Source organism: Lissotriton vulgaris, chromosome 6 (assembly GCF_964263255.1).
Source record: "Lissotriton vulgaris chromosome 6, aLisVul1.2, whole genome shotgun sequence".
NCBI lineage: Eukaryota > Metazoa > Chordata > Amphibia > Caudata > Salamandridae > Lissotriton > Lissotriton vulgaris.
In genome coordinates this window covers 9,984,787-10,056,875 of record NC_141694.1, presented here as the reverse complement: position 1 = coordinate 10,056,875, position 72,089 = coordinate 9,984,787, and positions in this window count along the sequence as shown.

Below are 72,089 nucleotides of genomic sequence, written 5' to 3'. Positions count from 1 at the left end.
AGCGAGGCTGAGGTTGGAGCTCGGCCTTTGGGAGGGTGATTTGGAGAGCCAAGGGGATCTAATAACGTTTTTCATTAGGGTCTTGCGAGCCCCAGAAGACTCACTCAAATATCAACTGAGGATTATTTTTGGGGAAGAGGGCTCCGCCTGGCAAACTAGGCAATTGGCGAGCTGAAGATGAAAGCAGAAAGCCAGCACTCCCCCGACATTCCTCTATCTGCCTGCAAACACGCGGTGAACCGGCAGGGGCTGGTAACTTAGGGGCACATTCACAATGAATTGGCAGAGTGTGTCGTTAGCCTCCTCGGCTTAACGGCACGCTCCGCCACTTCTGAAACGCGGGGCTGCACCATATTTACAAGCAGATGGTGCAGCCCTGCGTTTCCCCCTGCGCTGGTGATACCCTTAGCAGCCTAGCACCAACGCAGGCAGCCTTGCACCATAACCCAAGGGTCTTTGTGTGCAGGGAAGATTGTTTATGTACATGAAGGTCCCCCTTCCTGCACATAAACAATCTTTAATTGCTGTTTTGTAACTTCACTGTGTGCTGCTTAATGCAGGACGCACTGAAGTTGCAAAACTGAATTTTTATTTAAATGACTGTTTATGTGCAGGAAGTGAGAGCCAGGCAGGTCTTTATGATACGGCTCATGTAATACATTCGCAACGAGTGCCAGTGGCGGGTGCGTCAGCGGGCTGCGCTCTTGGCAGGCCCAAAGCTCCTGGCACGCTGTACCGCAGCCTCCTAATCACTCGCCGGCCAGGACAAGAACAACGCGGCTCAGAGGGGTTTAGATTCTGAATAAACAAAATGGCCGCCACAGACCAGCCGCGGACAGGAAATGGGTTTGATATGGGATTAGCCCTGGTGTAAAGCTGTGATACTCGGGGATGATACGAGAAAAGCAATTAGAGAGGCGGCTAATCCCAAATGTAGGCCTGCGGTGCACATGGTGTCATCCAGACAATATCTGGCAGTGGCGGCAACAGCGGGAGTGTTCCAGCGATCTGCAGAAGCTGCTCTGTAAAACCATCTCTTACTTCACTCGTGGTTCGAGGAGGTTATTGCTCGTTGCGACTGTCTTTTTATTTGCAGGCCGTTTATACAGAGCATGACGCAAAGTAAACAGAGTCTACTATAATTATCTTATAATACATGAGAATCTGTTATGCCTGTATAAACGCCTGTCTCTAATTTCTTTGTAATCGTCTACTTGTGGCGCACCCAATCGCCGATTATAAAGAAAAGACGTCACTGCTAGACTATTATAAGGTATTACAGTTGAGTTTTGACGTCACAATGCCTCCCACCAGAGCCCGTAGCCGAAGCATAATTGAAGCACCTGTTTAAAGCAACGAAAACAGAACGCTGCCTTTCTTTTTTCTGATCTATTTTTCTAGCTAACAATGACAAACAGAGAGAACATGTTTGTTTTTGGCTCTATGTGGATAGTAGGTGAAAATCTTGAATCGTTCTGCATGTTTCTACACATTCCGAACTACTGCAGCTTTTTTTTTTAAACTGACTTGTATTGAACTGTTTCTAATATCTGTTTTGCTACAAATAACTAATAGGTTTATAATATTTTAATTTTGCACTAAAAGTTCTACTTGTATTCTTCTTGATTGCAAACATGCTCACTCTTTCATATGAAAGAGCTAGGTACCAAAGTTGTAAGTGGTTTGTGGGAAAGGTAATGGTGAGACCATGTATTATATGGGATAAAGTACACCCTGGCATACATGATAAGGATATTCGGCCTCGTTCCTCTATATTTTCCCACCCCCCCAGAGTTTTATATAGCGCAAACTTGACCATAGGATATTGGGTATCAGAGCGCTTTACATGAGCACGAGTTACGTTACACAAGGACACATTCATTTTTGTTAGGCACGGGGAGATTAGGTGGTTTGCCCAGATTCACAGGATGTTGAGCCTCATTGCTGAGCGACCGCAGTGCCTGTGCTCAGGCCTGGTCGCCCCCACGCTCCTGTGCTGCTCCTGCCTTGCCAGCCTTGCCAGCCGCTTCCTGTGTTGCCTACTGCTGCCGCTTCCGGTTTCTTCGTGGTCTGGCGACCCAGCCGCCGCTGAGCCGCCCGCCCGCACCAGCTTCTTCCCGCCGCTGCCTCCCTGCGGCCCGCCCCCTGCCAGCCCATTCGCCGCCCGCTCCCGCCAACCAGCTGCTCCGCCCACCCGGCTCCCTACTTAGGCTGCCCTCACGCACGCGCAGCATTGACGCGCAGCGGGCGCGCCGATTGTGCGCCGAATGCGCGCCAAAGGCAAGCCCATCTGCGCCCGTCCGCGCCTGGACCGGGCCCAGTGCCAGGACCCCTGGCCCCCAACGCCGATGCAAGACCACACGACGGACCTACGACACCGCCACTCTCAACGCACTCAATGCCGGCCGGAACCCTGCCTGCTACCGAGCCACCCCGAGACGCACCCACAGACCCTTCGCCTGCAGAGCCTGCCGATTCACCTGCCACCGGACCTGCACCTCCCCCACCGAGTCCAACACCAACAGCAACCACCTGAAATGCATCCTGCTCAACACCCGCTCCGTCCACAGGCACGCCGTGGAACTCTCGGACCTGCTCGACGCCACAGCACCGGACGTCGCCTTCCTCACCGAAACCTGGATGAATGCCTCCTCAGCGCCCGACATCGCCATGGCCATCCCGGACGGCTACAAGATCACCCGGAGGGACCGCGTCAACCAGACGGGAGGAGGCATCGCCATCGTACACAAGAACACCATCCGCATCTCGACTAACTCCGACGAAACCTTCACCGCCGCCGAACACCTGCACTTCCAGATACACACTGACCCCAAGATCACCCTCAGAGGCACCCTCATCTACAGACCACCGGGACCACGCACACAATTCAGCGAAGACATCGCAGACTTCATCAGCCTGCACGCCCTTCCCTCCGCCGACTACATCCTCCTAGGGGACCTCAACTTTCACCTGGAGAACAACAACGACCGCAACACCACCGCCCTGCTGGACAACCTCGCCAACCTCTGACTCAAGCAACTGGTGAACACCCCCACCCACTACGCCGGCCACGCGCTTCACCCCGTCTTCTCATCAAGCAAGCACATCTCCTTCAGCCACGCAACCCGACTCCACTGGACCGACCACAGCTGCGTCCACTTCAGCTTCAGAAGAACTACGACCCACCACCACCCGCAACAGGTTCCCCGCCGAAGCTGGAGCAAGATCACCTCCGAGCAGCTCACCGCCTCCCTCAGCCAGAACACTCCGACCAGCACAACGGACCCCAACGAAGCAGCCAGCAACCTCACTAAGTGGCTGACCGCCTGCGCCGATGACCTCGCACCACTAAAGAACCCTCCTAGCAGACCCGGCAGCAAGAAAACCCCCTGGTTCACCGATGAACTCAAGGAATCCAAGAAGAACTGCTGCACCCTCGAGAAAGCCTGGCGGCTCGACCACACCACAGACAACAGGACCGCTCTCAAGCATGCCATCCGCAAACACCATCAGCTGATCCGCGCCACCAAGAAGACGGCACTCAAATAACGACTGGACAACAACACCCACGACAGCAAGGAACTCTTCAGCATCGTCAAAGAGTTCTCCAACCCCAGCGCCGGAAACAACAACATCACTCCCTCGCAAGACCTCTGCAACTCACTCGCCTCGTTCTTCCAACGCAAGATCGCCGACATACACAACAGGTTCGACACACAGATCACGCACCCTATCACCGAACCAGCGCCCGCCACCACCACCCTCTGCAATTGGACCCCGATCAGCACCGAAGACACCACCCGCACGATGAACTCCATCCACTCCGGATCACCAACCGACCCATAACCACACCACGTCTTCAACAAAGCCGACGCCACCATCGCACCCATCTCAGAGACACCATCAATTCCTCCTTCCACACGGCCACCTTCCCGGAGAGCTGGAAGCACGCCGAGCTGACCGCCCTCCTGAAGAAACCAACGGCGGGCCCCTCCGACCTCAAGAACTACCGTCCCATCTCACTCCTTCCGTTTCCTGCCAAAGTCATCGAGAAGACCGTCAACAAACAGCTTACTGCCTTCCTCGAGACGAACGCAGCGAGTAACCTGGCTGCGCTGCATGACAGTGAAAGGGCAGGAATGCGCTGTATTTATCATTATGTGATGCAGTGTAGCGAGTCACCTGGCTGCGCTACGCTGCATGACAGGGGAAGGGCAAGAATGCGCTGTATTTATCATTATGTGATGCAGTGTAGCGAGTCACGTGGCTGCGCTACGCTGCATGACAGGGGAAGGGCAGGAATGCGCTGTATTTATCATTATGTGATGCAGCGCAGCAAACCACCCGGCTGAGCTGCGCTGCATGACAGGGGAAGGGCAAGAATGCGCTGTAGTTATCATTATGTGATGCAACGCAGCGAGTAACCTGGCTGTGCTGCATGACAGGGGAAGGGCAGGAATGCGCGGTATTTATCATTATGTGCTGCAACGCAGCGGGTCACCTGGCTGTGCTGCATGACAGGGGAAGGGCAGGAATGCGCTGTATTTATCATTATGTGATGCAACGCAGCGAGTCACCTGGCTGTGCTACGCTGCATGACAGGGAAAGGGCAGGAATGCGCTGTATTTATCATTATGTGATGCAACGCAGCGAGTCACCTGGCTGTGCTGCATGACAGGGGAAGGGCAGGAATGCGCTGTATTTATCATTATGTGATGCAACGCAGCGAGTCACCTGGCTGCGCTACGCTGCATGACAGGGGAAGGGCAGGAATGCGCTGTATTTATCATTATGTAATGCAGCGCAGTGAGTCACCTGGCTGTGCTAGGCTGCATGACAGGGGAAGGGCAGGAATGCGCAGTATTTATCATTATGTGATGCAACGCAGCGAGTCACCTGGCTGCGCTACGCTGCATGACAGGGGAAGGGCAGGAATGCGCTGTATTTATCATTATGTAATGCAGCGCAGTGAGTCACCTGGCTGCGCTACGCTGCATGACAGAGGAAGGGCAGGAATGCGCTGCATTTATCATTATGTGATGCAGCGCAGTGAGTCACCTGGCTGCGCTACGCTGCATGACAGTAGAAGGGCAGGAATGCGCTGTATTTATCATTATGTGATGCAGCGCAGCGAGTCACCTGGCTGCGCTACGCTGCATGACAGGGAAAGGGCAGGAATGCGCTGTATTTATCATTATGTGATGCATCGCAGCAAACCACCCGGCTGAGCTGCGCTGCATGACAGGGGAAGGGCAGGAATACGCTGTATTTATCATTATGTGATGCAGCGCAGCAAACCACCTGGCTGAGCTGCGCTGCATGACAGGGGAAGGGCAGGAATGTGCTGTATTTATCATTATGTGATGCAGCGCAGCGAGTCACCTGGCTGTAATAGGCTGCATGACAGGGGAAAGGCAGGATTGCGCTGTATTTATCATTATGTGATGCATCGCAGCAAACCACCCGGCTGAGCTGCGCTGCATGACAGGGGAAGGGCAGGAATGCGCTGTATTTATCATTATGTGATGCAGCGCAGCGAGTCACCTGGCTGTGCTAGGCTGCATGACAGGGGAAGGGCGGGAATGCGCAGTATTTATCATTATGTGATGCAACGCAGCGAGTCACCTGGCTGTGCTACGCTGCATGACAGGGAAAGGGCAGGAATGCGCTGTATTCATCATTATCTGATGCAACGCAGCAAGTCACCTGGCTGCGCTACGCTGCATGACAGGGGAAGGGCAGGAATGCGCTGTATTTATCATTATGTGATGCAGCGCAGCAAACCACCCGGCTGAGCTGCGCTGCATGACAGGGGAAGGGCAGGAATGCGCTGTATTTATCATTATGTGATGCAACGCAGCGAGTCACCTGGCTGCGGTACGCTGCATGACAGGGAAAGGGCAGGAATGCGCTGTATTTATCATTATGTGATGCAACGCAGCGAGTCACCTGGCTGTGCTGCATGACAGGGAAAGGGCAGGAATGCGCTGTATTTATCATTATCTGATGCAACGCAGCGAGTCACCTGGCTGCGCTACGCTGCATGACAGGGGAAGGGCAGGAATGCGCTGTATTTATCATTATCTGATGCAACGCAGCGAGTCACCTGGCTGCGCTACGCTGCATGACAGGGGAAGGGCAGGAATGCGCTGTATTTATCATTATGTAATGCAGCGCAGTGAGTCACCTGGCTGTGCTACGCTGCATGACAGGAGAAGGGCAGGAATGCGCTGTATTTATCATTATGTGATGCAGCGCAGCGAGTCACCTGGCTGTGCTACGCTGCATGACAGGGAAAGGGCAGGAATGCGCTGTATTTATCATTATGTGATGCAGCGCAGTGAGTCACCTGGCTGCGCTACGCTGCATGACAGGGGAAGGGCAGGAATGCGCTGCATTTATCATTATGTGATGCAGCGCAGTGAGTCACCTGGCTGCACTACGCTGCATGACAGGAGAAGGGCAGGAATGCGCTGTATTTATCATTATGTGATGCAGCGCAGCGAGTCACCTGGCTGTAATAGGCTGCATGACAGGGGAAAGGCAGGATTGCGCTGTATTTATCATTATGTGATGCATCTCAGCAAACCACTTGGCTGAGCTGCGCTGCATGACAGGGGAAGGGCAGGAATGCGCTGTATTTATCCTTATGTGATGCAGCGCAGCAAACCACTTGGCTGAGCTGCGCTGCATGACAGGGGAAGGGCAGGAATGCACTGTATTTATCATTATGTGATGCAGCGCAGCGAGTCACCTGGCTGTGCTAGGCTGCATGACAGGGGAAGGGCAGGAATGCGCTGTATTTATCATTATCTGATGCAACGCAGCGAGTCACCTGGCTGCGCTACGCTGCATGACAGGGGAAGGGCAGGAATGCGCTGTATTTATCATTATGTGATGCAGCGCAGCAAACCACCCGGCTGAGCTGCGCTGCATGACAGGGGAAGGGCAGGAATGCGCTGTATTTATCATTATGTAATGCAGCGCAGCGAGTCACCTGGCTGTGCTAGGCTGCATGACAGGGGAAGGGCAGGAATGCGCTGTATTTATCATTATCTGATGCAACGCAGCGAGTCACCTGGCTGCGCTACGCTGCATGACAGGGGAAGGGCAGGAATGCGCTGTATTTATCATTATGTGATGCAGCGCAGCAAACCACCCGGCTGAGCTGCGCTGCATGACAGGGGAAGGGCAGGAATGCGCTGTATTTATCATTATGTGATGCAACGCAGCGAGTCACCTGGCTGCGGTACGCTGCATGACAGGGAAAGGGCAGGAATGCGCTGTATTTATCATTATGTGATGCAACGCAGCGAGTCACCTGGCTGTGCTGCATGACAGGGAAAGGGCAGGAATGCGCTGTATTTATCATTATGTGATGCAGCGCAGCGAGTCACCTGGCTGTGCTGCGCTGCATGACAGGGGAAGGGCAGGAATGCGCTGTATTTATCATTATCTGATGCAACGCAGCGAGTCACCTGGCTGCGCTACGCTGCATGACAGGGGAAGGGCAGGAATGCGCTGTATTTATCATTATGTGATGCAGCGCAGCAAACCACCCGGCTGAGCTGCGCTGCATGACAGGGGAAGGGCAGGAATGCGCTGTATTTATCATTATGTGATGCAACGCAGCGAGTCACCTGGCTGCGGTACGCTGCATGACAGGGAAAGGGCAGGAATGCGCTGTATTTATCATTATGTGATGCAACGCAGCGAGTCACCTGGCTGTGCTGCATGACAGGGAAAGGGCAGGAATGCGCTGTATTTATCATTATGTGATGCAACGCAGCGAGTCACCTGGCTGTGCTGCATGACAGGGAAAGGGCAGGAATGCGCTGTATTTATCATTATCTGATGCAACGCAGCGAGTCACCTGGCTGCGCTACGCTGCATGACAGGGGAAGGGCAGGAATGCGCTGTATTTATCATTATCTGATGCAACGCAGCGAGTCACCTGGCTGCGCTACGCTGCATGACAGGGGAAGGGCAGGAATGCGCTGTATTTATCATTATGTAATGCAGCGCAGTGAGTCACCTGGCTGTGCTACGCTGCATGACAGGAGAAGGGCAGGAATGCGCTGTATTTATCATTATGTGATGCAGCGCAGCGAGTCACCTGGCTGTGCTACGCTGCATGACAGGGAAAGGGCAGGAATGCGCTGTATTTATCATTATGTGATGCAGCGCAGTGAGTCACCTGGCTGCGCTACGCTGCATGACAGGGGAAGGGCAGGAATGCGCTGCATTTATCATTATGTGATGCAGCGCAGTGAGTCACCTGGCTGCACTACGCTGCATGACAGGAGAAGGGCAGGAATGCGCTGTATTTATCATTATGTGATGCAGCGCAGCGAGTCACCTGGCTGTAATAGGCTGCATGACAGGGGAAAGGCAGGATTGCGCTGTATTTATCATTATGTGATGCATCTCAGCAAACCACTTGGCTGAGCTGCGCTGCATGACAGGGGAAGGGCAGGAATGCGCTGTATTTATCCTTATGTGATGCAGCGCAGCAAACCACTTGGCTGAGCTGCGCTGCATGACAGGGGAAGGGCAGGAATGCACTGTATTTATCATTATGTGATGCAGCGCAGCGAGTCACCTGGCTGTGCTAGGCTGCATGACAGGGGAAGGGCAGGAATGCGCTGTATTTATCATTATCTGATGCAACGCAGCGAGTCACCTGGCTGCGCTACGCTGCATGACAGGGGAAGGGCAGGAATGAACTGTATTTATCATTATGTGATGCAGCGCAGCAAACCACCCGGCTGAGCTGCGCTGCATGACAGGGGAAGGGCAGGAATGCGCTGTATTTATCATTATGTAATGCAGCGCAGCGAGTCACCTGGCTGTGCTAGGCTGCATGACAGGGGAAGGGCAGGAATGCGCTGTATTTATCATTATCTGATGCAACGCAGCGAGTCACCTGGCTGCGCTACGCTGCATGACAGGGGAAGGGCAGGAATGCGCTGTATTTATCATTATGTGATGCAGCGCAGCAAACCACCCGGCTGAGCTGCGCTGCATGACAGGGGAAGGGCAGGAATGCGCTGTATTTATCATTATGTGATGCAACGCAGCGAGTCACCTGGCTGCGGTACGCTGCATGACAGGGAAAGGGCAGGAATGCGCTGTATTTATCATTATGTGATGCAACGCAGCGAGTCACCTGGCTGTGCTGCATGACAGGGAAAGGGCAGGAATGCGCTGTATTTATCATTATGTGATGCAGCGCAGCGAGTCACCTGGCTGTGCTAGGCTGCATGACAGGGGAAGGGCAGGAATGCGCTGTATTTATCATTATGTGATGCAACGCAGCGAGTCACCTGGCTGTGCTGCATGACAGGGAAAGGGCAGGAATGCGCTGTATTTATCATTATGTGATGCAACGCAGCAAGTCACCTGGCTGCGCTGCGCTGAATGACAGGGGAAGGGCAGGAATGCGCTGTATTTAACATTATGTGAGTCATTCTTGCATTTTCGCAGGAGCTCTTGCACCATGGTGCAAGGATGCCCGTGTTGTAAGCAGGATTATCTCTGTGCAGGAAGGGCCAACAAACAATCCATGGAGGCTTTGTCCTCATTCTATGCCTGCTACACAATGCAGCCGACATAGAAATTGGAAAAAAACAAGGAAAAATAAACATATTTCTCTGTGTTGCGCCTCCCCTGGGGATGCGTAGCAGTTGTGATGTATTCCCAGGTCTATTACTTATGGTAAGTCTGGGCGTGCGCCAACATCCATGGGAGGTATGTGGGAACGACAACGCTCCACTCACGGACCTCCTCCCTGAGGCAGAGTAACGCAACGCAGCGATTTGTCCTCTAGATTTATCAAACCACACTCAGGGCCGCGTGGCTTGATAGATCTCACTTAGTAGTTGTGTTGCGCATGCACCCATTGCGCAATGCATATGACCCCCAGAGGCGGCAGATGTGTAACACCTTCGATCTATGCTCTGTCACGGGTGGGGTGTTTGAATCTAGAAACCTTCCTAGTTGAAAGAAGAAAACATTGGCTATAAAGAATGTGGAGTGAAGTGGGGTGGAATGGAGTGGAGTCAGGCAGATTGGAGTGGAGTGGGGTAGATTGGGGAAGAGTGCAGTAGGGTGGAATGGAGTGGAGTCAAGTGGGGTGGAATGGAGTGGAGTGAAGTGGGGTGGAATGGAGTGGAGTCAAGTGGGGTGGAATGGAGTGGAGTCAAGTCGGGTGGAATGGAGTGGAGTGAAGTTTATGTTTATGTTTATGTTTATCATTTATAAAGCGCGGCTTATACCCGAGGGCGTCTTGGCGCTGAGATTTGCAGAATTATTGATCAGTGCGGCCTGTAGTGTCCAAATTGATTCAGAGATAACCATTATTGATTAAACAACCATGTCTTTAGTTTCTTGCGAAACTGCAGGAGTGATGGGCTTAATCTAATATCTTGGGGCAAGGTGTTCCATAGTTTAGGTGCCGCTGTGAAGAAACGACGATCACCCCATGAAACTGTTTTGGACCGAGGGACCATGAGTTGATTGAGATTGGAGGACCGGAGCTGTCTAGGGGGCAGGTATCGAACCAACTGGTCCTTTAGAAATTGGGGACCTCTGTTGTTTAAGGACTTGTAGACTAAACATAAGGATTTAAATTTAATCCTATTGTGAATGGTCAACCAATGTAAATCTTTTATTGTTCCTGATATTGCCGCAAATTTTGGAAGTCCGGAGAGTAGACGGGCAGCAGCATTTTGTATAGACTGCAACTTTTTAAGGACCCTGGCCTGAGTGTTTAAAAATAAATGGAGTGGAGTCAGGCAGATTGGAGTGGAGTGGGGTAGATTGGGGAAGAGTGCAGTTGGGTGGAATGGAGTGGAGTGGAGTGAAGTGGGGTGGAACGGAGTGGAGTCAGACAGATTGAACTGGAGTGGTGCTGATTTGATTGGAGTGGAACAGATTGAAAGTGAGTATATTGGGGTAGATTGGAATCCAGTAGATTGGAGTGGGCAGTTTGGATGGGGTAGATTGGAGTAGGGTAGTTTGGGGTTGAGTGGGGTGGGGATAGGTTGGACTGGGATAGGGTGGGTGGATTGGGATGCAGTGGGTTAGATTGGATGGGGTGGGGTAGATTTGGGTGGCATGTAGCAGACTGGAGTGAAGTGGAGCATGGTAGATTGGGTTGGGATAGAGTGGAGTGGGGTAGATTGGGTGGATTATGGTGAGTAGATTGGAACAGGGTAGATTGGGGCAGAGTGGATTGGGGTAGATTGGAGTGGAGTTGAGATTGGAGTGAAATGAAATAGATTGGGGAAGAATGGAGTCAATTGGGGTAGAATGGTGTGGAGTGGTGCGGGTTAGGTTGGAGTGTGGTAGATTGGGGGATTACAGTAGGGTAGTTTGGGATAGAGTGGGTTAGATTGGAGTAGTGTAGATTGAAGAAGAATGATTGGAGTTGGGTAGATTGGAGTGGATTGGGGTAGACAGGAGTGGTGTTGAGTAGGGTAGGGTAGAGTGTGGTGGCATGGGTAGATTGGAATGGAGAGCAGTAGATTTGAGTGGAGTAGATAGGGATAGATAGGTAGGAGTGAGGTAATTCAGGGTGGGGTAGATTGAGTTTGGTTAGATTGCAGTGGAATGGGGTGGGGTAGATTGGAGTGGGGTGAAGTGGAATGGATTGGATGGAGTGGGTTAGATTGAACTGGAGTGGGGTTGATTTGATTGGAGTGGGGTAGATTGGAGTGAAGTGGCGTGGGATAGATTTGACTAGAGTGGAGTGAAGTAGTTTGTAGTGGGGTTTTTTAGTGTGAAGTGGGATAAATTGTGGTCAATTAGTGGGGTAGATTGTGGTAGATTGAAGTGTGGTAGATTGTAGTGGGATGGGGTAGATTGGAGTGGAGTGAGGTAGATTAGAGTGGAGAGGAGAAGGATAGATTGCAGTGGAGTTTGGAATGGGGTAAACGGACTGTTTTTTTTTGGAGTCGAGTGGAGAAGTTTGGAATGGAGTCAGGTAGACTGGAGTGGAGGGTTTTGATTGGGGTACATTGGAGTGGGATAGACTGGGGTAGATTGGAGCAGAGTGGGGTAGATTTGAATGAAGTGTGGTAAATTGGGGTGAAGTTGGGTAAATTAGAGTTTGGGGTTGATTGGGCTAGATTGAGTGGAGTGGCATAGAGTGGAGTGGAGTTGAGTGGAGTGGGGTAGATTGGATCGTAGTGGAGTGGATTAGGGTAGATTGGAGTGGAGTGGGGTAGATTGGGTTACAGTGAGTTAGACTGAAGTGGGGTAGATAGAAGAGGGGTAGATTCGAGTGGATTGGGGTAGATTGGAGTGGAGGAGATAGAATGGAATGAGGTAGAGTGGAGTGTGGTAGATTAGGGTGGAGTGGGCTAGAGTGGAGTAGGGTGAAGTGGTGTGGAGTGGAGAGGCATAGAGTGGCGTGTTTTGTCATGGAGTGGGTGGCACAGATTGGAGTGGCATGTACGCGAGTGGCATGGCGTGCCGTAGAGTGTCTTAGAGTGGATAAGCACAGAGTTGATGTCATAGAGTGGAGTGGCATAGAATGGAGTGGTGTGGATTAGTGTGGAAGGACATAGAATGGAGTGGAGTGGAATAGTGTGGAGTATGCAAGTTGTGGTAGCGCACTGCCACTACAGACAACACATTTTTAACTGAAATTACCATTATGTTTGCACCGAAATATGGTTTTACTGCACACAAATAATAATGTGTCTAAATGTCATCACCTGGCCAATTGATGTTTTTGATCACATTCAAACATGTGTTTCTATCAAACTTCAGAATTACAAAAAGAGTGCTTCATTTGCACCATGTCTGATAGATTCTGTAACATCAGCACAGTTCTGTTTTTTGTGTGCTAGAAATAAACTTACACCTTCCCTTCTTACATGGGTACTCAGCAGGATTGTCACATAAATCCTCTCACTTAAAACTCAGGGAAAGAAAAAAGTAAACACTAAGCTCCCTGGAAGACAGAGCCTGACATTTGACCTCTGTCTTTGAATGCACATCAATGTGAGAAGATAAGAACAAGATTTAAAGGCCTGTTTACAGAAAGGGAGTGCATGGAAGAAATCAGTAAACAAGGTTTGGGCAATGAGGGATAAACTCGAGCAGGACCGCCTAAAGAAAATAAAGCCAACCAATAGAAAGCCAGAAAATGTGAATGACAAGGCACAAAGCCAATGGTAAGCAGTGGGCGGAGTGCATTCCCAGGGGAGCTGTCAGAATGGTCTCAAGACATCTTTAGCAGATCAGACCCTGGCCAGTCTGGTCGGCTGCCACCAAAAACTGGCCCTTTCCCTGAGAGGAGCTGGTGTAATGCCTGAAGATGGGAGGTGTGTGTGAGGTGGAAGGGTGAGGAAAGCTTTCCAGGCAGACTTTTGTCCCGATGGTAAGACCAGGTAAAGTACATTGCTGTGATCTAATCTATACTACTATTATAAAGAGAGAAAACAACCCTTTTGGCAAGGTAAACTCGGGAACCACAGCGCCAATCTACACACCCGATACATCCTTGAAATTGTCAGGGTGTGTAGATGGACATAGGCTACATAAAATTAAAATAAAACGTAAATTAACCCTTTGCATGCTGATGACGGAACCGCTCCGTCATCAGCTGCGGGTGCGCTGTGCTGATGACGGAGCGGTTCCGTCATGGCCCAGCCGCCGCGCCTGCGCGGCGCTGATTTCGCGCCTGCGCGGGCGTTCTAAAGAGCGGGGCGGGTCATGACGGAACCGCTCCGTCACCAGCATAGCTCAACCGCGGCTGGTGATGGAGCGGTTCTGTCACCAGCATGCGGCCGCCGCGCGGCCGCCCCGCCCCTTTAGCGCTGCGGCGGAATAGCCGCCGCAGCGAAGGGGTTAAAAAAATTAACTTTAAAAACAAAGTAGTCCCCTGAAAGAAGCGCCGGCCGCGACGTCTGCGTCATGACATCGAGAGTGCGGGGAGGAGCGGCGTTCAGGAGCAGCAGGAAGAGCGGAGGACATGATCGCGGGGAGGAGCTGCGGAAAGGCGGGGAGGAGCGGTGGACAAGCGGTAATGACCAGCGGTAAAATCAGCAGCGCGAGGAGGAGGGGCGAGTAAGGTATGTGAACCTGGAGGGACGGGCCGAGGGACGTGACCAGCGAGAAGCGGAGGAGCAGTGGAGCGGTAAAATCAGCAGCGCGAGGAGGAGCGGCGAGTAAGGTAAGTGAACCTGGAGGGACGGGCCGAGGGACGGGCGGAGGGACGGCCAAGCCTGAAATGCTGCCCCCAGCCCCCTTCTGCCCCAGGCAACGCTGGGGCGGGCTGCTAGTACAGATATATTTAATGTTGTGACTATGGATTGGAAGGGTTTCCAGGAATATATTAGAAGGATTTCCTCAACATTTTCAGGACATTGAAGCAGCTAGAGGAGATGTGGTTCACTTGAGGGCCATGGACCGGTCCCTCTCAAGGACCATGCACAGGGGGGGGGGGTCCATGAGCTTCTTTAAAGCACCTCTATCCAGTCATGTACCAAACCCCGCTACGTATCTGTATTGAAACGCTCGTCCAGCACCTCTATCCAGTCCTGCACCACGCCCACTACGTATCTGTACTGGAGCTTATGTACAGCACCTCTATCCTGCCTGGAGGAGGGCAGATGGAATGAACAGGGATCAGGGCAAAAGAGCTGGACACGGAGGAGGGCAGACGGGCTGGGCATGAAGCAGAGTAGATGAACTGTCCATGGAGCAGATCGGGTGGGCTGGGCAGAGAGCAGAGCGGATGGGCTGGGCAGAAGAGAGTAACTTTCAAGCTACTCACCCACACCTACAAATCCCTGCACAACATCGGACCCAAATACCTCAACGGAAGAGTCTCCTTCCGCGCACCCAAGAGAAACCTCTGCTTCGCTGACCTCGCCCTGGCAGAGACCCCGCGCTTCGGCAGAACCAGAGCAGGCGGAAGAGCCTTCCCCATCGCGGACAAGACCTGGAACGAGCTCCCAGTCAACATCAGACGCTCCCCTACTCAAGACCTGGCTCTTCGACTCACCGGCGCCGCACCCCCAGCTCCTTGAGACCCTCACGGGTGAGTAGCGCGCTTCACAATTCCTTGATTCCTTGATTGATTGATGTCTTACAGATATTCATTGGCCTTGGGCTGAATTGGGGCACCTATAAGTGTTGTGGGCCCTGACCCCCCCATGCCACAGGGGGAGGGGGAAGGGGTAAGTTTAATGGCCACTGACTCCGCTTTTCATTTTGTATGTTTGGATCACTTTAGTATCTATAATCAAGTTTAAGCTGGTGTTGTACCATAACACATTGCAGTATTGTATTGGGTGCGCTGCACCTTTAAGAGCTTCTCATGAGCGAGCTCCTGCTTTGCGGCGCGAGCTCACTTGTCAAAAGTAAATACATTCTGGTCGCTGTGCTTCCTTTTAAGTTACTGCTTTACGGTCCGCGCTGCCGTCCCGCGTCGGATGCTGAGGCTCGCTGGGCATCTGATGCACGAGGACACGCTGCGTGTCGGCTTCCTATTATCACCTTAAACTTCACAAAATAAGCGCTGTACTTTTCTCCGCTTGACTCCCGAAGCCTCCATGTAACACCCGGTCAGACACATATTATAGGATTACACGGACAATGCTTATTATAGAGGGGTCCAATCGGGAGGGTGTTAAAAGTGAAAGTGTACGCTGAAAGCTGCTCACAGTTTAGAAACAGACAAGAGGACATGGAACCCCAGGTTTGGGGATCAGATGAAGAGGTATTGATCTGGACCGAGGACCTCCCTCGGCACCCCAGGGGGTCATAAGAAAAAGTCCACCTGTGGACCACCTGTACCCACCTGTAGAAAATAGAAACCTTCTCAGGGGTCCCACTGATACTTGGTCCTTTTAAACCAACAAAGAAGAAATTGGCACAGAAGCTGAAATATAAAAAGAATGCATTTATTCACCTCAGATGAGGGAGACTACGCCACACAGAAGCCGTAGCAACTGAATGAGGCTGTTTCAGGAGTACAGAAAACAGAGGCCTTATATATGCTGAGGGTTACATAGTCAGCATAAGACCAAGGGGAGGTCCTGGCACATGTAAGCATGCAGAATGACTAAGATAGGCATACAAGATCTGCTTGCTCAACAAAGAGGGAGGAGAGTTACTTCTCCATACAGCAGCAAGAATAGCCTGACAGTTATACTAGAGAAACAGGTGCATTCTACTAGCTAGGCCCATCTGAGCATGTGCAAGGCTCTGAAGAGGGAAACAGCACATAGCGAGCACATGGCTAACTAAAATGGCTGCCAAAATACAAAATGGCTTTCATAATCCCTGCAATCTTTAACACACCGTTCTGCATCAGCATTTCCAAGGGTGCAAGCAATAATTCTAAAACGGATGGTGGACATCTCATATATATTGTTGGAACCGGCCTCATGGACACTGACAAAACACTATCTCAGTTCTGTTTATCTTGATCCTGACAGTTTCTACATCGATGTCCAGTAAACATCAATTGATGCTTTTCATCAAAACATAAATACATGCCCAGAAGTGCAATTTAGTGCTACAGTGAGAAAATTAATAAATAACAATGAGACTTCCATCATACCCTGCGTTCAACTGTATTAGTCATAAAAGAAATCAATTAATGTATTTCTTTTATTTATTTATTTGTTTGTATAGCACTAGAATCGACCCCTGAAGGGGTATCTCTGTGCTTCAACGGAACATGAGGGTAACAGAATGACTCCAGTAAGTTAGCAGGTGATTAATTTGTGTGACTTCATCAGTGAGGAATTGCCGAATCGCGCTATCCTATCATATGGTGTGAACAATTGCCGAGTTTGTTTACACAGAAATACAAGACACTCAGAACAACCTCCTCACTACTCAGACCCTGGAAGTTGATGTGTTTAGTCGCACTCGATGTGCCAATACTGTGCCTTGTGGATTATCTGAGTTCAGTGCTATCTCTCCAGAAGTTTCCAGATCTTAAAACTCAAGTTGGGGTCTCCTTCTGATCCCTGTCCCCTTCACTGTTGGCTTTGAGAGTTGATGTCAACATTCCAGTCAATCTGGCTTTAGGCCAAGATACAGAACACAGAGTGTCAACATTGGCAACACACCCCACCCACACAAACACATAGCATGCATGCTAATTAAATAAATACACAACACAAATTTTGTTTGGGTAAATATTGCTGCAGGTTTATTCCATACAAAAGTATGCAATATGGTGGGTTATCTTACGGGCGATCCAAGGGCAGGTAGCTGCAACCAACTGTGCTGCCCTGCCCGCCTGATGAGTCAAGCAGCACCGGGGAGAACCCAATCAGTGCAATACCTTATGGGGTGATCCTCTTTCCAGATCACGTGACACATTGGTCCCTTATTCCTCACGCCCCTTTCAGGGCAGAGCGTTGCAAGGCAAGCCCCCGCTTGTTCAGGCCCACACCCGCCCGAAGGACTAACAGGACGCTGATGTGGTTTTCAAGGGACCTCTCATGAGGCTCCTGGAATTTGGCTATGGCACCCCTATTGTGACCTGCAGAGGTACCCTCTTGATTGGCCCCCTGCGTGGGCCACGGGCAGCCGCAGACTGCCCTCTTGGAGTATCTGAGCAGATTAAAAGCACCATTGATGCAGGCGGCTGAGATGTACTGGTATTGTTAGAGCTGCTCGCCCGTTTTCAAGAGATCGTTACTGGGTCTAGAAGCCTGGAAGTGAATACAATCCTTCCTGCAAGACAGGAGGCAAGCAGTGTGGTCACCCCCTTACTCTTCGGGGAGTCAGAGTGTCTTCTTTGGAGTTCCCCAGGGCTCTGCTCTTTGGCCCACAATGTTTAATGTTTAATATGTTTTTATGTTAAATATCCATACGTCAACGACGATGACACCATCAAAATCATGAACACCATCCACTCCGGATCTCTGTCAGATCCATACCCACACCATATCTTCAACAAAGCCAGCACATCCATCACACCCCATCTCCGGAAAGTCATCAACACCTCCTTTGAGACAGCAACCTACCCGGAGAGCTGGAAGCATGCCAAGATCAACGCCTTACTCAAGAAACCCAAGGCGAACCCCAAGGACCTCAAGAACTTCCGGCCCATCTCCCTGCTCCCGTTCCCGGCAAAGGTCACCGAAAAGATCGTCAACGAACAACCGACCCGCTACCTCGAGGAGAACAACATTCTGGACCCATCCCAGTCCGGGTTCCGCAGCAACCACAGCACTGAGACTGACCTCATCGCTGCCACCGATGACATCAAGTCCCTGTTGGACAACAGAGAAACGGCGGCCCTCATCCTCCTGGACCTGTCAGACGCCTTCGACACGGTCTGTCACCACACACTACGAACATGCCTCCACAACGCTGGGATCCAAGAGAAGGCCCTGGACTGGACCACCTCCTTCCTCTCCGGCAGAACACAGAGCGTCCGACTTCCCCCCTTCCGCTCCGATGCCACCGAGATCATCTGCGGTTACCACAGGGCTCATCACTCAGCCCAACTCTGTTTAACATCTACATAGCACCGCTCGCCCAAGTCGTCCGTCGGCACCACAACCTCAACATACTCTCCTATGCCGATGACACCCAGCTGATACTCTCCCTCACCAAGGACCCGCACACCGCCAAAACCAACCTTCACGAAGGCATGAAGGCCATTGCTGAATCGATGAGGAACAGCCGACTGAAGCTGAACTCTGACAAGACGGAGGTCCTCATCCTTGGATCCAACCCTTCGGCCTGAGATGACTCCTGGTGGCCGACCGCACTGGGAACCGCTCCAACACCCACTGACCACGTACGCAACCTAGGGGTCATCCTCAACTCCACCCTCTCCATGACTAAACAGATCAACGCCGTCTCCTCCTCCTGCTTCAACACCCTCCGCATGCTCCGTAGGATCTACAAGTGGATCCCCACTGAAACGAGAAGAACAGTCACCCAGGCTCTTGTCAGCAGCAGGTTGGACTATGGAAACGCCCTCTACGCAGGAGCCTCGGCCAAACTGCTGAGACGGCTCCAACGCATCCAGAATGCCTCTGTGCGCATGATCCTCTACATCCCTCGCCACAGCCACATCGCACCCCACCAGAGACCTGCACTGGCTCCCGGTCAACAAGAGGATATTCTTCAAGCTCCTCACCCACGCACACAAGGCACTCCACAACACCGGACCAACATACCTCAACAGACGACTCAGCTTCTACACCCCCACCCGCCAGCTCCGCTACGCCGACCTCGCCCTCGCGACAGTCCCCCGCTTCTGAAGAGCGACCTTAGGTGGCAGATCTTTCTCCCACCTCGCCACCAAGACCTGGAACACCCTCCCCATCCACCTACGGCAGACCCAAGACTTGCTGACCTTCAGAAAACTCCTCAAGACCTGGATTTTCGAGCAGTAGCAGCATTCCCCACCCCAGCGCCTTGAGACCCTCACCGGTGAGTAGTGCGCTTTACAAATGATATGATTGATTGATTGATTACGTCTCCACTTGCGGATGTGGTGGAGTCTTTTAGGGCTGAAATAATCTCTTATGCTGATGATGCTCAGATTATCTTTTCTTTTAGTGAAGGGGTGCTGGTTGAGCAAGATGCTGTTCAGCCCGATCTTTCTGCTTTTTGTTGTTAGATGAGACACAATCAATTGAATGGCAACACTGAAAAAACAGAGGTGCCGAGTAAGGGTCACAAATTTGAAGTTCACTGGTCTGTGGGGTCCGCCCACCCTATATGCAGGTGGACACTGTGAAAAACTTGGGGTTTACATTTGATAAAGATCTGTCTTTCAAAAAGCAAATTAGCTTTGTGGCCGGGGTGTGCTTCGTTTTCTATGAATGTTGAAAATGTTGTGCGTTTCCTTTAATGTCGACTCGGATTACAGTGATTCTGGCTTTGGTCTTGTCCAGTTTGGACTCTGCCAATGCTCAATGCGCCTGTAGGAGGCTGGCTTAGTGTAGCACCCTGCACTAATCTAGACAACCCTAGTGGTGCTTTTAGTTGTCTTAGACAACCTTAGAAAGCTCTCTAAGTGGTAGCGGTGGAGAGCAGCCTTCTGGCTTACTCCAGAAGGGGTGTAAAGCAGCTTGTTTTACCAGATCTAATCATGTAGTGAAGGGTAAACGAAAAAGAACCACACAGTGTATTTATGAAAATATGTCTTCATATTACAAAACTCTCACTAACATTGTTATATCTCCTTCCTGGAGATATCAACACAAATACACAACAATACTTCAATTGTAAACAGGTAAGTAAGCACAAAATACAGTGGTCTCCAGGGGGACCTTATACTAAAAAAATGGAATGTGAACAGCCATCGAAGTCGAGACTTGGACCAGGAGACTCAGAGGAGCTGGGGAAACAAGGAACCACCCAAGGTAAGTACCCAGGAACCCCACGGAGGCCGTGTGCAGAGTGGGAACACAGCCACGTACTCGATAGAAGCCAATTGGAAAGTCGCAGTTGCAGTTTTTAAGAAGGCCCTTCCCAGTAGACCAGGAAGAAACCCCATGGAAGAAGAAAGGTTGGAGAGTCACCCCACCCGTGGATACCCAGAAACCAGGATAGCTACACCAGGGAAGCCGGGTGCATAGGTGCAAAGGGACGTCAGAAACCGCCATAGACCATAATGGAGGACTTCAGTGATGATGCCGCTGGCAAACAAGGTGAAAGAGTCGGGTGGAATCCAAGGATGGATTTTTGGAGAGAAACAGAGTCTCTGCCACTCGGAGGTGACCAGGAGATACAGAAGACGAATGCCTACCGATGTAGGATGGTTTGGCAGTGTTGACAGTGACCTTGTTGCTTCAGCTGTGAGGACCAGGCAATGCTGAGCAAGAGCAGGAACCGAGCACAAGCTGTTCCACTTCGGAAATCGAGACCCAGGGGGGCGGTGTCCGGTGGAAGCACCAACAAGCCTTGCCAGCTGCAACTGGCATAGAGAGTGAAGAACAAGCCACGTTGGGACCAGCCAAGGTCCAAGGGACTCACCAAGTGCAGGAGAGTCAGAGCAGGCCCGAGCAAGCAGGGGAGCCCTATGGAGCAGAAGAAGGCTCTCAAGAGGACCCACAGGTCGAGGGCACAGGAGTCGCAAGAGGACCTCGAGCAGAGCACCAAGAAGGAAGGTCCACGGTGCAGAGGATGCATTGAGGACTCTGTTCCTGCCAGGAAAAGATTCTGGAGGCTGGAGCTTCTTGTAGCTTGAAAATCTCTGGAGTGCGGAGGCAACAAGCCTTGGCAAAGGCAAGTCAATGCAGTAAAATAGGAGTTCGGTCCCAGCGGTTCCAACGAGGAATACTGGCCTCCAAATTGCAGAAAGGACAGGTCAAGCCATGAGGGAATTGCAAAAACTACTACCTGTGTTGCTGAGCCTCGGGAAGTCCGTAGGTCGATGGGAGCAGCACAGCAGTCAGCTTTGTTGCGGGGCCTGCAGATGCAAGGGAGTGACTCCTTGACTCCAAGGGAAATTTCTTCGGGTGTTCTTGAGGCCCAATGGTCTGTTGAAGAACCTGGAAGAAGTACAGACACAGAGAGGAGGATTCTCCCAAGTCCTTTGTCCAGTTTCACACCAGATCGGGAGCCAAGGGTTCCTCGGAACTGATACAAACTTGAGCATGCAAGGAGGGCACCAAATGTGCCCTTCAAAGCAGTCTGGTGGCGCTGGCAAGCACGCCCCCCTCAGCCAAATACATTAGGTCCTGTCTGGGAGGTGGTCACTACCTTTCTGTGACAGGAAATCTATTGTTCTACCTTGTTGGACTTGGCCCTTTTCCCGAACATTTTTCGCTTTTCGCTTCCCCTAATTCCAGATGTCCCACCTTGTAATGTAAGTGTATAGGCCCTGCGAGGTTGTAATGCCCTGTGTATTATTAAAACCCATGCTAGATGTAGGTGCTTGACTACCCTCAAGATGGCTGCCACTGACCCCTGCTACTGCAGCGTGGTCTGTATAGGCGCACTCTAGTAGCCAGGAGCTGGCTGGAACCCTTAAACAATGTTGCCATACCAGCCTGGCAGCCTGCCCATAGCTAGAATGAGGGAAGCTCCTGGAACCTTCCAGAATAGGGGAGGCACCAACTGCCACTGCCAACTGCCAACTGACACTATATAAGGAAAAGGAGGGAAACTTTCTAGTTAGTTGGGGCATCACTGACCTGGGGAACCTACACAGGAGTTTTAGGCGGGAGGGCCTAGTGAGGAACCTATGCTACTGGGAGTGACAGGATTTAGGTGCTGCCTCTTAAGCTGGGTGAGGTGTCCTAAGCTAGCCCCCTGATCTGGCCCAGTGGTAGGGAACCCCAGGGTCCATCAGCAGTGACTGAGGAAACTCTTCAAGCCTTCAACTCATCACCCTCCCCCCCCCCCCAGTAACTTCAAGAAACAAGCAACCAAGGGTGCAGAGCCATCCAAGCGCCAAGAAGACTGCTTTATGGGATCAGGTACTGGACTGTGCTGCCCTGCGCATCCCCTGCCTACAATTGGTCTGACCTGTATGCCCCTTGTCAAGCGCTGTGAAGTAATTGACTCTGCCAAGCGCTGTGAAGTAACTAGCTCTGTGAAGCGCTGTGAAGTGATTGCCCTTGTCAAGCGCTGTGAAGTAATTGACTCTGCCAAGCGCTGTGAAGTAACTGGCTCTGTGAAGCGCTGTGAAGTAATCGCCCTTGTCAAGCGCTGTGAAGTAATTGACTCTGCCAAGCGCTGTGAAGTAACTGGCTCTGTGAAGCGCTGTGAAGTAATTGCCCTTGTCAAGCGCTGTGAAGTAATTGACTCTGTCAAGCGCTGTGAAGTAATTGACTCTGCCAAGCGCTGTGAAGTAATTGACTCTGTGAAGCGCTGGGAAGTAATTGACCCTGCCAAGCGCTGTGAAGTAATTGCCCCTGCGAAGCGCTGTGAAGTAATTGCCCCTGCGAAGCGCTGTGAAGTAATTGCCTCCGTGAAGCGCTGTGAAGTAATTGACTATGTGAATTGCTGCGAAGTAATTGACCCTGTGAAGCGCTGCCCGCCGTCATCGTGCTGTGGCCGGAAGCGCTAAATCCCAGGCCAACTCACCGCTGCACCGAGTTCACCAGGCCGCGCTAGGCCCGAAGCCAGCCTTCCCTCATCACGTGGTGGGGGACGCGAGCCGCGTCATCGGCCGCGCCCCCGCCTGAGCCGCGCAGCAATTGGCTGACGACCCGTGCCTCTGTTTCAATCGGGGAAGCCCGGGATCGTCGCGGAGGGGGGGCCGTGGAGCCTGAGAGCCCCCTCCCGTTTGCCCCGCATCACAGATCCGCCTTGCCCCAGCGCCGGTGCCTGCATCCCCTGAGCACCGCGCCAGGCGGCGAGAGGTCCCCCCAGCCGGCGGAAGCTTCTCCCGCCGACTTCAGCCAACGCGAAGGCCCCGGAGGGCTGAAGGTACCATGCAACCCCCGGGGAGGAGGGCGGTAGGCCGAGTGTGGCGCGAGGTCGCCCCTACCCCGGGGTGGATTGAGACTGGGCCCGTTGGCCCCTTTCTGAATGTGCCTCCCGAGTTTGGAGGTTGGAGGGTTAAACACGTTCTCCTCTACCCTATTTACAAGCCTGAAATGTTTATAGTGCACTGTATTTACAAGCCGGAAATGTTCCTAGTGTACCGTATTTACAAGCCTGAATTGTTCATAGTGCACCATATTTACAAGCCTGAAATGAGAGGGATTTTCACTACACTGTACTGAATTTTCTTGCAGAGGTGGACTTCCATAGTATTCTGATGATCTGATCTAGGTTGCAAGCCAACCGGAATTCATAAGAAGAAAAGCTTGTCACAAATAACTAAAGGTTGTGTTCTTTGGAGTTCCTTGTTGTGAGGTAATAGAAATTTTCAGGTAGCTAATGTGTCCCCCACTCGCACCCCATCCATGCACCCATGTTCCTTGTATGTCATGTAACTTTCTTCCTGTACATGCTAGAAAGACGCATATGCATTTGCGTTAACATGTTAGTTATCCAGTTCCCCAAGAAAATCCTGTTAATTAGGCTTCTAGGCCTATGGTGCCAACGTCTTTACATGGTACACTTTTGAATCTCGCACACGTTTTTCTCCATGTTTCCTGGCTCCGTCGAGCTAGGCCCTTAATCGAGGCTCCAAGTCTCTCCTGTCTCTGAAAACTGTAGTTTAGGTATGCATCCCTGACCTCTGCCTTACTTCCTGCCCAGCGAAGCGGTGCCCGGCTCAGCCTGGCCTGCCTGCCAAAACAGTATTTTGCCTACAGTTATCTGCTCAGCCTCCTCGAAAACACATTCCAGTCTAGTGAAATAGGTAAACATATTCCCGGCTGCAGAGCAAAGGGCCCGGCCTTCCTGTCCTCCTTGCAAGTGATTTACAGAACCCGTTACCATGGTAGGCCATGGCCCCGCGCATTACACCAAGACACGTATGCACACACTAGCATTCAGTATTGAACGGCCTCTGTCCGAGAGACCTTTTACTTCAGACACTACATCCTCCAAACATGAGATACCAGATATGCTATAGGTACAGGTCGTTCTGACATCCCAGACACCAGTCTCCTCTACTAGTGCTAAAGTCAAAGCCCCCAGTTCTCTCCAGTTACACGTCATACTCAGTTGCGTGCGCATCTAGGCCAAAAGTTTCTGCTGATCCTGCAAACTTTCTCTATGCATCCACCCACTTGTGACGTTTCTTGTGACGTTTCTCTGACATGTCAAGTGCACGCCCATGTGTACGCCTTTTTACACGCCTCCTGTTACGCACATGTGTTCTTATCTCTCTCTTTTCACCTGTTACGCCTACTGCATTCATTTCAATTATACTGTTTTACTATATATAATGTGTGATGTTAATAAAACGTTGAATATCCCTTCCTGAACCTTAGTGGTGATGGAACATGATGTCCTGTTCCTCGAGGATCATAAATAAAGCCTGTATGACTCAGATACCACAGACTCTGCCTCTCATTTGATTGAGCTATCCTTATTGATAATTAATGCATGGAAAAATAGTACGGTAATTTTATGTACCACATAATTTGGCGCCCGAATTGGGACCCCCCCTTCCCCACTCGCCGGCGATGTTACGCAGGCCTTGACCCCTTCTACAGCCGTGAAGGAACGAGTGCACACCTGCGGGTTTTCCTGCTATCTCCCTCAGGCCCACGGAGGAGACGGAGACTGCGGTCCGGCATCCAGACGAGGCGGTGAGGAATGCGGAGGATCCCGACCAGAGCCCCGAGTCGAGAGAGCAAGGTCCGAGGTATCCGGAGGCCCACCTGTTCCGAAGCGCATGCGTAGGAGAAATCATAGCCCGAAGCAGTCCAGTCCAGTCCGGTTTCCGAGGCCTTCAGTTTTTGCTTCCCGGTGAGTACCGTTGTTGGGAACGCATCTAGACGGGTTCATTAATTTGTGCCCGGTCAAGACAGGTCTGGGTACACAGACCTGGTCCAGACGTGTTCACTTAGGTGAACGCGGTATGACGTGTCTCTTTATGGGACCGGTATTGTCTGTACTGTTTAGCAGTGCATCTAGTAATCCAGTATTCTAGTATTGTTTCTCGAGATTTTCAGTATTCGTGTTTTCTATGTACCAGGTAATATCAGTCTGAAATGTTTCAATGTGTTTTAATGTCGTGGTATGAATGATTGTTTGCTATTCATTACTGTGTTTACTGTGTTCACGTTCTCAGTTCAAAAAATGCCACTGTTCTCGAAATTACGTCAGATAGGAACTAGGAAAGGGATACTCGAAGAAGCAGTTCCCGTCCCGCCTAGGGACACTCCTGGACATTTTATGTACCACAAGCACGGCTTAGATGCCATACTGTACCTAGATTTGTGGGTGGACTATACTAAAGATCTGGAAGAGAAATATAGATGGCCTGTCTCAGGGACATGGGATGCTGATTGCATCATGAGAGTAGAAGAAGCATTATGGAAGAAGAAAGCCAGACAATCCCAGAAAGATGCCATAGAATTGTGGCGTAAAGAAGCGCATAGAAGAACAGAGAAATAAATCAGGAAAGCAGAGAAAAGTAGAGAAGAATCTGAAAAAGCCAGAGAAAGAGAGTTACTAGAAGAAGGAGAACGAGTCAGAATAGAACAATTAGACCGACAAAGAAATGCCCTTATTACAGGCATGTATCCTGTTCTTGCCGAGGGCCTGCCCAAGGCGACCCCGGAAGTACCCCGTAACTTGCCACCACCATTGGTCCCGACTAAACCCCGTCACAAACAGACCGCAGCGGACATTTTCCTTTCTTCCTATTTAGATGATGTTGCTCCAGCATATACCAATGTACACGTACCACCTGCTAATAATGTACAGCAGCCTATTCAGCCTGTTCAAGACGCGTTACCTTCACTCCCTCAAGACTCGACTCCCCCACCCGTTGTCACAACTGTCCCCGTCACAACTATTCCTGTCACTACTACTACTACTGTCCCTCCTACTGTCGGTCCTTACAATCCTTTCGCTACACCGACAACCCAAAGTCAGCCTACATTACCTGCACCTACTTTTCAAATTATGACACCAGCAGCAACATCACAGCTAGTTGATGGTTACGCTTCCGCTTCAGGAGGCGCCGTAGGAGGTCAACCTGTCACCCCGCCTCAAGTAAAACGAATAACGCTTAGAGAAGCAGCATTACAACGTACACCCAGAGCTGCGACATTCGCATCCCTTAGACAGTACATTACAGATTGTAGATATGACCCAGTACCAGGCGAAGAAGATATGATGTTATTTTCATTACGTTTACGGCGTATTACAAACTATTTGGTTCTTTTACCAGAAATGATTGACCATTTAGACAACATATATAATTTTATTAGAACAGGGGAAAAACCAGAATGTATTCACGAGGCAATGGCACATCACAAGGTTGAGACACAAAAAATGATCTTACAGTTTTTGATAAATTGTTTGATAAGGGAACGAGATCGGCCAGGTACAAGCAAAGAAGAGATGAACGCCCTGATAAATTGGAGTAACAATATAGCTGATGGTAGACATGATAAACAAAGTTGTATAGAAGCCATGTACAGAAAGATTCGTAAAGAATTCTAGACATACACGAAAGGGACAAAGCAGCGAGAGAAGATGAGAAAGCAGATAGTGACGTCTCAGAGAATGATGATATAGACACAGGAACACAAGACGGAACCCGAGATAGAATAGCGTACGTAGGAAGAGCGAGACTTCCTAAACAAAATCCTTTTGACAGACCCATTCGCCTAGAAAACAAGAAACGTTTCCTTTCTCCCATCCCAGAACAATGTTCTCTTGAACATTTATTCCAAGCCACTGATAAAATACTGAAAGATAGAGTAGGTTACAGTGAACTTAGTACCATGCGTGATCAGGAACTAGCACGGTCAGCAGTACAATGGGCTGGAAATACTAGTATATATAAAGATGATTCAGTAGCGCAAACATTCTTGAGTCTTACTCCAGACGAACAGCGATTAGCTGGTATGTACATGATCCAACATCTCATTACACTATATGAAAGCCAGCATTCTGATCCAGGTCCCCTATATAATGTACTGGAAGAATTACTCCCAAAAAGATGGAGAGGCCTAGGTACCGATTTAATTAATATCATTCTAGAACAACGCCACAAATACAGAACTTTTCTGACTCCACATTTCGTTCCTGTTCCGCCCCCAGTAAGACAATCATTTTACATAGACAGACAGAATCCCTTACGAGAAGTTCATCCTGTCCAGACCACAGGGGGTGTGCTCCAACGAGTATTCGTATACACTCCCCTGACCAAAATGGAATTATTGGAAATGAAGAAATTAGTGCCCTGTCATGATAAAGATCCAGCAGGATTTCACTGTGGAATTAAAAGACATGTTACTCATGGGGGATTATACGTATCCCGACATTCTTAAAATGTTAAAGGTATTGTTGCCGGCTGACATTTACGAAAAACTGAAAGAAAAAGAATGGGAGGTGGGAGATAAAAAGATTATTTGGACTGAATTAGAAGACGAAGAAAATGGGCGAGTCCCAGGTAGAGGTCTTGGGGACAAAGCCAAAGCATTGCCAGGATTATTAGTACAGGTCTTGCCGAGGTTATTGACAATTAAAAAGGAAGACTGGGATGCAATCTCAGCCTGCAAACAGAAACAAGACGAAGACACTAGTGATTTTTATTCCAGATTCGAGAAATGTTTTATTATTAATAGCGGTCTGAAAACAAGTAGTGAATCATATCCACATCTTTTTGTGACCAAATTAGTCGAGAATTCTTTACCACAGGTTAAAAATAGAGTACTGAAGGTTGAGAGTACATGGCAAGCAAATACCCCTTCCCAAATGTTACAAATGCTACAGTATCACCAGAACAGAATTAGAGAGGAACACGAACATGAACAGAGACGTATGAAAGATACGAAAATGAAAGTACTAGTTGCTCAGTCCGTCCCAGCAGATGGTCAGAAGAGGGGTATGACACAGACTAGTCATCCTGCAGCTCCTGTTAAAGGGAATTGCAACTACTGTAAACAGCCAGGTCACTACATAAACAAATGTCTGGTTCTGAAACACAACATAGCCACAGGCAAAACGAAAGAAAGACCGCGTCCACCTAGATCAGAACACGTTCCACAGAATATTCCACAGAACACGCAACCTCCCAGAATGCACAACAACAGACAGTAGCTGTACCCCAGCCCCAACCCATTGCTGCCACGCAACATGTCACACAGCAAATGTACCAGTATGCACAGTCAGATTACCCCGATTATCAGCAGTATACATGAAACAGCCTAGAGAGGGAGGTTGGCTTGCCCCTTATCGAGGTTCCTGTAGATCAAGAGGGTCCCTATGTACATAGTCAGGTATTAGGGAAAGACAGAAATTTTTTGATTGACACAGGGGCGAGCAGAACTACCATCAGTCACGACGAGGTTCCAGGGGCACCCATCTCAGGCTCACAGAATGTTTCCCTTGGATTTTCAGGAAAGCCTATTGTTAACGAAGTGTCAAAACCAGTTCCCCTTGCAGTTGGTCCATTGTCCCGTACTACAGACTTGTTACTTACGAAATCATGTCCTGAAAACTTGCTTGGTATCAAGACGTTGAAGGCACTAGGAGCAGTGATATGTTGTTCTCCGGAAGGAGTGAGATTGTTTTTACGTGACTTTAAAGGTCATTATGTGTTGAGAGATTTTGATCCAAGATTGCAAAATGTACCACAGCATTTATGGGCGCAAGGTCCAACTGATGTAGGTTGTATGCACATTACACCCTATCGTGTCACTCTCAAACAAGGAGTTGTACTGACCCGAATCCGACAATACAAATTGCCCCCTGAGGCTGTAGCAGCCTTACTGTAAATTATTGAGGAGCTCATATCACAAGGAGTAGTTGTAGAAACTGACTCCAATGTATGTAATTCTCCAATCATTCCGATTCTTAAACAAACTGACCCAAATGCACCTCCAGTCTATAGACTGGTGATCGACCTTCGAGAACTTAATAAATGTATAATACCACAGTACCCAGTAGTCCCAGATATTTCTTCACTATTGACTGCCATTGATTCCGAAGCAGCGTTTTTTACCGTAATAGATCTCAAAAACGCCTTCTTTAGTGTCCCCATTCATCCCGAAAGCCAGTACCTTTTCGGATTCTCTTTAAATGGCCGAAGCTTCAAATTTGCACGTGCACCTCAAGGGTTCACGGAAAGTCCTAGTATTTACAGCCAAGCCCTGAAACGACAACTAGACAGTATTCACATGCCTACTGACACTGCACTGCTGCAATACTTTGATGACTTGTTAATCACAGCACGGACCGAACGTGACTGCGAACGCGCATCACTGACAGTCTTGTATTTTCTGGCCGAAAAGGGGCATAAAGTGTCCCCTTCGAAGCTACAATTCTGTGCCCAGCAAGTGGTATACCTAGGACACTTGCTGTCCAAGAGGGGTAGACAGTTGACACCAGATCGTATCCAGTTAATTGCACATCTGCCACAACCCAAGACACAAAAGGAAGTCCGGGCCTTTATTGGCCTCACTTCTTACTGCAGACAATGGATTCCTCAGTACGCATATCTAGCCAAACCACTCATACAGTTGACAACACAGGAGGCAGCGACTTCGACTGTCCTCCCTTGGACTCAGGAACATACACAAGCTTTTAATGACTTGAAGAAAGCTTTATGTCAAGCACCTGTTTTAGCGACACCATGTTACAGCAAACCTTTTACACTTTTTGTCACAGAACGCGACGGCACAGCATTGTCTGTTCTCACACAAGATCAAGCAGGACACTATAAGCCTTGTGCTTACTTTTCTAGTACATTGGATCCAGTAGCCCAGGCCTTGCCTGCGTGCCTGAAATCAGTTGCAGCAACAGCTCTAGCTATCAGACAAAGCGATTCAATAGTGTTAGGACATTCCTTGACAGTACAAGTTCCACACTCCGTGGAAGTTCTCCTGAACCGAACCCAGACTCAACACTTGACCATAGCACGACTGACAGGTTATGAACTGACACTGTTCCAGCCACACATAGAAATCAGACGTTGCAACATACTTAACCCTGCCACATTGTTACCCTCCATTACAACTGATCCAGCACCACATGACTGTGTGGAAGTTATTAATACCGTGACAAAGCCCAGACAAGACTTGTCAGACATTGCATTGCCCGACCCAGACCTGACACTTTACGTGGATGGTTCATGCATGAGAACAAGCACAGGAGAGTTAGTAGCCGCATATGCAGTGACCACTGAAACTGAAGTCATAGAAACACATCGTATTGACACATTATCTGCCCAAGCAGCAGAGCTCATCGCTCTGACCCAAGCCTGTCTACTAGCCAAGAACAAGAAAGTAAACATATACACAGATTCACAGTATGCATTCGGAGTCGTTCACGACTTCGGTGTCCTTTGGGAAGAAAGAGGTTTTTTAACTTCTCACGGTACCAGGATACAACACGGTCCTCTCATTCAAGCCCTGTTGGAAGCAATACATTTGCCTACAGCCATAGCCATCATGAAGTGCAAAGCACATACTAAAGTCACCGACACTATTTCCCAGGGTAACGACCTGGCAGATCTAACAGCCAAACTCACAGCTCAGACTCAGACAGACATACCAACTGATACGACAAAGACTGAAGTCACTTCACTGACACATTGTATGACAGTTAAGGATCCCATACTAGATGTACTCGACATACAGACACATGCGACTCCAGATGAAATCAAGAAATGGACTGAACAAGGAGGGATCCAGACAGATCAGGGATGGATGACGAAGGGAAGAGCCACATGGTTCCTCATCGACTCTATGGTTCAAGTTATCATTAACACAGCACATAGTCCAGCACACTTAGGAGAGAAAGCCATGTTAGACAGCATACAGAATCTATGGTTCAACAAACACTTACGTGCAGCAGCGAAACAGAAAGTGCGTACCTGCATGATCTGTTGTCAGTTCAATCCAGGCAAAGGTATCCCCGTGGAACAAGGTGGATTTCATCCTCCTGACCATCCTTTTGAAGTCCTCCAGATGGATTATATCCAGATGGACAGATGCCGAGGATTCAAGTATGTCCTCGTAGTCGTATGTGCCCTTTCCCGATGGACAGAAGCATATCCAGTCCCAGATTACACTGCTGTAACCACTGCCAAACAACTGGTCCGTGAATTTTTCCCGCGATACGGCTTGCCCCGTGTCGTGTACTCTGATAATGGTCAGCCATTCTCATCCGAGCTTATGAAACAGGTATCACTCCTGTTAGGTTGCCAGTGGAAATTCCACTGCGTACGACACCCTGAAGCCGCTGGTCTCGTTGAGAGACATAATCAAACCCTGAAAACACGATTAGCGAAGGTCTGTGCAGAAAAAGGTGTAGATTGGATAGTAGCCCTGCCAGTTGCCCTCTTTTACATGCGAATGGTAGCCCATTCTAGAACTGGATTGTCCCCGTATGAGATAGTTTTTGGACGTCCCCCGAATATGTGGGGTACGCCTATGCCCCGAAAAATTACCGATGTTGACAGTACTATGCTGACAGATTACCTAGCTTCCTTGATGTCTGCACTACAATCTTGTCGTTCACAGGTCGCGGCTGCCTTCCCGGACAACACCCAAGTAAAACCGCATGAAGTCGTTCCCGGAGATTATGTCTACGTCCGAAATTTCGACCGATCGAGCCCTCTGGAACCAGGGTGGAAGGAGCCCAAGTTGGTGTTGTTGACGACGAGGACCGCAGTGAAGATAGAAGGCCGGAAGGGGTGGTTGCACTCCAGTCATATCAAGCGCTTTAATGGATTGTGTCCAGAGACTGCAATAAAGGACTGCCCCCTTTCGGACACTGACTCTAAACTCCCCCTGTTAGAGAAAACTCCACAACAGGAGTACCGAGCCCAGTTGAGGTCTAGTAAGTCAGACAGCGTTTAATTGTTTAAGTCCCCCTCGGGTGAAGCGGTTAGACAGGTTTCTGACATGTATAAGATAGACCCAAGTAGTCAGAGAGATAGGCGAATTGAAAAGAGAGAAAAATATTGTAAAAATCTGCACAGTTGTTGCGTTATCGCATTAATTTCCATGTTTCTTCTGAGTCTTACGATGATATGCATAAGTTTAATGCTACATGTTTTCTTTCCTCTTGATTCTCATGTACATACTTCCTCTAACAACACTGTAGAGCATACTTTCAGCGACCTACCTCCCCACGACTGTCCTATCGATTAGCAATGCGCAATAATACATTCATCCGTATGTTACACCATTCTCACCAGACCAGCAATGCCACCAATTGTTGGGTATGTGCCCGACTCCCTCCCTATCAGAAATACAAGGGAACTCTGCCCCTCTTTCCTTATCCGTTTACACATAATGGTTCGTGTGGTGCATGGTTTACTTTAATGTCCTCCCTAGACAGTAAGTCCACAGTTTCTCAAGGCGATTGGATAAGGGGGAATCTAAATACAGTTATGAATTACATATGTTTCCCAGACAAGGAAGGTCTTCCCCAAAGGACAGGGACCGATCTAGAAAATGAAGTGTATGGATTAGGTAATTTTACACTTAACCTCATGATTCTGAACGTGCAGTCTGAGACTAATTCGGACTTGCCGTTTATTACAGTTTTACCAGTGAAAGGCGAATTATGCGTCAGAAAGAATGGTTCAGTACATCTAGGACACAGTGATTGTAATACTGTGGTCGAATTCAGTGATAAAGGAAAGTCTACTTTCAAAGCCTCCCGCCATTCTTATTTTATATGTGGTCAGACAGCTTATGTACGTCTGCCATTGGATTGGGATGAGACGTGTTATATCGCGTTCCTATTGCCACCTGTTTTCCTAGCCCCACTTGATTATCATCGAAATTCGCATTTTGTACATGTGAGACATAAGAGAGACCTTCCTCCTGTTATCGATTATTCTGAATCAGCATGGGATCAGTATAAGGATTATATCAAAGGGTACTTCTGGTTCATAGGTACCGTCCAAAATAGTAAGATAATACGAAGATTGACCACCACTTTGGAAGCAGTAGTGAATGAGACTACTTCTGCTCTAGGTAACCTGACCGAGGAGCAGTCTGCTATGAGACTTGTTGTTCTTCAAAATCGCCTTGTCCTTGACGTCATCCTGGCCGATAGGGGCGGGGCTTGTAGAGTCATCGGATCCAGTTGTTGCGTGTTTATTCCTAATAACGCGCCATCCGTGTATAAGGCCATAACACGGCTTCATGAAATTGCTCACCTGATACACCAGAATCCAGGCACCTGGACTTGGTCCGGTTGGCTCTGGAGTGTGATTTCCGCTTGGGGATGGAAATTGTTATCATTCCTAGGAATAATATTGGTCATAGTATTCAGTTGTTGTCTCTTTCTGCAATGTGGGCCTGCGATTTGCGGCTTGTGCGCCACAGCTTGTATTCCCCGTCCAAGTTCACGTTCCCGTTCCCGAATAAAGAAAGAAGAACAAATGATGCTATATGAACAGATAGATGGTCTCATGAACATAGATATATCCTAAAGGGTGTAGTAGGGGCCAAGGAGGGAATGAGGAAATAGAAATTTTCAGGTAGCTAATGTGTCCCCCACTCGCACCCCATCCATGCACCCATGTTCCTTGTATGTCATGTAACTTTCTTCCTGTACATGCTAGAAAGACACATATGCATTTGCGTCCAACGTTAACATGTTAGTTATCCAGTTCCCCAAGAAAATCCTGTTAATTAGGCTTCTAGGCCTATGGTGCCAATGTCTTTACATGGTACACTTTTGACTCTCGGATACGTTTTTCTCCATGTTTCCTGGCTCCGTCGAGCTAGGCCCTTAATCGAGGCTCCAAGTCTCTCCTGTCTCTGAAAACTGTAGTTTAGGTATGCATCCCTGACCTCTGCCTTACTTCCTGCCCAGCGAAGCGGTGCCCGGCACAGCCTGGCCTGCCTGCCAAAACAGTATTTTGCCTACAGTTATCTGCTCAGCCTCCTCGAAAACACATTCCAGTCTAGTGAAATATTTAAACATATTCCCGGCTGCAGAGCAAAGGGCCCGGCCTTCCTGTCCTCCTTGCAAGTGATTTACAGAACCCGTTACCATGGTAGGCCATGGCCCCGCGCATTACACCAAGACACGTATGCACACACTAGCATTCAGTATTGAACGGCCTCTGTCCGAGAGACCTTTTACTTCAGACACTACATCCTCCAAACATGAGATACCAGATATGCTATAGGTACAGGTCGTTCTGACATCCCAGACACCAGTCTCCTCTACTAGTGCTAAAGTCAAAGCCCCCAGTTCTCCCCAGTTACACGTCATACTCAGTTGCGCGCGCATCTAGGCCAAAAGTTTCTGCTGATCCTGCAAACTTTCTCTATGCATCCACCCACTTGTGACGTTTCTTGTGACGTTTCTCTGACATGTCAAGTGCACGCCCATGTGTACACCTTTTTACACGCCTCCTGTTACGCACATGTGTTCTTATCTCTCTCTTTTCACCTGTTACGCCTACTGCATTCATTTCAATTATACTGTTTTACTATATATAATGTGTGATGTTAATAAAACGTTGAATATCCCTTCCTGAACCTTAGTGGTGATGGAACATGATGTCCTGTTCCTCGAGGATCATAATTAAAGCCCGTATGACTCAGATACCACGGACTCTGCCTCTCATTTGATTGAGCTATCCTTATTGATAATTAATGCAAGGAAAAATAGTACGGTAATTTTATTTACCACAGTTGGACTGATAAATACTTGCCGATATGTTTTATTACCTTGAAGGAAAAGCATCCATGAGAGGTTTGATGTGTTATTTAAACGCATACTATAGTCGCTTCTTGTAGGATCCTCCAGGTTAATACAGTCACCCCGTTGCCTGTCGGAGAGGTTGATACGACAGGCGGGGTCAGCTAGTGTTTCACTGCTAGATGAGCTGGTTAAGGTTGTAATGAAATGTTTACCCATTTATAGGAAATGTAACCTGAATGCAATTCATGAAATGTCTCAATGAAATTCTGAAGAGTTAATAATGCGACGCTCTATTTGAAAGCCTATATACAAAATCTTGATTCTTTCAAATACAACTACTGGTGTGGTCTCCATTATTGCGTCACTGTGTCTTACATTGGATGTGTGCGTTAAGTAGCCGCTTTATACACAAGCCCCTGGCTGCCTTCCTGCTCGAGCCATGCAACCCCCTTAAGAGCTGGTGACCCCAGGTCTTACATACCTTCTTCTGCTCAAGCTCGGCTCAGCAGCAGGAGGTCAGAATAGTGTCTGTGGTCGGCAGCAGCACTAGCCTGCTGTTAGACCCTGAAAGGCTGTTACCGGGAGTACAGTGGGGTATCCCAAGGGAGCCCCCCAGTACAGGGGATCATACTTTCAACACTGGAATCGGTGTTGGGGTAGGATTCCAACATGTTTGATACCAAACATGACTAGTTTCATTGCAGCCAATATATAGTTAGACATCTCGTAATGACTGATGTCTACTATATGTATAAAAATTTCTTACCCAACTTTCAAAGCTTGGATAACCAACTCTGGGGTTTGTAGGGGTGTCTGGTTATGCAGGGGCACCCTCCCACCTATAACCAAGCACTCTGCCCTCAGGACTGAAGGGCCTGCCATAAGGGCAACTTATAGGTTTTAACTTCAGTGATCTCAGATGTAAGGAAACTTAGATCTGTTGTAAGTGGTGCTAGCATTGACTCACACAGGCTGACATGGCAGGCCTGTAGTTACAGTTTGAGATGACTCCCATCGGTGACCCAATAAATTCTGCAGCCCATGGGAGACCCCTGGTGTACCTATACTCTTGGTACCTTAGTACTAGGGACTTATAAGGGTACACCAGTAGACAATTGTTGATGTACGCAAGTACTTACTTAGGTCAGTTTAGGGAGAAACCGCAGTGACTGGGGTCCTGATTAGCAGGATCCGAGTCAGACTAGTAAAAACAAAACCACGCTGCCACCAGCAAACAGCGGGGGTAACCATGAAAGCAGTGCCGGACCCGGCCTGCATGATACCTGTTGAGGAAATTGCAGAAGGTGCAGAACGCTGCCGCCAGGCTTGCCCTTAGTCTCCCTAGAAGAGAGCGCGTCACTCGGCATCTGCGCAACTTGCACTGGATTTCTATAAATAAGAGGATTCCTTTTCAAGACCTCTCTGATAGCGCACAGAGCTTTGCATAATTTGGGTCCTGCCGACTTATCCTCCAGGGTCTCTTTCTATAGTCTTATGAGAACTCTGCGTTCTGCCGATACTCCCTAAGGATTCGACGCGTCAAAGCAGGGGAACGGCCCTTCTTCTTTTTGGGGCCGGTGGGCTGGAACAATCTGCCTTTGGAATTGCGCCAGATAAATGATAAAGGACTTTTTAGGAAAAAGCTCAAGACGTGGCTTTTTGACTAATAGCAAACTTCCTCTTGTTCTCATGTGCTCAGTTCCAGTAAGCGCCGGGATGCTCTTTGAGTAGCCGACCGCTTAATAAATACAGAAATACAAATATGCAACTGGATACGTTCTGGCACCCTGGAGGGCCCGGCATCGAGGATGCCGACAGACCAGGACCCAATGACCCCCATATGCACCTGGACACACCACCGGCACCCTGAACGGCCCGGCTTCGAGGATGCTGACAGAGCAGGAACCCATGATCCCATATGCACCTGGACACGCCCCGGCACCCTGAAGGGCGTGGCGTCGAGGATGCCGACAGGCCAGGACCCCATGACCCCCATATACACCTGGACACGTGCCCGGCACCCTGAAGGGCCCGGGGTTGAGGATGCTGACAGAGCAGGAACCCATGATCCCCATATGCACCTGGACACGCCCTGGTACCCTGAAGGGCGTGGCGTCGAGGATGCCGACAGGCCAGGACCCCATGACCCCCATATGCACCTGGACACGTGCCCAGCACCCTGAAGGACCTGGCGTGGAGGATGCCGACAGACCAGGACCCCATGACCCCCATATGCACCTGGACACGCCCCCAGCACCCTGAAGGGCCCAGCGTCAAGGATGTCAACAGACCAGGACCCCATGACCTCCATATGCACCTGGACACACCCCCGGCACCCTGAAGGGCCCGGCGTCGAGGATGCTGACAGAGCAGGAACCCATGATCCCCATATGCACCTGGACACGCCCCGGCACCCTGAAGGGCGTGGCGTGGAGGATGCCGACAGACCAGGACTCCATGACCCCCATATGCACCTGGATACGTGCCCGGCACCCTGAAGGACCTGGCGTGGAGGATGCCGACAGACCAGGACCCCATGACTCCCATATGCACCTGGACACGCCCCCAGCACCCTGAAGGGCCCAGCGTCAAGGATGTCGACAGACCAGGACCCCATGACCTCTATATGCACCTGGACAAACCCCCGGCACCCTGAAGGGCCTGGCAGCGAGGATGCCGACAGACCAGGACACCATGACCCCCATATGCACCTAGACATGCCCCCGGCACCCTGAAGGGCCCGGTGGCGAGGATGCCGACCGACCAGGACCCCATGACCCCCATATGCACCTGGACATGCCCCAGCACCCTGAAGGGCCCGGGGGCGAGGATGCCGACAGACCAGGACCTCATGACCCCCATATGCACCTGGACACGCCCCCGGCACCCTGAGGGATCCGGCGGCGAGGATGCCGACAGACCAGGACCCCATGACCCCCATATGCACCTGGACATGCCCCCGGCACCCTGAAGGGCCCGGAGTTGAGGATGCCGACAGACCAGGACCCCATGACCCCCATATGCACCTGGACATGCCCCTGGTACCCTGCAGGGGCCGGCTTCGAGGATGCAGACAGACCAGGACCCCATGTCCCCCATATGCACCTGGACACGCCCATGGTACTCTGAAGGGCCCGGCGTCGAGGATGCCGACAGACTAGGACCTCATGACCCCCCTCTGCACCTGGACACGACTCCGGCACCCTGAAGGGCCCAGCAGCGAGGATGCTGAAAGACCAGAACACCATGACCCCCATATGCACCTAGACACGCCCCCGGCACCCTGAAGGGCCCGGCGGCGAGGATGCCGACAGACCAGGACCCCATGACCCCCATATGCACCTGGACATGCCCCAGCACCCTGAAGGGCCCGGCGTCGAGGATGCCGACAGACCAGGACCCCATGACCTCCATATGCACCTGGACATGCCCCCGGCACCCTGAAGGGCCCGGCGTCGAGGATACTGACAGAGCAGGAACCCACGATCCCCATATGCACCTGGACATGCCCCGGCACCCTGAAGGGCCTGGCGTCGAGGATGCAAACAGACCAGGACCCCATGACCCCCATATGCACCTGGACATGCCCCCGGCACCCTGAAGGGCCCGGCGTCGAGGATGCTGACAGAGCAGGAACCCATGATCCCCATATGCACCTGGACACGCCCCTGGCACCCTGAAGGGCCCGGAGTTGAGGATGCCGACAGACCAGGACCCCATGACCCCCATATGCACCTGAACATGCCCCTGGTACCCTGCAGGGCCCGGCGTCGAGGATGCAGACAGACCAGGACCCCATGACCCCCATATGCACCTGGACACGCCCATGGTACTCTGAAGGGCCCGGCGTCGAGGATGCCGACAGACTAGGACCTCATGACCCACCTATGCACCTGGATATGCCCCTGGCACCCTGAAGGGCGTGGCGTTGAGGATGCCGACAGACCAGGACCCCATGACCCCCATATGCACCTGGACCTGCCCCAGCACCCTGAAGGGCCCGGCGTCGAGGATGCAGACAGACAAGGACCCCATGACCCCCATATGTAACTTTTCTCTTCCTATGGTACCCAATACACCGCCACTATCCTCTATTATCAATGATCAGCCACCCACCATCTTAAAGGCTGCATTAGTCAATTGCAGATCTCTCCCAGCCCACGCTCATGACATATGGCTATCTCTCGAAACCCATAATTGGGACCTATTGTTTCTTACTGAAACTTGGATAAAAGACTCCTCCAAACCGGACATCACTCTTGCTACTCCCCCTGGTTATCATTTCACTGGCATCAATCGAGACAACTCTAAGACCGGAGGAGGTCTTGCGATTATTGCTAAATCCCATCTCAAATTAAACCTCACGAAAATTCCCAACCTTGGCATCATCGAAGCCGCACACTTTTCAATTATGGACCCCGCTTGTTCCATCTGTGCAGGCATACTGGTCTATAACCCCCCGGCCGTCACCTCTTCCTCCCTTATTACTCTGATTCATTCCATCGCCGATTTTTCTCTCAAACACCCCCATTTTACTGTTTTAGGAGATTTCAATATTCATATTGATAATCCTTCCTGCACACTAGCCTCCTCTCTGTTAGAAACCTTACAAGGACTCACCTTGCCCCAATTAGTGACTGGCCCGACCCATATAGCAGGCCATACTCTTGACCTCATTTTTTCCAATCTTCCTTCCCTCTCCACCCTCCCCCCCATTCCTTTGACATGGACCGATCATTATCTCATCCCTTTTTCTTTCACGGCCCCCACCCCTCCTCCCCCTATCCCCCTTAATCGAGTTAAAGGACGTAAATGGACCAAAGTTACATGTAACTCCCTGGAAGCTCATCTATATTTTCACCTTAACCAGCTAAATGACCTCAATTTAGAAACATTGAGATTCAATTCGGCTCTCTCCGATGCACTTGACTCGGTTTCCCCTCTGGCCCCCGTCACTTCCTCCAGATCCCGCCCTTCTGCCCCTTGGTTCTCCCCTCTGATGCGTGAGGAAAAGAGCAAGTGTAAGCAGCTGGAACGTAAATGGAGATTGAACTATGATCCTGTAGCCAAATTGGCCTACAAATCTGCCCTGAGTAAATTCCACAAACTAATACGCTCGTCTATGAGAGCTTACTTTTCTAATTTGATTCAACAGGCGCAGAATTCCTCAAAAACTCTTTTTTCCATAGTGAAAGACTTCGTAAACCCTCCTGCTTTGAAATCCCTCTTTACTCCCACTCAAGATCTCTGCAATGGATTGTCTGATTTTTTTCAAGAGAAGATAGTTAAACTCTCCTCCTCCTTTGCAGCAACGACTCCTGATCTCCCTGATGATCGCCCTTGCCTCCCCTCTTGTTCTTTTAACTCTTTTAGCGAGCTAACTCCGGATCTTGCGTTAGCCTTATTACGCAACGTTAAGTCTGGTTCCCCCCTGGACCCAGTTCCTGCCAAAGTCATGGGCAATCTCGCCCCTATCCTTGTGAACCCGTTCCTTTCCATCTGGAATGCCTCTTTGTCGCGAGGTCAATTCCCCTCAGTTTGGAAACAAGCCAGGCTGGTCCCCATACTGAAAAAACCTGGTGCAGACCCTCTGCTTTTTAGCAACTATCGACCTATTTCTCTCCTGCCTAAACCTGCCAAGATACTGGAGAAGGTGGTACAGAAACAAGTGGCACTGCACCTAGAGTCAAATCAGCTGCTACACGACTCTCAGTCCGGCTTTAGATCCGGCTATAGCACCGAGACTGCGCTGCTTGAAGTCTCTGAAATCATCAGGGAATCAGTGGATAGGGGCGAGGAGGCCATGTTGGTCCTCCTCGACCTATCCGCTGCTTTTGATACTGTCTAGTCGTTCTCAAAGGGTTACGATGCACCCTTTTGAATCCGAGGACAAACCCCTCCTGTGCGGAGTGCCCCAGGGCTTTGAGCCCTCTACTGTTTAATGCTTATGTGGCTCCTCTGGCCAAGGTAGTTGAATCCTGGGGTGTCAGGGTGGTCTCCTACGCTGACGATACTTTATTATTATTATTATTATTAATCGGGTTTTGTAAAGCGCAAACAACCCGGAGGCCTCGTAGCGCTAAGTACCGTCATACTGAAAGGAAAGAGATTAAATGAACAGATGCGTTTTCAAAGCCTTCCGGAATTTTAGAAGGCTAGGTTCACTGCGAAGGGAGGTGGGCAGGGAGTTCCATTCTTTCGCGGCATTCCAAGAGAAGGAGCGTCCGCCCCATCTAGTCCGTCTGACTTTACTGACCGTAGCCAGAAAAGCAGTGACCGTAGCCAGAAAAGCAGTGAGACTGCGCTTCTCTTTTCCTTTCGAGACCATTCTGACTCCCTCTTTTCCAACTTTAGAAACTGCCTTGGTAACATATGCTCCTGGATGTCAGCCAATCACCTTGCCCTTAACACCGACAAAACTGAGGTTCTTTTTTTCAGTAAAAAATCCCCCCCCCCTGCAACCCTCTAGTGGCCTACCATCCTGAATCCCCCACCCTCTCCCGTGAAGGCAGCTCGTAACCTGGGCTTCATTTTTGACAACTCTTTGTCCGGAAATGCCCAAGTCAACAAAGTGGTAGGGGCCTGTTTCTCCAAACTTCGCATGATCAGAAAAATCTTCCCCTTCCTCCCTCAATCCTCACGCAAAACTGTAGTCCAGGCCCTTATCACCACCCATCTAGACTATGCTAATAGTCTATATGCAGGTGCCCCCTCATACCTTATCGACCGTCTGCAAATAGTTCAAAACGCGGCAGCCCAGCTCATTGGTAACATCCCTGCCCGTACTTCAGTCAGAGCCTACCGAGAAGAACTTCATTGGCTTCCCATTTCACGACGCATAGACTTCAAAATTCTGATCCTGACATTTCGGGCTATTCATGGTACTGGCCCGCTTTATCTGAAAAAGCGTCTCAAAATCTCTGTTTCAGCTAGACATCTCAGATCCAATAACCTTCGTCTTCTGTTGGTTCCTAGATTCAGGCTTTCTCGGACTGGCGGCAGATCTTTCACCGTCACTGCCGCCAAGCTCTGGAACAGCCTCCCCCTTGACCTCAGGTTTTGCGAATCTGAGCCAGCTTTTCGCCGCAAACTCAAGACCTGGCTGTTCACTAAGCGGTAGGACTTGGAACTGTCAGCTCCTCGCTTTTTCCCATTTCCTTTGTGAGATATGATTTTGGTTACTCTTCATGGGGACAGTCATGTAATCTTAGCGCCGGGACACCTCCATCGGAGGTAGCTGCGCGCTCTATAAGCTCCATAAATAATAAATAAAATATGCACCTGGACACGCCCCTGGTATTCTGAAGGGCCAGGCGTCGAGAATGCCGACAGACTAGGACCTCATGACCCCCCTATGCACCTGGACACGACTCCGACATCCTAAAGGGCCCGGCGTTGAGGATGCCGACAGACCAGGACCCCATGACCCCCCTATGCACCTGGACATGCCCCTGGCACCCTGAAGGGCCCGGCGTCGAGGATGTCTACAGACCAGGACCCCATGACCCCCATATGCACCTGGACATGCCCCAGCACCCTGAAGGGCCCGGCGTCGAGGATGCCGACAGACTAAGACCTCATGACCCCCCTATGCACCTGGACATGCCCCAGCACCCTGAAGGGCCCGGCGTCGAGGATGCCGGCAGACTAAGACCTCATGACCCCCCTATGCACCTGATTTTGACATGTGTTTCCTGAACACCAGGACTCACTCCTAGCTTGCACTCCTTTATATTTTCCTTAAATAATTACTCCATTGTTTTTGTTTGATTGTTTGCAAAATTTATTTTCATTTCCAAACGTTGTTAGTTAGCGAGTTTCTTTTTTCATATGACATTTCATTTTCTGTATCATATTTTTCACTCCATTTATGTATCAAACCCAATTCATTTCAAGCGATAACGCCCTTCGTCAGGGGATTTCCTTTTATCTGAAAACATGAATATATCCTCATGAGTACACATACCATAAATTTACAACCATTAATAATACACATTATCCATGATGATTCAATGTCGATCATACTTCAGAAACCATAAAAGAACCGTAAGTGATTGTGGGGTGACTGGTGAACATAAAAAGCGGTACTACTGTGATACAGCCCAGTTTAAACAAAAGTGTCGGCATATCGGTACTGACCTTAAAATGATAGTAGTTTGTGTTCCAAGCTGTGGAATCAAAAAGAAAGTATAATGATAACCCGGTCGTTATAATCAGTATCTGATTCTACTGATTAAACATATCAAAGGAGCCGTGTCCTTACCCGGCGTTGATGTGTGTTTCCTCTCCTCGCTAACTCGGCGTGCGTCGCTCTCTACGCGCTGTTTCCCTGACTCTTTGATGTATTCTGTGTCACGTGGTGTCGACAGTGGGCCGGCGTTTTCGAGCGGAAGGTTGTGCGGGGGTGTGGTTTGGATACTACACGGAAAGTGTACGAGTGTGGATAATACGTCAGACATTCTCATGAATAACTAGTGAAACAGGTTGTACATGAATATAAACAAACACAATTGTTGATATGTCAAAATGGTCTATGGAATAAGACTATTCTCTGGAATGTTCAAAAAATGTTCATGAATTTACAGAACGCAATTTAAATCCATCCGTTCATTTAGTCCTTTTGGATGTGTTGTGCAAAGGTGATTGATCCAGAATACCTCCCTCCTTAATAGGTAGTTATTATTGTCTCTTCCTGGGAGGATTGCAACCATTTCCAAGATACAAAATTTCAATTGGCTCACATTGTGATTCGCTTCGTTGAAGTGAACTGCCACCGTTGATTTCTGATTTTTTTAGTCTAATATTGCTTTTGTGTTCTTTGAGTTTTTCCCACGTAGGATAAGCCGCATGGGCATCGTAACATGTAAATAACGTTGCTGGAATCACATGTGCCTGAAACTTTCAAATTTATAGGCGTGCCCTTGGTGGGGTGATTGATGGTGCTTCCTTTGATGATGGCGGAACAATTGCTGCAGGTGTGGCATGGTAGTGTTCCAGTGTATTTTGTGTGTGTTCTTGTTTGTTAGTTGACTTGAGTAATTCCTTCAAGTTTTTGGTTCTCTCATATGCGAAAATTGGCAATTTGTTGAAAATTCCTTTGAAGTCTTCCTCCAGAGCTAGTAATGGCCAATGATTTCTAATGATTCTTTTTATTTTCGAACTGCGTGTTGAAAATTTAGAGACAAACACACTTCTTTGTTCCTCTGGTTTGTTGGTTGGTGTTAATAGATGTTGTCGTTGTAATTTATCTGCAGGACCCCATGACCCCCATATGCACCTGGACACACCCCCGGCACCCTGAAGGGCCCAGCGTTGAGGATGCCGACAGACCAGGATCAGCTGGTAGCCTCCTTGGTGTTGCATACGTGAGGTGCCCTCTCACTTTTTCACTTATTTTTTCACTTATTTTTGGGTAATCATTTTTTACTCAAATGTTGTGAGAAAGGATTTGCGTGGTCGGGCACTTTTACTTACGGTAGTGTGGTTCTTGTAACCCTTTTTTTAAAGACTTTATTAGAAGGAGAGGACTGGGACTGCGAAAAATTGGACAGTGGGCCAAATAGTGGGTTGAGAGTGATATCACCACGTTTCATGCAGTCTCCAAGCGCTTTATTGAAAATACTCTCTGGTAGCCAGGCCTTTTTTGTATGAACCACCTCTGAACAACACATGCAAAATCAATTATTACAAACCCCCTGTGATAACAAGCCAAACCCAGTGGCTTTGCCAATGATTGTTTTATTAGGGTCTGAAATCCAACTTTAAATGGCAGAGCTCTCGGCGCCTGAGCCGCGGCCAGGGCCGCCGAGTGTGACCCTGGGCACCTGAGCGCCAATGCCTCATCTAAATATAAACAAGCACACCTGGGCGGCAAATGCAAATCGAATGTTTCCATCTCCTCGGGGTCAGGGGTCATGCACGCCTGTCAGATCCTCTCAGAGAGGCTGGGGTGGGATATGAGGCTTATCAGGCTCAGAACTCGAGGGAGAAAATGGAGAAGTGGAAGGATGGATCAGAGGGAGGGGAGAGGGGGGAGGGGAGAGGGGAGCACAGATGGAGCTGTAGAGGGGGAGCACACATGGAGCTGTAGAGGGGAGCACAGATGGAGCTGTAGAGGGGGAGCACAGATGGAGCTGTATGGGTAGAGCACACAAGGAGCTGAAGAGGGGGAGAGCGCACATAGAGCTGTAGAGGGGAGCACACATGGAGCTGTATGGGGAGAGCACACATGGAGCTGTAGAGGGGGAGAGCACACATGGAGCTGAAGAGGGGGAGAGCGCACATGGAGCTGTAGAGGGGGAGAGCACACATGGAGCTGTAGAGGGGGAGCACGCGAGCTGTTGAGGGGGAGCACACATGGAGCTGTATGGGGAGAGCACACATGGAGCTGTAGAGGGGGAGAGCACACATGGAGCTGTAGAGGGGGAGAGCACACATGGAGCTGTAGAGGGGGAGAGCACACATGGATCTGTAGAGTGGGAGCACACACATGGAGCTGTAGAGGGGAGCACACATGGAGCTGTAGAGGGGGAGCACACATGGAGCTGTAGAGGGGAGCACGCATGGAGCTGTAGAGGGGGAGCACACATGGAGCTGTAGAGGAGAGCACACATGGAGCTGAAGAGGGGGAGAGCGCACATGGAGCTGTAGAGGGGGAGAGCACACATGGAGCTGTAGAGGGGGAGCACGCGAGCTGTTGAGGGGGAGCACACATGGAGCTGTATGGGGAGAGCACACATGGAGCTGTAGAGGGGGAGAGCACACATGGAGCTGTAGAGGGGGAGAGCACACATGGAGCTGTAGAGGGGGAGAGCACACATGGATCTGTAGAGTGGGAGCACACACATGGAGCTGTAGAGGGGAGCACACATGGAGCTGTAGAGGGGGAGCACACATGGAGCTGTAGAGGGGGAGCACACATGGAGCTGTAGAGGGGAGCACGCATGGAGCTGTAGAGGGGGAGCACACATGGAGCTGTAGAGGAGAGCACACATGGAGCTGAAGAGGGGGAGAGCGCACATGGAGCTGTAGAGGGGGAGAGCACACATGGAGCTGTAGAGGGGGAGCACGCAAGCTGTTGAGGGGGAGCACACATGGAGCTGTATGGGGAGAGCACACATGGAGCTGTAGAGGGGGAGAGCACACATGGAGCTGTAGAGGGGGAGAGCACACATGGAGCTGTAGAGTGGGAGCACACACATGGAGCTGTAGAGGGGAGCACACATGGAGCTGTAGAGGGGGAGCACACATGGAGCTGTAGAGGGGAGCACGCATGGAGCTGTAGAGGGGGAGCACACATGGAGCTGTAGAGGAGAGCACACATGGAACTGTAGAGGGGAGCACATGTGGAGCTGTAGAGGGGGAGCACACATGGAACTGTAGAGGGGGAGCACACATGGAGCTCTAGAGGGGAGCACACGTGGAGCTGTAGAGGGGGAGCACACATGGAACTGTAGAGGGGGAGCACACATGGAGCTGTATGGGGGAGAGCACACATGGAACTGTAGAGGGGGAAGCACATGGAGCTGTTGAGGGGGAGCACACACATGGTGCTGTAGAGGGGGAGCACACATGGAGCTGTATGGGAGAGAGCACACATGGAGCTGTAGAGGGGGAGAGCACACATGGAGCTGTAGAGGGGGAGAGCACACATGGAGCTGTAGAGTGGGAGCACATACATGGAGCTGTAGAGGGGAGCACACATGGAGCTGTAGAGGGGGAGCACACATGGAGCTGTAGAGGGGAGCACGCATGGAGCTGTAGAGGGGGAGCACACATGGAGCTGTAGAGGAGAGCACACATGGAACTGTAGAGGGGAGCACATGTGGAGCTGTAGAGGGGGAGCACACATGGAACTGTAGAGGGGGAGCACACATGGAGCTCTAGAGGGGAGCACACGTGGAGCTGTAGAGGGGGAGCACACATGGAACTGTAGAGGGGGAGCACACATGGAGCTGTATGGGGGAGAGCACACATGGAACTGTAGAGGGGGAAGCACATGGAGCTGTTGAGGGGGAGCACACACATGGTGCTGTAGAGGGGGAGCACACATGGAGCTGTATGGGAGAGAGCACACATGGAGCTTTTGAGGGGGAGCACACATGGAGCTGTATGGGGGAGAGCACACATGGAGCTGTAGAGGGGGAGCACACATGTAGCTGAAGAGGGGGAGCACACATAGAGCTGTAGAGGGGGAGCACACGTGGAGCTGTAGAGGGGGAGCACACATGGAGCTGTAGAGGGGGAGCACACGTGTAGCTGAAGAGGGGGAGCACACATAGAGCTGTAGAGGGGGAGCACACGTGTAGCTGTAGAGGGGGAGAGCACACATTGAGCTGTAGAGGGGGAGCACACATGGAGCAGTAGAGGGGAAGCAGTCATGGAGCTGTAGTAGTGAAAAAGGGAGTAGTACAAAGGCGATGGGAAAGCATATATTGTTTTAATAACAATAATACCAGCAGTTATAGAGCGCATCAGCTACCTCAAGCAGAGGTGTCCCCGCGCTTTGCGGACCGGCACGATGGGGGATTACCGCGGTGCTAGTGCTGGCTGAAAAGCCAAGTCTTCAGGGTCTTTCTGAACTCACGATCAGACTGAATCAGGTGCATATGGGAAGGCAGGGGGTTCCGCAGTCTGGCCGTCACCACCGTGAAGGACCTACTACCTATGCGGGCCGCCGCATAGCGAGGTACACAAACAGGTGCTGGGACTTAGACCTCAGCAATCGTTTTTGCTGGTACAGGCAGAGCCGATGCTTGCGGTGTCTCGGGCTTCTATCTTGCCGTGCCCGATAGGCCAGAGTCAGCGCCTTGAGCTCAATCCTTTCCGCTACAGGCCGCCAGCGAGGCAGTCTAACATGCGGAGAGACGTAGTGCCGAAACAGCCCTAGTCTAATAAGCCTCGCCGCCGCATTCTGTACCATTTGCAGTCTCCTAATCAGATAAGCAGGTAATCCCAGGTATAGACGATGAGTGTAGTCCAGCCGAGATGCCACTGCGGCATGCACTGACTCTTCGACAGCCCTCTGGCAATAAGTACAGTAATTTCCTCAGGTTTCTCTTCCTCCCAAACCTGAGGCAGATATATAACGAACTTGGGCCCAGAAAGAAAGGTTTGTGTCCCATTTGACGCCCAGGTTCTTTGCCGTACTTGCTGGAATGGGTGGCGAGCCCATTTCTGCTGCCACCAAAGTCCGGCGGACGGCAGAGACGCCTGGCCGAAGAGCAAGACCTCTGTCTTGTCGCCATTGAGTTTTAGTCTATTATTGTTCATCCGACATGAGAGGTCCTTCAAGCACCCCTTAAATCTAGTAAAAGAATCAGCAGAGTGACCCTTAAAAGAAAACACCAGCGGGGTGTCGTCCACATAGGAGCCTGCCTTCACCTCCCAGAAACAATGAGAGAGAAAAGAGGCGACAGATAGGTGTTGAAGAGTAGAGGGCTCAAGGCCGATCCCTGGGGCACCCGGCACCACAGTGGCTTAGGATCCGTTCGATGGGGTTGAAGGAAGTCCCTTTGGGATCGATCTTTAAGGTCGGACTGAATCCAGGAGAATCCCATTCCCCGCAGCCCCATCAGTTTGAGTCTATCTAGTAGGATTGCCGGTGCCACAGTGTCGAAGGCTGCGGACAGGTCTAAAGGTGCCCGGATCGCTGCCGCTTCTTTCATCCACAGTCATTCTTACTGTCTCCGCCACCTCCACCAGCGCCATCTGGGTACCAAAGCCGGACCGGAAACCGGACTGCGTGCCATGTAGGATGTCGTGCCCATCAATGAGATTGGTGATTTGCCTCTGTACCAGCTTTTCCAGCATCTTCGCAGGGGCTGGCAGTAATGAGATTGGGCGGTCGTTGTTGCGCTCCCGCGGGTCAACATTTGGCTTTTTCATAAGGGACAGTAACGATGCATGTTTCCAGATATCAGGGAAGATGCCAGTGGAAGCGAGGAATTCCAAATGTGATTCAAAGCAGGGTTAATCAGGTGAGCCAGAGACCTCCACAGCTTTGGGGGACACGGATCCTTAGGGGACCCATACTTACGTTTCAGGATTTCCACCAGAGATTCCCGGTGGGAGATAGGAAGGAAATCTGAAAAGATATCCATGGTATTTGAGATTCCCAGTGATTCTGTTTCAACTACCTCTTCCTCTGTCATGAAGGTAGCATAAACCTTCTGAATTTTATTCTCAAAGAAGTCCGATACCTTCATACATAGTGAGGGGGAAGGCAGTATCTTACTTTCAAGCGCCGCAGGCTTGGGCAAGGAGCTGGCTATCCTAAAAGTCTCTTTGCCAGAGTTCTCAGCGTTTTTAACGCGCTTCACAAAGTAATCCCCTCTCGCCACCCTCATCAATTTGCTGAGCTTTTGCAAGGCTTCCTTATAAGCCTGTTTAGCCGTCGGACTATAATCTTTCCTCCAGAGGCGCTACATCCTTTTACACCGGCTCTTTTCCGTTCTGAGGTCAGCCGAGAACCAGGGGGCAGATGGGTATTCTATTGGGGTCCTAAGTAATCTGTCCGGAGCTGCTGTATTCAGGGCATTAGAGATCCGTGTGTTCAGTGCGGACGTGTCAACAGTGGGGTTGCTTGTTAACTGTGGTTGACTCTCCAACAACACTGAGCCGAGGGTCTCTGCCGTTAGCTTTTTCCAATTCCTTTTTAGCATATTGCCGCTTCCTCCGCCAGTTAGGAATTTTTTCAAGCTGAAAGAAAAGGGAACCAGGCAATTCCTAACTTTAGGACTCCTAAATGCCTGGAGTCGCCCGAGCGCGTCAACCAAGATGGCCGCCACCACCGGAGCTCCGTGAGTTCACCGGCCTAATTAGCCTCCTTACGACGATTTTCCTGTCAGGATATTTCATTTTTTAGCAGCGCTTCCTACCTCTACCTATCTCCTTCCTTGTGACTGCTTTCCGGGCGATTTTGCTATGGGGAAGTGCCTCAGCTGGTTCCTTGGTTCCTCTCCCCTGCCTCTGCTTCAGCTTCTGCCGGTTTGCTCTGCATAGGGGGCGGAGTAATTACAAAGAGAGGGCCTGGCTTGGGCCTAGCCACAACCACGACCCAGTTTAGCTGCTGCATCAGCCCTTTTCAAGAGCTTTTTGGGAATTTTATATCCTTTTTCCCTCACATTTATCAAATTTTGAGGTGTATTTTCATATTGTGTATTTACTTGACGCAAAAGGTTATTTTTTCACCTCAAGATGGAAAATAAAAATTTGGCTGCTAATAAAAGGAAAAAGCAGATATCGCCTACACCATCCAAATCTAATGTTGTTGACTCTTCTGAACAGTCACTTACTCTAATTTTGGAGGAAATTCAAGCGCTGCGCATGAATACTGATACTATTGCGACTGAAATGAAAAATATTCGCAAGGATATGGCTTCTATGTCCATGAATGTCTCTGATAATGCTATCAAAATTCAGGACAATAAAACTAAATTGGACTCTTTTACCCCCTTGGTGAGTCAAATAGTACCACTGGGAACTCAATTGCTGGAATTGGAAAAGCGTAATAGACAATACAACCTTCGTATTTTCAACCTGCCTGAGGAGATTGAGGGATCGGTTGCCGTTTATATCTAGAGTCTTTACTACCTGGCCTCCTGAACATCAAATTCCCCGAAAAATTTGAAGTGGATAAGGCTCACAGAATTCCCTCGCATAGAAATCCTCGCCACACTAAGCCCAGGCAAATGATTTTTAAGGTTTTGCGACACCATCACTTGGTCCTTATCAGGAAAGCAGCAAGAGACATTCCTTTACTCTTAGTGAATGGTTATAAAATCTTTATTCATCAAGAGTTTGCTAAGGAAACAGTTGCTATTCGCAAGGAATTTTCCTCTTATCGTCCACAACTGAGAAGCCTTGGTTTTAAGTATGGTCTATTTGATCCTTCTACGATGAGAGTATGGAAAGACACCTTCTCTAAATCTTTTCACCGTCCTGAGGATCTACGTCCCTTTCTGGAACAGCAAGCCTCACCGTCAATGGACACTCATGATCCTGTTACTTGAATGCTCATAATCTGATTTATCCTGGCATTTGAATATTTCTCTCTTCACGGGCTCCAACGGTTCTCTGGCCATGCTTGCGGAACGGGTGTGCGTCTCTGTATTCTTCTTTATGTCTTTGTTTCTTGTTTGTCATTTTTCCTCCCTTTTGTGTTTCTTCCTTTTTTTTCTTTCCTTTTCTTGCTCTAAACATAGAGTCGCTCTTTTCCATGGCTATTTTTCATTTCCTCTTCCTCTGATTCATTCTTCTATCCTCTTCCTCCTAATTCCTAATGGCTAATACTCATAATGTTAAAATTGTTTCACCTAATGTTAAAGGTTTAAGGCATCCAGTTAAACGTACTAAAATCTTGGACTACCTGGGTGCGTGCAAAGCTGATATTTGTTTTATCCAAGAAACGCATGTTGATGACAAAATTTTACACTATATGAAGAAAAAGTGGGTAGATAACATTGTTTCATCTCCTGCGCTTCACAAGAAAAATGGTGTTGCAATTCTATTTGCAAAGAGGTTGCACTGTCAGATTCTTAGTAAGTTCGCAGATACAGAAGGTAGATATGTAGTGGTTAAAGTTAAAATGTATGATTCTACCTTCTTTTTGCTTAATATTTATGGCCCTACGGCTGACGACCCTTCGTTTTGGTCTACTTTAACTTCTGAAGTTCTGAAGTTGGGGCAGGTTCCTTTGATTGTTGGGGGGATTTTAATGTGATTATTGATCCGTTACTTGATAGGCTTTCCACTACAAAATTTCGACCTCCTAAAGTTTTTCATGCCTTTAGATCTTTCCTTCACACAACCAAGTAGGCTGATATTTGGAGGCTACATTTTCCTACTGATAAATGGTTTTCCTTTTTCTCTAATCCCCATAATTCTCATTCCAGGATTGATTATTTTTTGCTTTCACCCTCACTAATTCAATCAGCCACCAACCCTGTTATAGGTAATATTGATATTTCGGACCATGCCTTAATTTCTTTTGTTTTAAATATTTCCTCTTCTTTTGCCAAGCAAAGTCGTTGGCGTATGAACACGAATATAGTACTTAATGATAAGCATAAGTCTAAACTTTTACATTCTATTCAAGATTATTTTTTATTCAACCCTGAGGGTTCAACTTCCCTTGTGAATAGATGGGATGCCTTTAAGTCCTTCATTAGGGGCACCACTATTTCTATTATGGCCCATGAGAACAAACAATTTAACTCTAATGTTAAACATTTGGAAAAACAAATTGCTAAATATGAACGTTTATTTATTTCCTCTAGTGACCCTCAATTCAAATTTAAACTACAAAAGCTTTGTTATGAATTTAATGCTATACTTAGTACGAGAGCAGGAATCCAACTTACAAAATCTAATGCTAAATTTCGCTTTAATACCAATAGATCTGGAAAACTTCTTGCAAATTATTTACGTATCAAGAAGGATAAAACTCAAATAACTTCAATTCGTGGTCCTCAAGGTCAAGTTGCTATTTCCCATAATGATATTGTCCAGGAATTTTTACATTTCTATTCTAACCTATATAGTAAACCAGTCCCCTGTGATGATTCTTTAATTGATTCCTTTTAAAAAAAAGTGTGATTTGCCTCAAGTTTCTCCCTCAGACAGAATAGGCCTAGACTCTCCAATTACTTGTGATGAGATTTTACTTGCTATTAAGTCACTTCCCAAGAATAAATCCCCAGGCCCTGATGGTATCCCAGCTGAGTTTTATAAAGAGTTTCAGCCTTACCTTTTGCCTTATTTAAGTGCACTTTTTTCTCTTTTTGGTTCCTCTGGCACTATTTCGGGCTCCTTTACGGACGCTCTAATAATTGTTCTGCCCAAACCTGATAAAGACCCTACCCTGGTTGCTAATTATCGTCCCATTTCCCTAATTAACCAGGACTGTAAGCTTTGTGCTAAAATCCTTGCCAGTAGATTAGCTCCTATCCTTCAATCCATTATTCATCCAGATCAATCTGGTTTTATGAAAAATAGGTACTCGGCTAACAATACTAGGTCACTCTTACACGTTATTGAACAGAGTCCACATCTTGCTTCCCCTGCAGGAGTGATGGCTTTAGATGCGGAAAAAGCCTTTGACAAAATTCATTGGCAATTTTTATTTAAAACTTTATTATCTTTTAATTTTGGTGCCCATTTTATTCGTATGATTTCTGCTTTATATTTTGCCCCTACTTCTCGTTTGTTTATTAATGAACAAATTTCCACTCAATTTTCCCTCTTTAGAGGTACTAGGCAGGGGTGTCCCCTTTCCCCACTGTTATTTTTAATAGGAATTGAACCCTTTCTTAATTATATTCGATGCTGTGATAATATTCAGGGTATTGCTATAAATGATGTCACTCTTAAAACTTTAGCCTATGCAGATGATGTTTTGTTGTTTATTAGTAATCCTCTTTCCTCTGTTCCCTCATTATTAGACATTATTGAAAAATATTCGATGATTTCTGGTTATAAGTTAAATGTAAGTAAGACAGAATTTGTTCCTTCAAATGCTTTTTGTACCCCGGATATGCTACCAAACACAGATATTCTTTGGCAGAACAGTAAGCTCAAATACTTAGGTATCCTATTTGCCTCCTCGTTGCCAGCTACATTAAAACTAAATAGTGATTTTATACTTGATTATATCAAAAACAAATCGTCCAAATGGTCTCCCCTTTTTCTTACTTGGTGGGGTAGAATGGAGGCTATAAAAATGAATATTGCACCAAAAATGTTCTACTCATTAGCCATGATTCCCACTTAATTTCCTCTCAAATTTTATAAAGATATTGATAAACTGTTATCTAAATTTCTATGGTCTAACAAGGTGCCTCGTATTGCTTACAGGAAATTAAAACTCCCTAAATCCCAGGCTGGATTTTCCCTTCCAGACTTTTACCTCTACCATAAGGCTTTTATCTGAAAACAAAGCTCTTTTTGGTTCACAAACTCACATGTGGTAAAGCCTCCAATTTGGTTTGATATTGAATCTTCAATTGTTCGTCCCTTTTCACTGCCCTCTTTGATGTCAATGTCTTCTGCATCTAAGGTTGTTCGTCTATCACCTATAATCAAATCCTCTAGATTAATAATTAATGATTTGGATTCTAATTTTGATTTACCCTTACTCTCTACAGTCCACTTGTCTTTATGGCATAGTGCTTTACTTAAACTAAACAGAAACATTAATTTTTGGTCCTCATGGATTTCAAAGGGAATTTTTGTATCTTAAAGATGTATTTTGTGGAAATGCCTTTATTCCTTTTGAGCAACTGCAGTTGAAATTTGATATCCCAGCTTCTGATTTCTCAAAATACCAATCTTTATGTAATTCAATTTTGGACTCTTTTCCCAATGGTATTCCCTCTTCCACCACTAATAACCTATTAATTTACCTTACGGCTGTTACGTCCTCCCCCAAAGCTGTCTCTGTTTTTTGTAAAAAAATTACCTCCTCCCAGGGCTCAAATGTTGGTGCAATATCATCTTTTTGGAATAATGAACTTTCTCTCTCCCTATCAGATGACATATGTGTTACATTCTGTACATTTTAGTGTTTATGTAATTTGTAATACTACTCCTTTAATTGCATGTGCCATGTTGTGTTTCCTTTTGGATTCTATATTCTTAACAGAGCTTTGCTCATACAGCATTCTGTACTGCTAGTCAGTTGTAATCTGTATTCTGCTGTGTCAGGACTGGATGATGTGCTGTTCATTAAACCTTCTTAAACTACAAGTTTTCCTGGATTATTACAAAATTGGCGACAAGGACAACCTTACTCCAGCCATCTACAGCACAGGAGCGGAGTTTGAACCCATTTTGGAATTATTTACTATTTTCTTCTAATTTTCTTGGTCTGCCTGCCTTTGAAGAATTTTGTTGTCAACATTGCCTGCAAGTATTTCTTTTTACTAAGGATTTCCTGTTTATTGGATTTAAAAAAGACATTTTCATCCGTTTTCTCACCTTTAAATTTATTTGGCATCTTTTGATTGTGTGGTTATCTACAGCGCGATGCTTTCACGAGCTTCTACCTCCTCGTTCCTTAGTGAGTTTGAGTTTGAGTTTGAAAATACTTTTAGAGCGCACGTATACCAGCGGTTTCTTGGCGCTATAGCTAACGGGAACTGAGGTTAGAAATAGGGAGGACAGAGAGAGCATTTATTCAAAGGACTTTGTGAATAAGTGGGTTTTAAGGGATTTGCGGAATTGTGAGTAGAGGGTGATGGAGCGAAGTTCGAGGGGAAGGGAATTCCAGAGGGTGGGGGCAAGGATAGCAAATTTGGATCCACCCCACTTCTTTCTCCGGAAGCGTGGGATGGTGAGAAGGGACTGGGAGGAGGAACGTAGAGCCCTGGTGGGGACGTATGAGACAATCTCGGAGGAGATGAAGGCTGGCGCCAAACCCGATCGGGCCAGGAAAGTGATGGATGCGAGCTTGAATTGACTTCTAGCTCGCACGGGGAGCCAATGAAGTGATTTCAGAAGTGGGGTAGAGTGGTGAAATTTGGGGAGATTGAAGGCCAGGCGAGCCGCCTGGTTTTGAATCTGTTGTAGGCGACGCATACTGTATGCAGGGATGCCGGCATACAGGGCGTTCCCATAGTCCAGGCGGGACACCACCATGGCCAAGATGATAAGTTTGAGGGCAGAGAAAGTGAAGAAGCGGGACACCCTGCGTATGGTACGCAGTGAGAGGAAGGAAGAAGATACCACAGAGCTAACCTGGGAGTGAAGGGTGAGTTGAGAGTTAAGTTTTATGCCTAAAGTTTTGACTGAGGAGGAGGGGACAGGAGAAGGACCAAGGGAGGGGGGCCAAAAAAGAGGGGACCAGGGACTGGATGAACCACCCGTCAACACCAGCTCAGTTTTATCAGGGTTGAGTTTAAGGTGGTTGTGGTTCATCCAGTCCCTGATGTGAAGCATGACAGTTTGAAAATTAAGGACAGCAGAGGGAGAGGAAAGATTGAAGACTAGCTGGAGGTCATCCGCATAGTTAAATACGGCGACCTCCATCTGTTGAAGAGAGAAAATCAGAGGGGCAATATACAGATTAAACAAGAGGGGAGAGAGAGAGGAACCTTGAGGGACCCCGCACTGAACTTTCCGGATGTCCGCTGTGAAGTCACCCAGGCGGACAGCCTGGGTGCGGTCGCTCAGGAAGGAGGATAACCAGACCAGGGCAGTCCCCCCGATCCCCGCCGCCCTGATACGGGAAAGTAAGATGTTATAATCCACCATATCAAAGGCGGCTGAGAGATCGAGGAGCACAAGGGCCTGGTGCTGATTGGTGTCCATACCCTCCCTGAGGGTGTCAAGAACCGACATGACAACGGACTCCGTAGAGTGTGCGGGGCGGAAACCGGCTTGGCGAGGGGCAAGGGCTCCGTGCTTCTCCACAAAGGAACTCAGAGCGCAGGTGACATGGCGCTCGAGCACCTTAGCCAAAAATGGCAGAAGGGAGATGGGGCGGAAATTGGCCGGGACAGAAGGATCTGCCCCCGGTTTTTTCAGAATGGGCACAATTACCGCGGATTTCAGGGAGCTGGGGACTATGCCTTGAGAAAGGGAACTGTTGAGGAGGTGAAGGGGAGGGTCTGGGCAAGAAGCAAAGATGTGACGGAGGATGTGGGCAGGGCAGGGGTCGAGCGGGGAGCCAGATTTGATCAGGGGCACCAAAGAGGTCAGACTTTCCCGAGTGATAGGGGGAAAGGTGGTCAGTGCGCCTTTAGGGGGAGGACATTGAGGATCAACAAAAGATGGGGAAGGAGGAGGAATGTTGGCCTTGATGGTGGAAATTTTGTGAATAAAATAATTATTGAGAGAGAGGCAGAGATCTTCGGACGGGGCTGGTTTTAGAGTAGTTCTGTCCGAGAACGCCAGGTTGGTTCTCTGCTGCTAAAATTTTGGAGGAGAAATAGGATGTTTTAGCCTCCAAGATGCCTTTTTTGTACTGGCTCAGGATGTTGGATGTTAGTAACGCCGCGCATTGTCTACCATGATTTGCCTAACCTGCTTCTACGTCATCGGCTTAGAAACGGATTCAGAACAACGCTACTACCTAACAACCGACGTCATCGGCTTGGAAACGGATTCAGAACAACGCTACTACCTAACAACCGGTGACATTCGTCTTCCCAGTTCGATTAACTATCACGCAACGTTTCCGCGTCATCACGCTGCGTCTAAGCGTCATCACGCCTTCGAAACGTCATCACGCACGCTACGTGCCTCCATTTTGTTTATTTTCGTTGCTTAGCAACATTTACACGGCGATTCCAACTGCATACACAAACGTATTTTGGTATCGTTTATCCTCTTAACATTAGCGCTTGCACTATTTAGTGTGTTACAACGTTAGCGCTTACCTTTATTTTCATTTTGTGGTCTTCTACCCTGAAGTTTTGGAAAGTTATCTACAGCCTAATTTAAACTACAACAATTCTGCAATTCTGCTGATACGCTACAGACTACGTTGATTCCACATTGGTATAAGTACTTTGACAATTCACCATTTTACTTTGTTTCCACTGTGTGTTTTTGCATTTATTTATTTATTTATTTTATTTTATTTTATTATTACTATGCAGTTTGATCCTCCTGCAAAATTTTTACAGATCAAAGGCGATCCTCCTATGCCTTGGTCAAGGTGGAAAGAGGAGTTTTTCAACTATATGAAAGCTATTGATGGAGAGCGTATGGGGGCAGAGAGAAAAAAAAGTATTCTGTTACATTGTTTAGGCTCTGAGGGTCAAGAGATCTGTAGAACTTTGCCTCAATTTTCTGTTCCTGGTGGCAGTGGTGATTCTGTGAATGTTTACACTGAGGCTCTTGGTAGATTAGAGAAACGATTCAAGCCTACCGCTAATATTGCTTTAAATCGTTTTAAATTTTATACTAGAGCACAAAAACAGGAGGAATCTTTTGATGATTTTCTCACTGCTCTAAGAGCTTTAACCTTACATTGCAATTTTGGTGCCATGGCAGATGAAATGATTCGTGATCAGATCATTGTTCATGTTAAAAACAAAAAGGTTCAAGATAAACTATGGTGTATAGGTGACCCTAATTTGGAAGAAACTATAGCCATTGCTAAATCCACAGAAACGTCAGAAAAATGGATGGATATAGTAGTTAAACAAACTTCAAATTCTAATTCTATTAAAACTAATACGGAAGAAGTATGTAATTGTTAAACCCAAAGTTGATGAGAAAAATGTTATCCCTTTTCAGTCTAGATCTAGAAATGCTGTGGGTGTCAATAACAGAAGATCAGATTTTAGTAATTCGTCGTTATCATGTTACAGATGTGGTAGTAGATCACACATTGCTTCTTTTCAGGGCTGTCCTGCCATGAACAAAACATGTAATATTTGCAACAAGTTGGGACATTTCAGAAATGTGTGTAGAGAAAGGCGATACAATTCTCAATCTCGTACTGGACGATCACTCATTCCTACTCCCACAAAAATATCTTCTATTGGTATTGTTGATGAAGTCAAACATGAACTTGATCGTGGATATGTTGTTTCTATTCTCCAAAGTGAGTGTGTGGGGTTAACCAGTAGGAAATCTCCCAAATGTGTCTTTCATGTTTCATCTATCGCTATTGAACTTATGGTAGATTCTGGATCTCCATGGACAATAATTACCAAAGAGTATTTTAATGAAAAATTACTAAGTGTATGTGATAAATCCGATTTACAACCTTCAGATATATTAGCAGAAGGATTCAACGGAAATAAGATTGATATTGAAGGTTTCTTTAATGTACCTTTGTGTTTTAGAGGTAGGTCAGCTCAGATTAAACTATACATTGCTATTAAAGGAGTCAACGTACTTGGTTGGCATGACCAATGGGAGCTTGGTATCACGTTAAATCCACGTGCCAAGGATCCTATCTCCTTATGTAGTGAACAAGAGATGATTAATTCTATTTGTGACATTCATGAAAAGGATAATGTTATTTTATCCTGGAGCAAAAAATTTAACAAAGTTTTCTGTGACCGTCTGGGGAAATTGGAAAACTTTGCACACAAAATCGTGTTGAAGGAAGGTGCAGTCCCAGTTAAACAAAAGCTAAGAGGGGTTCCTCTAAACGTTAGAGATGAGTTGAAAGAAATGTTGGATGATCTACTTAAAGACAACATTATAGAGCCCATTGAATCGTCTGAATGGGTTTCGCCCATTGTTTTGGTGCGTAAACCCGACCAAAAATTAAGGGTCTGCATAGATTTGAGAGCTCTCAATTCCAATATTGTTATAGATTGTCATCCCCTTCCTAATATTAATGAGCTTGTTTCCCTGTTTGATGGTGCGCAGATTTTTTCCACTTTAGACCTTAGATCTGCGTACCATCAAATTGAGCTTACTGAAGATTCCAAGAAATATACAGCTTTCATTACTCCCATGGGACTGTTTCAATACAGAAGGATGCCGTTTGGGTTAGCATCCGCTGCCTCTGTTTTCCAACGTGTCATGTTCCAAATTTTTAGAGATCTTGATAAATTTGTTAAGTGCTTTCAGGACGACATCTTGATTTTCTCAAAAAACGAGGTAGAACATACTTCACACTTAAGTGTTGTGTGCAATAGACTAGAGAAATTTGGATTTACCCTCAAGGCACACAAATGCAAACTCTTTAGGAAGTCAGTTGAATATTTAGGCCATACTTTATCGGGGGAAGGTCTGATTCCTAAAAAATCTAATGTTGATGCTATTCTCAGTGCTCCAGCCCCAAAGAACAAGGAACAACTTCTTTCCTTTTCTGGAATGTGTGAATATTATAGTAAATTTGTTGTAAATTTTGCTACCAAAATGGAACCACTAAGAAAACTATTAAGACAGTGTAACACTTTTGTATGGGAGGATGAACAGGAAAAGGCTTTCACTGATATTAAACGTGACATTGTGAATTCCCCGACTGCAAGAAGTGCATCATCACTACTGATGCAAGTTTGTATGGCCTTGGCTGTGTGCTATCTCAGACGGATGGTGTTTTAGAATGGAATGTAGCTTTCTCCTCCAGAACTTTGAATGAGACTGAGCGCAGGTATGCGGTTATTGAACGTGAGTTGCTGTCCTGTGTGTGGGCATTGAACATTATAGAATTTACATTTGGGGCAGTGAGTTTATTCTGAGGACTGACCATAAGCCTTTGGTACATATTTTATCCGCTGGTGGTGGTTGGAACTCAACGGCAAGGATTGCACGTCTCTCATCAAAGTTACAGGGATACAATTTTACAGTAGAATACATTCCAGGGAAGAAAAATGTTACTGCTGACTGTTTGTCACGTCTTCCTTGTGAAAGTAAAGTTGACAGTGTGAATGGTCTTCGTGAAGTTGATTTCGTGTTAGGTTTGACAGATCTAGTCTCCTCTCAGTATCAAGATATATCTGAGCAGTTTTGGATGGAATGCCAGAATAAGGATGAGAAATTGGTTAAATTAAAGAAATATCTCCTAGAGGGTTGGCCTAGCAAAGCCAATGTTGGAGATGATTTGCTGCCATTTTATAACGTAGCTGAAGAGTTATGGTGTGAAGGTGGTTTGTTTTTCAAATCTGAGAAATGTATTCCACCAAGTGGAGTGCAAGAGTTTATTCTCAAATTAGCACACAAGACTCATCCGGGAATCTCGGCTATGAAGCGCATTATAAGGTTACATTTTTGGTGGCCTGGCATGGACAGGTTCATTGACCGTACTGTTAGAGAATGTAGTGAGTGCTGTACCAGTGACAAGATGTTAAAATTACATGTTCCACCTCTTAAAACAGTGAAATGGCCAGAGTTCCCTTAGAATAAGATAGCTTTTGACATTTCGGGACCTTTCCAAGTTTTACCGGAAGGTTCGCGTTTTGCTTTGGTCATTATAGATTACCATTCGAAATGGCCAGAAGTGAAATTTGTAGCTAAAATCACTTCTGAGGTTGTCATTTCCTTTTTCAAGGAGGTTTTTGCAAGGGAAGGCTGTCCTTCGGTGTTGGTTTCAGACAATGGTGTGCAGTTAGTTTCCTCTAAAATGAAATTGTTTTTACAATCTTGTAATATTAAACATATCTGTACATCACTTTATGAACCACACAAAAATGGACAGGTTGAGCGTTTTAACCGAGTTTTGAAGGGTTTTGTCTCTGATGCTATCAAGGAGAAAGGCAACTGGTTGAATTGTATTAAACAGAAACTCTGGACTTACCGCATAACTCCTCATACTACCACGGAGATTAGCCCTTTCAAATTACTTAAAGGAAGGGATCCTGCGTCAGACACATGTCCTTGGTGGTTCAAGGAAAAGTGTGAAGGTTTGGGAGAGAATGTGGTTGATATTAAAGAAGTTGCAAAGAGAGTCAGTTGCAAACAAAATAAGTCTGCAGTATGGTACAACAAGAAGTGGAAAACAAAAGAGCATGACTTGTGTGTTGGTGATTGGGTCACAATTCTAAAACCTTTTATGGTTAGCAAAGGTATGAGCAAGTTTGGTAGACCAATTCAAATTAAAAGAGTTACAGTCCAATTGGTCGCACACTGCTTGTCCTATCAGCGTGTTGCCCCAAAGCACCGTGGTCCATGTAGTCAGCATCAGCGGGTACGCCTCTGCCAGGGTCTTGAGCAAAAAATCAAAGTCGTGTTGGCCATCCCTGGACACGTGTTTCGAGGTTGTTGCCTCTCGTCAGCAGGGAGTAGGAATGTATGAAGGGGTGCTGCATAGGCTGCCAAAAAATATCTTCAGATTCAGTACCACTCGTGGCACGCAGGTGCGTAGCCCGGCTCGTCAGCCCCACCAGCTCCAAGGAGCTTGAATATAAGTTACAGTCCAATTGGTCGCACACTGCTTGTCCTATCAGCGTGTTGCCCCAAAGCACCGTGGTCCATGTAGTCAGCATCAGCGGGTACGCCTCTGCCAGGGTCTTGAGCAAAAAATCAAAGTCGCGTTGGCCATCCCTGGACACGTGTTTCGAGGTTGTTGCCTCTCGTCAGCAGGGAGTAGGAATGTATGAAGGGGTGCTGCATAGGCTGCCAAAAAATATCTTCAGATTCGGTACCACTCGTGGCACGCAGGTGCGTAACCCGGCTCGTCAGCCCCACCAGCTCCAAGGAGCTTGAATATAAGTTACAGTCCAATTGGTCGCACACTGCTTGTCCTATCAGCGTGTTGCCCCAAAGCACCATGGTCAATGTAGTCAGCATCAGCGGGTACGCCTCTGCCAGGGTCTTGAGCAAAAAATCAAAGTCGCGTTGGCCATCCCTGGACATGTGTTTCGAGGTTGTTGCCTCTTGTCAGCAGGGAGTAGGAATGTATGAAGGGGTGCTGCATAGGCTGCCAAAAAATATCTTCAGATTCGGTACCACTCGTGGCACGCAGGTGCGTAACCCGGCTCGTCAGCCCCACCAGCTCCAAGGAGCTTGAATATAAGTTACAGTCCAATTGGTCGCACACTGCTTGTCCTATCAGCGTGTTGCCCCAAAGCACCGTGGTCCATGTAGTCAGCATCAGCGGGTACGCCTCTGCCAGGGTCTTGAGCAAAAAATCAAAGTCGCGTTGGCCATCCCTGGACACGTGTTTCGAGGTTGTTGCCTCTCGTCAGCAGGGAGTAGGAATGTATGAAGGGGTGCTGCATAGGCTGCCAAAAAATATCCTCAGGTTCAGTACCACTCGTGGCACGCAGGTGCGTAACCCGGCTCGTCAGCCCCACCAGCTCCAAGGAGCTTGAATATAAGTTATAGTCCAATTGGTCGCACACGCTGATAGGACAAGCAGTGATATTTGGATATTTCTTATGCTATGTTAATATGCAAATCTGTTGCCCTTTCCCATCCTCTTAATGAGTCATAAGCAAAATTATTAAATTTTTTAATCACAGCTGCTTTAAAATCCATTACTTTTTGTTGGAAAGATGCTTCTTCTCTTTCAGTTCATGCTTGGTGGTCATGGATTATCTTTACAAGAAGAGGTGCTCGGCTGTCTCTTAAAGGAGTTGTTCACAATTCACAGTCATTCCAGTCTTTTTGGTCTCCTATTGACTCCTATGTTATGCAATGATATGATTAAGTGTTCTCTTATGTATTTTGATTATTAATTTCCCCTCATTTACCATCCTTTTTGTTTTCAATCTGATTGTGGCTCTATATTGTCTTATTTTATGATTCTAGGATATGTACATCCCCCCGCCCCTCCCCTCCTTTTCCCCCCTTCCTATTCATTTTTGGCTTATCGCATTTTATGCTCATATTTTCACTATTTACGCATGTAAGATTTATTCTTTTTGTATTGTATTTGTCTATTTCTTCTGTTTACAAAATAATTCAAAAAAAATCATTTTGAACTTAAAAAAGGACTCCTAAATGCCTTCTGTGAATACCGAAAGTCGCAAAGTTAGGACTTTGTCTCAGATTACTTTTGTGAATCTGGTTCAGGAGTCCAAGTGCCTTCTGTGAATACCAGAAGAAGTAAGTTTAGAGGGACAGCAGCACCGCTCCTGGTACAAGAAAGTCAGAATGCACCGGGTAAAAGAAAGGTCTTTGAAGCAGCCAGCCTTTTACTGACTGTCCTCAAGGGGAAACAGTAAGGGCTTTTCTCCATTGCTCAACCCCACGGTTAAATTCTTGAGTTTTACCTCAAACTCTTCCCTGATGTGCATCATCCATAACTACCAGGAGCTCCGCCTGCTGACTTCAGTCTCAACTCGCTCCTACAAGGAATGAGAAACCCAGACACCAAGGAGGAGGGGCTACTTGACACCAGTGGGGCCGATAACATAAGTTATTGACCCCAGTGGGGGGTCAATATTATGTTATATTACAGTATCATATATTATGTTATGTTATGTTTGTTATGTTATAGTATTCTATGATATGTTACGTTATGTTACAGTATGTAACAGTATTGTATACTATGTTATGCTAAGGTATGTCATGTTATGTTACAGTATACTATGGAATGTTATGTTTTAATAGGATATCAGCTGATGTAGTAGGATAAACCTTAGCAACTTGGACCACATGTGTTAGACCTGGCCCCCATGGCGTGGGTCTCCCTTCCATTGTTGCTGTTGCCTCAAGTGTTTTTGCTGGTGTTAGATGCTTTGACCACTGTGCCACCGCTGTCCAGTGCCACAGTGTGAGTGCTCCCTACTGTAAATTGATGTATTAATCAGTGGTTCCATGATTGGATGTTTGGCTTACTTGTCAGACCCTAGTCTAGTGCACTGTGTGTGCCAGGGCGTGTAATCCAAATGCTGCTGGTGGGCCTGCAGCACTGGTTGTGCCACCCGCAGAAGTGGCCTTGTAAAATGTGTCTAAGGTCTGCCATTGCAGAGCCTGCGTGCAGTCTGGTACCGTCATGCTGACTGGGCAAGTGCACCCACTTGCCAGTCCCTAAACCTTCCATTTTCTTCATATTAGTCATCCCTATGGTAGGCCCAAGGGCAGGGTACGTTGTAAGTATAAGGTACGACAAGCCCTGATGTGTGTGGCATGTCCTAATAGTGAATTACAGCCATTTTCGTTTTTCACTATTGCAAGGCTACCTGTTCTCCAAAGGCCAGAATGGACTGCTAGATTATTACATGTTTATAATCCCAGCAGGCTCAGAGAACATGGTAGAAATTCGAGTTTAGTATGTCTGGACTCAGAATAATAAAATACATCTTTTAGTGAAGTTTATTTTAATATTCTGTGTTTGCAAATACCACTTTTAGAAAAAAGGTATTTGCTTGCCTAACCTTTCAAGCCTGTCTCTACTAGGTTGTGTATTCCTATGTCTGGGCTTGTGAGTGACAGGGTTGGGGGATTTCAGGAGACAGGCTGAGTCACCCGGTGGTGAATAGAGAGATCTGCATCTAGATGGGAGGGAGGAGTTACGCCTGGGACCTGAATAGGACTGTTCCCGCCGCCCACAGTGCTGGCTCCAACCCCGGGGGAGCAGCTGATGTCTCTGCCCTGCACACTGAGAGAAGAGAAGGAGTCCTGTCAACAAAGTGTCCAGGAATGTACATGCCTTCCACAATGCTGGCTCCACCTCCTGTGGGGCGTCTGATGTTTCTGCCCTGCACTGTGAAAGGAAAGGAGAAGTCTGGTAAACAGAGTGCTTCAGAACTGGTTTGGACTGGGCACAGGCCCCTCTCCCCTCAGAGAACAAAAGATTTGGGGGTATAAATATTGGGACCCTGCTCCCATGAAATTAGATCACTCCTGGAACTGACAAAACGAAACCTCTGCTGAGGAGAAGGAACCTGAAGAAACTGAGGAGAGACTTTTCCCAAGCTGAAGTGCTGCTTGGGGGATTGGCCTGCAGTGGGTGCCTGAACTGCCAAAGAGAGGAGAAAGGACTGTGTGGATTTTACCTTTGCTTTTCAACTTGTGCTAAAAAGATCTCCAAGGGCTTGGAAGAGAGCCTGCCCCCTGACCGAAGTCCCAGGACCAGTGGACTTCACCAGCCTTTGTGAATTGCTGCTGTTCCAGTGGCTGCAGAGGCAGGGAGCTGTGACCGACTCTCACGACCGGCCCGGTGTCCTGTAGGTACAGCATCAAGCAATGTCTGCCATGAACAACACAAGCTCTGCGCTCACCGACTCCATCTCGATGCCATCAACGAGCTGTAGCCTACACCGCGACTGGAGGGACACCGCGACGTGCAACTGGTCTTACCGACGCGGTCACTGTTGCTGACTTCGAGTCCTGTTATCGCACCGGAGTTGGGCATAGCCTCGCACACTTAGCGTTGCACCGCTCGACTCACACTGCTGTCCGGACTGATCGGCGCCAGCTCCCGAACTCTGGCTCGAACGCCACACCGTAAAGCTGGAAGCACCACAACGAGCAACGTCCACCCCAAACAACGCAAACTCTGAGCTGACCAACGTTGTCAACAAGCCGTAGCCTACACTGCGACGGAAGGGACACCATGACTGCAACGCTTTCTTTGTGTACTCTGCGACGGACATCGGAACCGGCTCGCACATCTGTGCCAGTCGCCTCAAGGAAAAAGGTACTGTGTTTGAGTCTGTCGTCATTTGAATGGGCGCGGACCGCCGCGGTCCGCTGGATTTGTTAGACTCTGTGTTCTTTTCAGCAACGCTGTAGCCAGACAAGGCTACCGACTCGCACAGAACTTTGAACTAAGCTTTTTAAACCTGAACTCTTGAAATTTGATAGTACTGTGGATTCCTTTTGTCGTTTATTGGTCTTGTGAGAACTCTATATAAAATATACCGATTTTTTATATAAAACCTGTGTGGTGTCCATTTGTGGTGTTGTCACTGGGTTACTATATGTGGTCACAACTGCTTAACTTACAACGCCTCTGAAATAAGCCTTGACTACTCGCGCCACGCCGCCCAGAGGGTGATATGGGGTTATTTTGAGAGAGTAATCCCCTTGTCCTGACTAGAAGAGAGGGTCCCTGCTTGTCACAAGTATCTACCTGTGCCAACCAGAGACCCCCAAATCTAACAGCCAGTCTGTAATATCACATTTACCGACAACAGACACAGAGTAGGTAAAACCCTCTGCTACAATACCCCCCTTTTCTAACACGTTAGTGCGGTAGTGGGTCACCTGCCAAACACCCCCAGCTTTCCACATCCAGTGCAAGGTGTAGTGACCGGTCACTGTGAAAAGAGCATTGTCACCGTGCACATGGGATAGTGGTGAAAACATGGCACAAGACTTTCCACATATTAATAAATTCAGAGCTGCAGGGAGTCCCGTAGTTATCTGTGAAACCTTCGGCTCATTCTGTCTTTTCTCAGAAATGCACTTTACTGATGGGGTTTTGAACCCATCGTTATAATATTAACAGCAACATTTCAAGTCCCAATATATACTTCTCAGCGCTACATTTATGCACTTTTTCTCAATGCAATTGAATGGAGGATGAATGAAGAATGCAAAAAGACCCAGTGAGAGTCCCAGTAACTAGAGAAACAAGCATTTGCAATGCAATAGGTCTCGCAGTTGCAAGTGTTTAAGCTTTTGGCATTGTTAATGACAATGCCTTTTATTTATGTTACAAAAAAACAATATATAAAAAAAGGCATTGTCATTGACAATGCTAATAGCTCAAATTCTCGCAATTGTGAGATGTAGTGTATTGCAAATGCTTGTTACTAATTAGGATGATTAGTCATAGTCTAATAAGCCACACTAACCAACAGAACTAGTTTTATCTCAACACTTCACCGACAGGTCTAGTTCTATCTACACACTTCACCGATAAAACTAGTTCTATCTCCACACATCACTGATAGGACTTGTTCTATCTCCGCACTTCACCAACAGGACTAGTTCTATCTCCATACTTCCCCGATGGGACTAGTTCTATCCCCAAACTTCACCAATGGGACTAGTATTATTTCCAAACGTAAACAATAGGACTAGTTCTATCTCAACACTTCATCGACAGGAATAGTTTTATTTCCAAACTTCACCGATAGGACTAGTTTATCTCTGTACTTGACCGATCAGGCAAGTTCTATATCCACACTTCCCCTATAGGACTCGTTCTATCTCCACACTTCACAGATAAGACTAGATCTATTTCCGCACTTGCCCAATAGAACTAATTCTATCTACACACTTCACCAATACAACGTGTTCTATCTCCATACTTCACCGATAAGACTAGCTCCATTTCCACACTTCACTGATAGTACTAGGTCTATCTGCACACTTCACCGATAGAACTAGTTCTATCTCCACACTTCACCAACAGGACTTGTTCTATCTCCACACTTCACCAATAGGATTAGTTCTATCTCCACACTTCACCAGCAGGACTTGTTCTATCTCCACACTTCGCCAACAGGACTTGTTCTATCTCCACACTTCACCAATAGGACTTGTTCTATCTCCACACTTCACTAGCAGGACTTGTTCTATCTCCACACTACGCCAGCAGGACTTGTTCTAGCTCCACACTTCACCAACAGGACTTGTTCTATCTCCACACTTCACCAATAGGACTTGTTCTATCTCCACACTTCGCCAGCAGGACTTGTTCTATCTCCACACTTCGCCAACAGGACTTGTTCTATCTCCACACTTCACCAATAGGATTAGTTCTATCTCCACACTTCGCCAGCAGGACTTGTTCTATCTCCGCACTTCGCCAACAGGACTTGTTCTATCTCCACACTTCACCAATAGGACTTGTTCTATCTCCACACTTCGCCAGCAGGACTTGTTCTATCTCCACACTTCGCCAACAGGACTTGTTCTATCTCCACACTTCACCAATAGGATTAGTTCTATCTCCACACTTCGCCAGCAGGACTTGTTCTATCTCCACACTTCGCCAACAGGACTTGTTCTATCTCCACACTTCACCATTGGACTTGTTCTATCTCCACACTTCGCCAACAGGACTTGTTCTATCTCCACACTTCAACAATAGGATTAGTTCTATCTCCACACTTCACCGATAGGACTACATCTATCTTCAAACTTCACCGACAGGACTAGTTCTATGTCTGTACTTGACCGATCGGGCAAGTTCTATATCCGCACTTCCCCAATAGGACTCGTTCTATCTCCACACTTCACCAATAAGACTAGTTCCATTTCCACACTTCACTGATAGTACTAGGTCTAACTCCACACTTCACTGATAGAACTAGTTCTATCTTGACATTTCACCAATAAGACTAGTTATATCTCCACACTTCACTGATAAGACTACATCTATTTCCGCACTTGCCCAATAGAACTAATTCTATCTCCACACTTCACCGATAAAACTAATTCCATTTCCACACTTCACCGATAGTACTAGGTCTATCTCTACACTTCACTGATAGGACTAGTTCTATCTCAACATTTTAGCAACAGGACTAGTTCCATCTTCCCACTTCACCGATAGGACTAGTTCTATCTCCACACTTCACCAACAGGACTAGTTCTATCTCCACACTTCACCAACAGGACTTGTTCTATCTCCACACTTCACTGATAGGACTAGTTCTATCTCAACACACTTCACCAACAGGACTAGTTCGATCTCAACACTTCACCAACAGGACTAGTTCTATCTCAACACTTCACCAACAGGACTAGTTCTAACTCCACACTTCACGATAAGACTAGTTCTATTTCCACAATTCACTAAAAGGACTAATTCCATCTCCGCACTACACTGAAAGGACTAGTTCTAGCTCCACACTTCAGTAATAGAATTAGTTCCATCTCCACACTTCACCAATAGGACTTGTTCTATCTCCGCACTTCACCGACGGGACCAGTTCTTCCTCCACACTTCACCAATAGGACTAGTTCTATCTCCGCACTTCACAGATATGACTTGTTCTATCTCCAGACTTCACAGATAGAACTAGTTTTATCTCCACATTTCACTGATAAGACTAGTTCTCTCTCCTCACTTTACCGATAGGACTTGTTCTATCTTCGAACTACACCAATAGGACTAGTTCTATCTCAACACTTCACCAAAAGGACTAGTTCTGTCTACACACCTCACCAACAGGACTACTTTTATATCCACACTTCCCCGATAGGACTAATTCTATCTCCACCATTCACAAATAGGACTAGTTCTCTTCTATCTCCACATTTCACTGATAGGACTTGTTCAAACTCCGCACTGCTCTGATAGGACTAGTTCTATCTCTACGCTTCAGCAACTGGACTAGTTCTATCTTCACACTTCACCGATAGGACTAGTTCTCTCTCAACACGTCACCAACAGGACTAGTTCTATCTACACTCCTCAACGACGGGACTGGTTCTATCTCCACACTACACTGATTGGACTGGTTCTATCTCCACACTTCACTGATTGGACTGGTTCTATCTCTACACTTCCCCGATAGAACTAGTTCTATCTCCACACTTCACCGATTGGACTGGTTCTATCTCTACACTTCACCGATAGGACTAGTTCTATCTCTACACAGTTTTCCGACGGTACTAGTTGTATCTTCACACTTCCCCCATAGGACCTGTTCTATCTCCACATTTAACCAATAGGAATAGTGCTCACTTCATCCATAGCTTCAGAGACACGCAATAGTATTATCCCTTTAATACATTTGAATGGTAATAATCCTGCAAGGGAAACAGACAAATTATGTTGCTGACATAATAGATAAATTCCCAGGAATAAAAGTTCTCTCCTATTAAAACACAATAAACAGGGATTTGCGCGCGAGTTAAGATGGCTGTCCCCGGTGAGCTCCTCATCGCATCTACCTAATTTTCGGCAAAATTAAAATATAACATGTAATTATTTTACCTTAAATCCTTAAATCCATATCTGTAAACCCCAAACTAAGCACCCTTAGGGGTCTCAAGGCGCTGGGGGCTGTTGTGGAAATGAAGTGAGCTATTGCCTAGAATCACATGGTGCTGAGCTGAGCTGTCGCCGGAGCCAGGAATCGAACCATGACCCCTGTGCTCCGAAGTCAGCTCCCCTGGCCGCTGCACCACATCTCTCCTTATATTGAAGTTAACAGCTCCCTGAAGCCTCTGCTTCCCAGTAAGGTGCTTGGCTGCCCTTTTTGCACAGAGGACATTATTAATTTGTTCTCCAGCTTCTCCACTGGTTTTCTAGAGCAGTTACCGCCCAGTTTTCCAGTTAGGGGGGGGCAGAGCTACATTCAGGGAAGGGGGAGGCTGTGGCCTAGGTACTCCTACAGTCAGATTTAGCTGCTGACTTTCCTTGCTATACTTATTTTCTGCAATTTATCGTACATTCCACTGTAATATTTTAATTTAAGGAAATATGGTGGGCAAAAACACACAGGGTCAACATAATAAAAGGAAGCAATATATTTTCCCACCTCCAGTTAAATCAAAATTGTTGGAATCTAATTAACCTTATTTGACTCGACTATTGGATGAAATTTAAGCTATTTATTCAGGCACAGATACTATTGCTTCTGAAATTAAAACTATACGAAAAGATATGGTCAGTCTATCTATGAAAACATCTGGTAATGCAAATGCAATTGAAATACAGGATAATAAAGCTAAAATTTACAGTTTTTTTACTGTTTGTGGCAAACATACTTTCTATGTCTAATCTTCTTCTTGAATTGGAAAACCGTAATAGACAGTATAATTTACGTATTTTTAATTTACCAGAAGATGTGGAAGGTAACAACTGTAAATTATACTTGGAGATTTTGATACCTTGCCTCTTACGTCTAAAATTACCTGAGAAATTCAAAATTGATAAAGCTCACAGGATTCCCTCTCATCGCAATCCTCACAAAAATAAACTGAAAAAAAAGATTTTTAAAGTTTTACGTCATCATCATTTAGTGATGATAAGAAAAGCAGCACGTAAAATTCCTTCCTTAACGGTCAATGGCAACAACATTTTCATACATCAGGACATCGGAAAAGAAACTGTTAAAATTCGCAAAGACTTTTCTGACCTCCGACTGCGTAGTCTTGGCTTTAAGTACGGTCTTTTTGACCCTTCGACTATGCGAATTCGGAAAGACGGTTTCTGAAAGTCCTTTCAATGCCCTGAAGACCTTTGTCATTTTTTGGGTTCATTATTCCTGTCACACTTACTAAGCGTGTGTGTGTTTCTACATTGTTACTAATGTTTTAATGTTGGCCTTTTTTATGTTTATACGTCTCTTTACTTATCCTTTTTTCCTGTTGTTCATTATCAGAGCTAATTTTCATCTCTTCCTGTTTAAAATTGTTTTGCATCTCTTCTCTCTTCTTCATTCTCTACATTTTCTTTTCTTCAACATGGCTAATTTCAAGAATATTAACATTATATCCTTAAATGTTAAAGGTTTAAAACATCCTGTGAAATGTATCAAAATTGTAGATTATTTACAAGGTTATAAGGCGGACAGTTGTTTTCTGCAAGATTCGCACATAGATGATAC